The sequence below is a fragment of the Lycium barbarum genome, chromosome 4, assembly GCF_019175385.1.
Source record: "Lycium barbarum isolate Lr01 chromosome 4, ASM1917538v2, whole genome shotgun sequence".
NCBI classification, from domain to species: Eukaryota; Viridiplantae; Streptophyta; class Magnoliopsida; order Solanales; family Solanaceae; genus Lycium; species Lycium barbarum.
In genome coordinates this window covers 96145573-96217661 of record NC_083340.1, presented here as the reverse complement: position 1 = coordinate 96217661, position 72089 = coordinate 96145573, and the positions used below count along the sequence as shown (strand labels likewise).

General features: G+C 39.9%; 2 protein-coding genes across 2 annotated transcripts; both read left to right on the top strand.

Annotated features, from left to right (window-relative positions):
* The first annotated feature begins 45824 nt into the window (after nt 1-45824).
* Nucleotides 45825-46190, top strand: LOC132637610 (uncharacterized mitochondrial protein AtMg00750-like). The gene has a single exon (XM_060354675.1). It carries the CDS (start codon nt 45825-45827, stop codon nt 46188-46190), a length of 366 nt encoding a protein of 121 aa, XP_060210658.1.
* A 264-nt stretch (nt 46191-46454) lies between these two features.
* LOC132637609 (uncharacterized) lies at nt 46455-46922 on the top strand. Its single transcript, XM_060354674.1, has 2 exons — nt 46455-46663; nt 46736-46922. Exons 1-2 carry the CDS (start codon nt 46455-46457, stop codon nt 46920-46922), a joined length of 396 nt encoding a protein of 131 aa, XP_060210657.1.
* Nucleotides 46923-72089: the final 25167 nt, after the last annotated feature.

Genomic DNA, 72089 nt, shown 5'->3' with positions numbered 1-72089 from the left:
GAAATATGGACGCACAGCTACAACACAAACGTGTAGTTAAAGAAGAATTACGAGCAAGTGAGCTAAGCAAGTGAAAGGATGAACAGTGGATGGAAGGGTATGGAAATGTGGACATAATGATGACATAGACAGAAAGTAAAAGAAAAACTTAGGATAAGAAGTTTTCGATATGTTAGGCACAGAGTTGGGAAGAAAGATGAGGAGTAAGGTATAACAAAGACTTCACAAAAAGGACTGTTGGCATATAAGGAGCCCCCTTAAAGGGGGGGGGGGGGAGATCATATTATATTAGGCTTAAAAGGAATCACAACAATTTCAAGCACCAGAAAAGGAAATTTATTAGCTCGGGGCTAGAATTCAAAACATATCGGCATACCAAGAGAATACATGACAAAGATAGAAACGAGCTGACAATGAAGTGTACCGTGAGGCCGACATGCAGGGAAATGATGGAAGACACCTTAAGAGAATGCCTCATGCCAACATGAATTACGATATGTTTAGACCATAATTTGAATCCCCCGTATCGAGCAAAAATTGCGCAGTATCTAAGTATGCAACGACATGTTTTAAAGAGTAATAAGAAGAGCAAGAAAATGGCTACAAGCTAAGTGCACAAAGGCTAACAGAGAAAATGATAAGATTCAAAGGATATTTTGGACAACAACGACTATTATAATGAAAGTGCCAACGCTTGGTAGTTTGGAAATTTTTGAAGGAAAGAAAGAACGCTGTGTCTATAAGTGAAATAAAAGAGTTCATCGGATGCCAGAAAATGGTTCATGGACCATTAATTATATGGAGCATGAGAATATACGCTGTGAAATCATATGAATCATCGACGTGAAGCAATGCCCAACAATATTCGTAAGGAATCCATACCGAAGAGCCAACAAGGAATAACGATGGACGAAACGAGCGCCGATACAAAGAAATCAAAGACAAGTATACTTGTGTCAAGAAATGTGAGAGCAAGGAACAGCCTGTGGCCATATTGGATCGTCAAGTGAAGATTGCCTGCCAAAGACATAACTTCTATTAAGATATTGTGACGAAACAAGGATAATGAGTTGGCGCAGTGGGTTAGAAAACCATGACGTGGAATAAGGACTCGTGTAAAGACCCAGGAGTTCGATTATAAGGAGAATAGGGTAAAGGATAAGGAATGGGCATGTAGAAAAGAACAACTATAAAAGGGACCCTCCCGAAGTATTATGACATCCCATGAGGTCAGTTGAACATTCGAGGATGAATGTTTTAAAGGGGGGGAGGATGTTATATCCCGTATTTTGCACGTTCAGATAATTCAAGATAATTGCGAAAAGTTAAGGGCAAGACTATTGTCACGACCCAGCCCCGTGGGCCGCGACTGGTGCCCTACTGGGACACCCCAAACGAACTCACACCCAGATCATCATAATCAGACTCGTCCAAACACAATATACGATACTCAAACTCAACATCGTAATCAGACATCTACCGAACACTCATCCTAAGCAGTCGCCCGTACAAATCAAACAAATCACAAATCAGAAAAGAGGCGGAAAATACATCGCCAAATTTTCACACACACACATCCGAAGGGTGGCGGAATGCACATCGCCCCCAGAAGCATACACATACATACACAATCAGAGGCCGACTTGGCCATAGTAGTGTACGGGCCGCTTAAGAACACAAAACTGACTCACATGCGAACACACCGGACCCACGACCCACAAATCTGACTACAGGCCTCTAGACAAACAGAACATAAGACATATGAACATAGGACGGGACAGGGCCCCGCCGTACCCACTCATCCAAGTATACGGAATACAGACACAACAAAAGATATGTACCAAAAGTAGGCTCCGGATCAAGGGGAGCTCTCCAACACAGCAGACTGAGTAGCCTAAATCGGAGGACCACCCAGACGAGCTTCTGTACCTGCGGGCATGAAACACAGCCCCCGAAGAAACGGGGGTCAGTACGGGAGAAGTACTGAGTATGTAAAGCGGAGGGTACAGAAATCACAAACACAGCGGGAGTCAGAAGGAACAAACACACCGTTATCGCAACAAAGCAAACCTGTGCGGGAGGCGAACGTACAAATGCAAATCAAATCATGTATAGGGTTTAGGAACGTGGTCACCCCCCGACGCTGGTGCCACAACACATCATAGCTCCAGAAGTTTTCAAATCTCCGTACAATCTCCAGACACATCATATCACACACACATCATATCATCAGAACATATCAAATGCCATATCACATCATAACTCCATAAACGGTAACCGGCCCTATGGCGAGGCCTCGGAAACCGTAACACATCATAACTCCCGAATATAACATAGTGCGCACGATCACAAAGTCGGCCCGGGTACCGACGAGCGAAATCATAGCAGACAGCACGAACAGAGTAGTGCAGAAACCATATGCATATCAAAAATAATTTATCGAACTCAACATATAGTTTACATATAAGTATACACTGACACCAAGAGGCTCGAAGTAGGAATCGGATTGATAAAAGTAGGCATATAGAGGTTACGAAGTTCCGAGCTGTCAAATTCGTAAGAAAACTGTTCATGAGTCACTCTTTCGGAATTCTCACATCATCCAAAGTACAGAACGTGCATTAATGGCACAGGAAGTTTCCAACGCATCCTTGGGTCATAAACAAACAGTCGCAGATTAAAACAGACACAAACGAATCAAACAAACCGAATAAGGGGAGCCTCGGGGCTCGCGGGCCCACCTCGGGTCAAATTGAGGCGGCGGACACAAATCGCAGGTTTTTGGCTTCATATAGTCATTTACAAAAGTTTCGAAGAGTTTCGGACTCAACAGCACAAGTTATGGAGGTACGAGCGTTCTTTTACCCAAATGGGACCAAAAGGTTTCAATCGCGCTGAATGAATAGTGCTTGAACTTGAACCTCGATTTCCGAGAGCAAAGTTATTCCCGAGATTCTGAAATTTACCTAGTAGGTCTAGGACATGCCAAAAGAATAAGAGGTAGGCTTTACATACCTGGTTGGCGCCTTACGCTCCTCAAATCGCAGTTCCCGTTTCGTCCAGAAACTGCAAATGGTCACTTTTACCAGTTACTATTCATGAGAATTAACATATTCATCTTTGGGGCTAAACTTGGCTACCGAAATTTCGGCAGCACTTCCCCTATAAATCAAACACCCCCGAGACTTAGCTCGGCTCAAAATACAACAACAACAACAACCCACACATCATTACACAATACGAATCACAATCAAACACACCAACTTCACAATTGCACCTTATTTCATAAGTTGGTAATCCTATTTCCAAACTTCACAATTTCAACTTATATCCACATTATTGTATTCATTCATTCAAGATTATTCCATTACATAACAAACAAGTTCCAAACCGCATACAAGCATCCCCAAAGTTCACTACTTTCCAATTTTCATTCAAACACCAAAAGTTACGACGAACGTTCTAATTTGCGTCGTTTCATTCCAAACTCATTTTCATCAACCATGAATCATATTCAAAGTCTTTAGTATCATAAATATACTATGATATACACAAATATACCAAGGGTATACACTTTCCGATAACGTCAAAAATTATTTTCTAATACCAACTCAATTCCTTAATCAATCCTTTACAACATAATGACCACAACAACACATTATTCAAACTAAACAAGCTCAAATTCTTAGGCCTTTCACCTCCCTCACTTTCGGCCAAACACACCCTTTATACACACACACACCATGCACAAACACAACCCCATTCCAAATTCTTCACACTAATTCAATCAACAACACATATACATCCATTTCATATCATTAAAACATAAAAATCTTACCTTTTTCTTGAGTTTCCGCCTTGCCGCAAACGTCGCTCTTTCTCCGAACTAATTGTATCACGTCGGAGAGCGTCTTGAGCACTTCACCACTATGTAAAACTCAAGATTTTTGAAACAACAACCAAGGTTGGAAATTTTTCCTTCTTTTTCTCTCTAGTGGCCGAAACCCCCTAACTTTGTGTTCTTTGATTTTTTTCTTGTTATGGTCTTGATAAGGCCAAGCCTAAGTCATATATATCCACTTATAGGTCATGTGCATAGCACATGACCTTAATGAAATGGACTTGGGTTTTCTCCTTTGGGCCGGCCAATACTCAATTGGGCCTCAATTTTTGTGTTGCATTTTTCTTGGCCCAATTCACTAAACGCCTCGTTTTGTAATTCCCGAAACAAATTTCCGAAATTCCAAATTTACCCTCGGCCTTCCCCGAGGTCTTAACATTTATGACTCCATAACCAACATGTTCATATTCACCAAAATCAAAATATTTCCTCAACGCACACAAGTCTTCTTTCTTTCTTGATTTCCCGTTATACGAAAATACGGGACATAACAACTATTTTCCAAGATTATTTTAATATACAAGTTGTTTATTAGTATGGAATATTGAGAAAGGATAAGGGTAAAAAGGGAAATTCGCAAAGTGGTTTATGGTAAGATTGTGGAAGGCTAGGGGCAAAACAGGAATTTCACAAAAAACGTTCAAGAAGGTTCATGAAAAGGGGCCCTTTGGCCGTGTGGTGGTGTGTGTGGGTCCCACCCTTTTATGAGCTATGTAATTATATATATATGGATCAAAGCTTACATAGCAAGACACAATTAATTCATCCTTGTTTTAAGAAATTTCAAGAAAAAGGGAGAAGGGCCATGTGTCCACTTGATATTGGAAGGAACTATATATATATATATATGAACAAGGGAGAAAAATCTAGACATTTACATCTTTATTCATAACTTAGCAAAACTTGAAAAAAGAAGAGAGGGGTGTTCAGCCATGGCTGGCCGAACATGAAGCCATGGAAAAGTGATCAAAAAAAATATTTTCTCCTAGTATTCCAAGCAATTGGAAGCCCCTTATTAACATGAAGGAGTTGTTGGAGCAAGCAAAGTCTTTATTTGTGTAATTCATAAGCCCTAGCCGAGTGGAGAGATGTGTGGAAAAGGTATGTATTCAATCTTCTTTCACATGTGTTAGAGATGATTTGTGAATGTTGTAGTACGTGGAAATGGATGAAATTCATGAAATATGTATGTATATGGTGTGGCCGAATGGAGGTGGTGATTGTGTAGAAATGATGAATTGATTTTATTTAGTATCTTGGTTGTTGTGTTGTGGATTCTATGATGTTAAATGAAGATTTAATGGTTTGAAATGAAGTTGTAATCGTTTGTGGATTATGGAAGAAGTTAATGTGATATTAGTATGGTCCCTTGTAATTATAAGAATAGAGTTGCTAATGTGTAGGTTGTAAATATAATTCATGAATTTGAAAGTGAGACATGTGTTTGGAACATTGTAAGTTGGGTTGTCGTAATTGAATTTGAAAGAAGGAAATGTGTGTCATTGTTCTTGTTGAATTCGGAAGGCTTCGGGTGAAGTAATATGTCGATTGGGTTGTTTGGAATATTATGTGAATTGTTTGAAGTATTCTTGAATTTTGCTTGTAAGGTCTTGGGCAAGTACTTGAATGTGAGATCATTGGTATTGGCTTGATTCATGTGATTGAATTGAGTATAAATGGAATGCCGTCGGATTGTGTAGAAAGAATTGTTAATGTTAGAATGTATTTTGAAATAATTGTTGAAGTTGGAGATATGATTGTTGGTATTGTTGTTGATAATTTGGCCGAGTTGAATTCTCGGATTATTATTGATAAATTGGCCGAGTTAGATTCTCGGGGATGGTGTATTTACAGGGGAAATGCTGCCGAAATTTCGGTAGAATATAAATGAATTCATTTGAAAGACTAAGACAAGTATATGTCGATGAGTCTAATGATTATGTCAATTCTCTTGAATGTAGACTAGCAAGTTTGGACAAATAAGCGTAGCTAATTGGACATGAGACAGGTATGTAAGGCTTACCCTTTCTTTCTTTGGCATGATCCTTATGAAACGAGCTGATGACGTATATGTATGATTTTAAAGAAATTCCTATTCTTAGAGCCACTAGGATGGCTAATGTTCTTGACTTCCGAAGAACTATTTTGCTATGTCTTGATGCAAGTGTGTGGTTCCAAAAGCCTTATGTTGATTTGATTCATAGCGATATTCGAAAGGTACTTGATATGATTATTGCTTTGATTTTCCAAAAATAGCTTCTGAAACGTTCATGGAAGGTTCTGTACTTCGAACGCTTATAACTTTCTTATACTAAATCGGATTGACCCGAAACTTGTTTCCGAGCCTTCAGGTGTCGGTAAGTATACATGTCCATCGAGTCTTCCATAATATATTCGGAGGTTACCGACCTTACGTCCCTCCGATAGAGACATAACATTCTTTGGGCTCTCCTGCATGCTGCTTACATGATATATGTATATGTATATGTATATGGGGTAAGGGGAAAGGTGAGGCGCTATAGACGTATTGCCACCTAATCAGTTGGTATCGGAGCCGGTGGTGGGGAAAACCCAGTGGTGGAGCAAATCCAATGGTGGGGCAAACCCAGTGGTAGGGCAAACCTCAGCAAGAACGCTGAGTCCCAAAGGGGGGGTGAGTGTAAGGCTTGCCTTAGGCGAATCCCACATTGGTTTAGGCGAATCCCACATTGGTTCAGGAAAATCCCACATCGGTTAATATCATCCCGGACGCGGGATATATGTGGCTAAATGGATCGGAGCTGATGCCTCGGCAATATGATATGTTCTATTTTACATATATATGAAAAAGAAATGTTCTCCAAGAAAGTAAAATATGATATGTATATATATGGATCGGGCTGCACGTTCCGCAGCACTAAGCATGCATGGTACCCGCCTAAAAGCCATTCAGATGTACAGGTTACTCTTTTACCCCATGATATGCTCTATAACTCCATTCTGTTATTATTCATAATTATATCTCTTACTGTGTTGCTATTCATGCCTTACATACTCAGTACAATGCTCGTACTGACCCCCTTTTTTTCGGGGGCTGCGTTTCATGCCGCGCAGGTACACCCAGATGAGTAGAAGCCATTATAGAAGATGTTCCAGAGAAATTGGCAAGCTCCAATTGCCCCTGGAGAGTTGCCGGGTTAGAGTATTATGCTATGATGTCTTGTTCGAAGTTAGAAACATTGAAGACAGAGTCGTGGGTATAGAATGTCAGTCTTGTAAGAGGCTCCATCAGCCGATGTGTCTTATAGTATTATGTTACAGATCCATTGTGATTACAGATTATAATTGATTTGAGCACAATGAAGGAAAAGTTTCTGGAAGCTTTATTATGTATCCCATTCTTATTTGATTTAAAGGTCCAAAGAGATTATGTATGTAATAAGAGTTAGCGGGTTCGCTCGGCTCCGAATATGCGGTCGGGTGCCCATTACACCCTAGTAAGGTTAGGGTGTGACAAACAACAATACCAACATCAACAACAATATTATCAATACCAAAATATTCCATAAACATTCCACACGATGTTTTGTCCAATTTCTCAACCAATAAATTCATTATACGCTCATTTAGTAACTTTTCGTCCGTAAATAAGCTTACATCAATACTAATAAGGAAATATTGATACCTCTCACCTGATAGAATTGCAATATCTTAGATAATCACCTTGAATCCAAGCCAAGTTTCGCCGCAATTCGATATTATAATCGCAGCTATGTGTTGTCCGAACTTAAATTCGGGGATTTCAGTTAATTTGTGTTAAAATCTAGTGGACGGAAGTTGGGAGAACTTTCTAGAAAATTTGAGAAATATTTGGAGTATTCTTGGGCTGAAAAATGAGGTTTAGGATCAAATTTGATCCTTAAATAGTGGGTCAAATTCGGGGGTCACTATAGCAGCACTGTTGCTGTAGCAGCGTTTCTGCTCTGTCAGCCTAACTTGTAACATCCATAATTATCTACTCTGATGTCATATTGATTAGTGATTTGTTGAATTGGAAACTAGACTCAACGAAATTCATTTTAGGCTTTTGAAACACCTTAAAACTCCTAATATACTAGGAGATATACCCCTGCAAAGTTGACCCAAAATTCTGTCCAAAATCCTGCCAACTTTTTCCAAATTTTCATCAAACTTATTTTCTTCGATTTGCTTGATCCCGGAATCTTCTGAAACTCTCCATACAAGATATTTATCATTAATCATACTTGATAATGGTCATTTTCTTTGGTTCCAAGGTTGTCCTTCCCGGTCACGACTTACAAGATCATAATTCATCCTTTACTTAAACAATATACTTAATAATGCTTCATTCCTTATAATCCAAAGTTGTGTTACCTAGCCATAGCTCGACATACTTACATTCAAATTTAACAAGTGCTTCTCCGAAAGTAGGGGTGTAACAACAATTCCTTCCTACCGTGTACAAAATAAATTTTTTAGCTGAGTACAGGCGTTTCTTTCCTCCCCACATGGCTAGAAGTAGATAAACATGAATTAATTCTAACTCCCACATGATGAAAAAAAGTAAAAGGTCCCGAGATGAAAGTGATCCAATTTGACCACTGTACATTGCTAACATGAGAAAATGGAATAATCAAGAATCTCGAGTAACTAGCCAAGCCGCTAAAGTCGCTAAAGCAGTGATAAATCCTGTTAATAAAATGGGTCCTATAGAAAGTCCATCTATTCCTAATCTCCAATGGAAATCAAAAAAATCGATCCATTTATAATCCTCCACTAGTTGGATTAATGGATCATTCCAATCGATTATGATATTGTGGATACTGTTATGGTTGATTGGGAATTGTTTTGGAAATTGGTGGAAGTACAAAAAAATAAGGGAAGTGCTGCCCAAATTCCGCTAGCTCATTAGTTACTCTAGTTTGAACTTATGAGAGTTTTCAAGACTTTACTCTAGAACGAATTCTCTTTAATGTAGATTTACGAGCTCAGGAGGAGAACGTTAAGTATTTAAAGAGACGTAAAGGTATGTTAAGGCTAACCCTTTTTTTCTTAAGGCATGATTCCTTCATTGTGAACCTATACATGATATCCATAATATCCCTATTCCTAGAAATGCTAGAAGCTCATAATTCTCAAGGTTCTTACGATATTGTTGATAAATGTTCTCTATGGTGATTATGATATTGACGAGGATGATGATTCTATTTCTAAAGATACCAAAGCTTATAGCTCTTGATGTTCTCATGATATTATTGAGCTTGTTCTATGATTATTGGTTTTATTCATTGTTGTTGATCTCATCTTGTGGTAGTTGTTCTTTGAAGGTGAGATATAGCGATGATGATGATTCTATAATAGAAATCGGAGGCTTACCTACCTTACATCACTCTGATAGAGTTGTAACGTTTTATTTGGGCTCTCATGCATCCTTTATATATATGTATTTTCTCACACCGAGCTGCGCTATACTCGGTCGGGTATGGCATGTTGATGTGCACACCACTGCAGTGGGTACATTATGATGATACCCAAGACGCGGGATGATATGATATATGGATCGGGCTGCACATTCCGCGTCACTAACATTTATATTATCTATGTATATATAAAAATGTTTTCTTTTAAATTGTTAAGCATGCAGGATATCTGCCTCAAGAGGTATTCAGATGTACAGGATATCTCTCTTATCTTATGCTTTCTCATATCCTTATTTTTTTTCATGACTTACATACTCAGTACATTATTCATATTGACGTACTTTTTTTTGTGGACGCTATGTTCATGCCCGAAGGTAGGTAGGGAGACGGACCAGATCCTTAGGTGTTTCATCAGCGATTGCACAGGAGCGCTCCATTTACTTCAGAGGTGCAGTCTAGTGGTATTATTATTTTGTGTACATATTTGGGCATGACGGGGTCCTGCCCCGTCCTTATGGTTCCATGCACTTCATATAGAGGCTTGTAGATAGATTTACAAAGTTAGAAGCTCTATAGCCCTACCGGTTCATATCTGTGTATCATTTTTGGCAGGCTTGTACATTTGGGCATAGTTGATAATATTTATATAGACGTGCATATATTTGACGAACTTGTGTCTCTTCAATTTGTGGTAATTATGAGTTAGCCCTGTGGCCCACCTAGATATGATTATGAGAAGTATATGAAAAAATGGTTTGTAGGTTAGCTCCAGGTGCCCGTCATTACCCTCAGGTTAGGTCATGACAGGCTCAATGGAGTTACAAACCATGGATGGGTCTCGAACATTCAGAGTGAATGGCCAGAGGGTGAAGAACTACCATTGGTGCATTGATAGGGATAGGATCATTGGCAGACATCGGTTGAAGCATACGGGGTCAAATCCTGATCTGGAGTAGAGTGGTAACACCGTCGTTCCGCGATGTTAAACCAAGTGCTTCATTGGAGGTAACCCACATTTACATTCTGTAATTTGTGTTCTTTTTGTGTGTACTAGCTTTTGTGTGGTTTGATTTTTGCTTTGGTATAGGATGAAATTGCAGGAAAACTTAAGTGGCAGTTGTAATGATATGGGCCGTAATATTTTATACGGACTGTGTTTCCAGTCGTTAAAGGTAAGGAAAACTTAAAGTGAACACTGTTGTGGTTACATGCTTAAATACGGACAACTTTCCCAGACCGTATAATATTATACAGCCCGTGTAATTGATCATATTAAGAATGCAACCAAAACAGTGAATCACTAAGAAAAAGTCATAATATGCGGACTGTACCATTTTATATGGGCTCATATCTTATTTCAAAAAAAAAAATAAAAAAAATATATATATATATATATATATATATATATATATCGAGTAGAGTATTTTTAAACAAAAATGTACGCGCCTTTCTTCCTCCCACTTCACAATTCATTAATTCCCGTTACTTAACCTTCAACTGTCACCACCCTACTAGGGGCCGCGACGGGTACCCGGTGCTAACCCACCCGGGCACCGCTTATCATACATTACTCTGTTCATCTAGGTGAGCCACATAATAAATCATACATTCCTATTCATCAATCATACTAGTCCCATTGGACAACAATACCATTATATCAACATCGACATCTATGCCCACATCAATGTACATAAGCCGACAAGGCTAACAAAATAATATCCAAAATATAGGCCGACAAGGCCAGACACATCTAACCATATACACATGTCTACGAGCCTCTAAGAAGAGTATGTCATATCATATAGGCGGGACAGGACCCCGCTATTCCCATAATTATGTACAAAAAAGAATCTACACCCAAAAACTATAGCTCTGAACGAAATGGAGCTCCGCTATGTAGTCCCTGAGAAATGTAGCTATGAATCAAGTCTGTCTCCCTGGGCACCTGCGGGCATGACGCAGCGTCCACAAACAAAAAGACGTCAGTACGAAGAATGTACTGAGTATGCAAAGCATGATCAATATCAATATAGGAGCATAATAAGCAACATGAGAAATATCATAAGATGGGAGATAGTAGAATCATCGTCATAAGCACTTACTTGCTTGTCATAGGGGCTATCATTTCTAATGCGAGGTTGTGTACATACATCCGTATCTGTATCCGTATCCGTATTCGTATCCGTACTCATTTACATTGCGTCCATGATCGTATTCATAAACATAGTCTTATTCATATTTATATCCGTATCATGTTCGTATTCATACTCATATCTATATCATATACATAACATTTACATAGCATGCCCGACCACAAAGGTTTGGTGTTTCATACATACTTGGCCAACCAAGGCTCAAGGTTACACATACCTGGCCCTACCAAGGCTTCAGGGTTACATCTACCTGGCCCTACCAAGGCTTCAGGGTTATCCGTACCATCTGTAGAGGTGTGCGCGCGTTACATAATTATATACATATTCTACCCGGCCTTATAAGCTCGGGGTTCCATAATAGTCATACATAGATACATATACATACTAGCTCATAAGCATCTTTACTATTATCATCACTATCATCATCGTCATCGTTATCGTCATCGCTATTACCATTATAGTCGTCATCCTTATCATTCTCACTATTATCGTCATTCACTACATCTATCTTTATAGGCTTACTCGTCATATGAGGAACTTAGTACAATCGTAGCATATCGAGAATCATGAGCTTAATAGCTCGAAGGATAGAATCATTTGAAGGATACCATAGAATTATAAAAGATTTAGATGATTGGCCCAAGAACCATGCCTTATGAAAGAAGGGTTAGCCTTACATACCTTTCCGTTCAACTATTTACCACTTGCACGTTATCCTTCAATGCTCACGTTTTTACCTTCATTAATGTCATACTATCATTAGAAATCGATAGCTAGCATACAAAACTAACACTAGAGAAAATTGGACAACATCTCCTTTATTTATACGACATTACCCCATATTGCGTATCAACTCCCAAACGTCAATAATACATTCACAATATCACAACAATAGGCCTCATTCATCCACATTATCTATATTTCTCACTTTGTTTCCATTCACCCATATCCATGGTCATAAAACATGACTACGTTCATTCACATACATTGCCTATCCCATGTTCTCAATATCATTTATAACTTATTTATATCACAACACATCAAGAATCATGACTCAATTCAAGCTATTACTCAAAATGGTACTATTCCACATTCATGACCCATTTTTCTATATCCTTCTACAATCCAAGTATTTCAACTTTCAAATACCTTAAACAACATGGAAATATCATAAATATTACCTTAGATGTTGTAGGAACAAACCTTGGGTGGTAATACTTCACTTGAGCAAAACTCTAGTTCATCTCCAATGAGATTTCTTGACTTGAAAGATCTTTAATGGGTTTTCTTAAATTGATTCACTTAATTTATGTTGTTGATCACTAATACCTCTTGAATTCTTGTAGAATAAATGTAGAGAGATGTTTTAGAGAGAATGGATGTGATATGGAAATGAAATGAAATGAAACTTGAATCCCTTATTTAATGAAGCAAATCTGTCCCGACCAGTTCTACGGTACGATCGACGGAGCGTCGATCGGATTGACGGAGCGTCGATCTGATCGTCGAAGTCGTTAAATTTCCAGTGAGCAACCTTTCATTTCCTTTCATTCTACGGTGAGAAGGTGATCGTCGAATGGTCTTCGTACTAACTCGATTCTACGGCACAATCGATGAATCGTCGGCCCGTCCGATGGTACGAAGAATGACCGTCGAACCCCCCCCCCCCCCTTTCGCAGAATTGCAGTGAAGTTTTATTTGACGAACCTTTCTCCATTGCCTCTAACTTATTTGGAATCTTAATTAGAATCATTAAGCATCCCTTCTTACTTGTAGGGACATGATATACGCCTTAACTAACGTTAGTCCATTCATCGCTCAGCAACCCAAAGTTTCGAGGTGTAACATTCTTCCCCCCTTAAGAACATTCGTCCTCGAATGTTAAGTCCTTGGGGATTCTAGAAAAATTTCGCCAGAGTTTCCCCTATAATATGGTACTACCATCCTGTCACAACAACCTATAATAACAATGCCTCACAGGGCCATAACATAATAGCAACAGAATTTGGCCACACACGACCAAAAAGCATAAAAGGAAAACATACATACCTTATGATCTTGACGTCTCATCTTGGATCTCTTCTAGGGGCTGAAATAAATGTGGGTACTTGGATCGCATAATTTCTTCCGCTCCCCATGTCATTTCTTCTCGTTTATTGCTTCTCCATAAAACCTTAGCTGAGGCCACCGTTTTGTTTCTAAGCCTCCGTACTTGCCTATCTAGTATGGCAATGGGTACCTCTTCATAAGTTAACTTCTCTGTCACATTAACATCATTTACTGGCACGATCCTAGTAGTATCTCCAACACATTTACGAAGCATCGAGTCATGGAAAACTGGGTGAACTGACTCTAAATCAGGAGGTAGATCTAACTCATAGGCCACTTTGCCTATTTTACGCACAATCTCATAGGGTCCAATGTACCGGGGAATAGGTTTCCCCTTTTTGCCAAATCTCATTACACCCTTCATTGGTGACACCTTCAAGAATACCCAATCTTTCACTTGGAACTCTAAGTCTCTTCGACGATTATCCGCATAGGACTTTTGACGACTTTGAGCTGCTAATAACCGATCTTGTATGAGCTTGACTTTCTCTATGGCTTGCTGGACCAATTTCGGCCCTATCAACTTAGCCTCTCCTACCTCGAACCACCCAATTGGGGACCTATACTTTCGCCCATATAAAGCCTCATATGGTGCCATTTGGATGCTAGAATAAAACTATTGTTGTCAGCAAATTCAATGAGTGGCAAGTGATCATCCTAATTTCCTCCAAAGTCTATCATGCATGCCCGTAGCATATCTTCAAGAGTCTGAATGGTGCGTTCAGCTTGTCCATCAGTCTGTGGGTGAAATGTCGTGCTAAGGCTCACTTGGGTCCCTAAACCCTCTTGGAAGGACTTCCAAAAATTGGCTGTAAACTGAGACCCTCTATCAGAGATAATAGATGCTGGGACACCATGGAGTCGTACTATCTCTTTAACATAAAGCTTTGCATAATCTTCTGCCACATATGTCGTTCTGACTGATACGAAATGAGCTGACTTCGTGAGTCTATCCACAATCACCCATATAGAATTATACTTACGTCAAGAACAGGGTAAGCCTGTAATGAAGTCCATGTTAATTACTTCCCACTTCCAAGTTGGAATTTTTATAGCTTGCAACAATCCGCCCTGCTTTTGGTGCTCGATTTTCACTTGTTGACAGTTGGGACATTTAGCTACGAATTCTGCTACATCTTTCTTCATCCCATTCCACCAATATATAGATTTAAGATCATGGTACATTTTCGTCGCTCCGGGGTGAACAGAATAACGGGAACAATGAGCTTTTCTCAATATTTGGTGGCGTAAACCTACCACATCGGGAACACATAATCTGCCTTGGCATCAAAGAACTCCGTCTCTTGAAAGCTCAAATGATGAATCCTCTTTCTGAGGGAGTGTATCTCTGTAATGCATTAGCATGGAATATTCGTATTGTCGCTCTTTCACTTCCACTACTAGCGACGAGACTGCTGAATTCTGAATGGTAGTTCCCCTGCTACCTGAGTCCACTACTCGAACTCCTAGGCTAGCTAACTGCTGGAGCTCGCGAGCCATTTCTCTCTTCTCTGGTCGTACATCATACAAACTTCCTATAGATCTGCGGCTAAGTGCATCAGCCACAACATTTGTCTTTCCGGGGTGATATAGGATATCAACATCGTAATCTTTAGCAATTCTAACCATCGTCGTTGCCGCAAATTCAACTCTTTCTGCTTGAAGATATACTGAAGACTCTTATGATCTGTATAAATATCCACATGGACACCATATAGATAATGTCTCCATATCTTTAATGCATGAATCACTGCAGCCAATTCTAGATCATGGGTTCGATAATTTTCCTCATGTTTTGGTAATTGCCTCGAAGCATATGCAATCACCTTACCATGTTGCATCAACACACAGCCTAGCCCAATGCCTGAAGCATCGCAATAAACAACATATCCTTCCAATCCCTCTGGAAGTGTCAGGACTGGGGCAGAAGTCAATCTATCTTTTAACTCTTGGAAACTACGTTCACAAGCATCTGTCCACTGAAACTTCGCGTATTTCTGGGTCAACTTTGTGAGTGGTGCAGAAAAAGAAGAAAAACCCTCAACGAATCTCTTGTAATAACCTGCTAAGCCCAGAAAGCTACGAACCTCCGTAGGAGTCGTGGGCCTTGGCCAAGTCTTCACGGCCTCAATCTTTTGGCTATCTACCCGAATACCATCGGCTGCAACAATGTGTCCCAGAAATGTCACTGAGTTCAACCAGAACTCACACTTAGAAAATTTTGCTAACAACTCTCGAGTTTGAAGAATTCTAAGGACAGTTCGCAAATGATCCGCATGTTCTGCCTTGGATCTACAATACACCAAGATATCGTCGATAAATACAATCACGAACAGATCTAGGAAGGGCCTGAACACATTGTTCATCAAATCCATAAATATTGTCGGTGCATTAGTTAGCCCAAATGACATTACCCGGAACTTAAAATGGCCATATCTTGTTCTGAAGGCTATCTTAGGGATATCTTTCTCCCTAACTCTCACTTGATGATACCCGGACCTCAAATCTATCTTTGAAAACCATTTGACGCCTTGTAATTGATCAAATAAGTCATCAATCCTCGGGAGAGGATATCTATTCTTAATCGTCACCTTATTCAATTGCCGATAGTCAATGCACATTCTCAAGGAGCCATATTTCTTTCGGACAAACAATACGGGTGCTCCCCATGGGGATGAACTAGGCCTAATAAAGCCTTTCTCAAGCAAGTCTTTTAATTGCTCCTTCAACTCTTTCAATTCTGCGGGAGCCATTCTATAAGGAGGAATAGATATAGGCTTAGTGTCTGGCGACACATCAATAGAAAAATCAATCTCCCGCTCGGTAGGAGGGCCTGGAAGCTCTTCCGGGAATACATCCGGAAATTCATTTACTACGGGAACTGACTGAAGAGTTGGCGATTCAGCTTCTACATCTTGAACCCGAACTAGATGATAAATACATCCTTTCGTGATCATTTTCCTTGCCTTTAGATAGGAAATAAACCTACCTTTTGGTGACGTAGTATTCCCTTTCCATTCTAAAACTGGTTCTCCCTGAAATTGGAAGCGAAAAATTTTCATTCTACAATAAACATTGGCATAGAAAGAAGCCAACCAATCCATGCCAATAATGAAATCAAATTCTACCATTTTTAACTCATGCAAGTCAATCATAGTACGATGGTCACAAATCACAACTATGCAGTTTCTACATACTCGGCTAGCTATTACCGATTCACCAACGGGTGTAGACACCTCAAAATGTTTGATCGACTCCGGTTTGACTCTAAATCGACCCGCAATATACGGAGTAACATATGACAATGTGGATCCCGGATCAATCAAAGCATATACATCAAGAGAAAATACTGACAATATACCTGTGACCACATCAGGAGAAGACTCAAGCTCTTGGCGTCCAGCCAAAGCATAAATACGGTGCTGAGGATCGCTAGAACTGGGGACTCTCTGTCACACCCTAACAGTGGTAGGGCATGACGGGCACCCGACTCTCATTAGAGTCGAGCGAACCCTTGACATTCGCTCTATCAAAACCTGTCATTTCAAAAACTTTAAAAAAAAAAAACTTTTCCAGATAGAAATCATTATCTCTATAACAATTATGAAAACCTTCAATCAAATAAGTACTTTAAACCAATTGAAATCATCTAAAATACATATTCTTTTAAAATCCACAAATGACTCAACTGACATCACTTTGTCGACATCTCGACAAACATACCACAGGACACTGTCTGCAGAAGTCTCTAAGAAGTGAACTGAACATTATGAGTCAGGACAGGGCCCTGACATACCCATAATCATGCATATCTATACATGACTCAACACAACAAGAGAATGAGGTGGAACTTGCCAATCCTAGCTGACGTCCAAGCATTCTGGCTATACACTTAACCTGCCAAACAATCTGGGGCTACGGGCATAAACGCAGCGTCCCCAGGCAAAAGGACGTTAGTACGGACAATGTACTGAGTATGTAAGGTGGTAACAAGTCATAATCATAATTTGACTTAGGAGAGAAGAAATCACAATCTAACTCAATACCTGCAGCCTTCGCTGGAAGAAACATAAATGTGAACACGAAGTCTCAAAATAATCTTTAAGTAAATTATGAAATCCAACACATATGCCGTTTCCGACATGTTAACAGAATGGTCCCTTCGGACAGCCTCTTCCGGCTAGTATCACAATAGTCCCTTCGGACGGCCGCTTCCGGCATAATAATGATGGCCCCTTCGGGCAGCTGCTTCCGGCATAATAATGATGGCCCCTTCGGGCAGCCGCTTCTGGCTTAATATCACCATCATATCAACACAAACTCAATCCACAAATATCAATACAAAGGGATGATATTATGGAATGTAAACAGAAATCGTAAATGAAATGAAGTAGTAAAATCTCGCACCCCCTTCGGAGTGGTTTTGAAAATCAAACTTTATGTTTCCTTTAGTGTAAAACTCATTTCCTCGAAATCACTAGTAAAACCATATACACAACTCAACTTGGCACCTTATGGGTGTTCCCTTCCGAACAGAGTAGGAGTACAATATCAATAAGCCATCACAAGAAACATTTAGACCTTACTCATCTAAAAATGAAATCACATGGAGTACATATAGAACGAGTAACAACAAGAATCATGCCAAAGGAAGAAAAGTTTGCCTTACATACCTTTTCTCTTATGTGATTAGTTTAACTTATGCTTCCAAACACTGACCAATCCACAATCAAGGTAAAGGAAACCCCGTAGACAACTTAAAAAAGGTTTGTATACTTCTCTAAGCTCGCAATTAACTTCCGTAAATTCGGGCAGCATTTTCCCTGTAATCTTCGGTTCCCTCTAATTCCAATTCAATTTAACAACATAATCAGCAACTAACAACAACAACAACCATCTCATATAAGTCTCTATAAACTCAAAGCATCAACTCCCAATGATATACACCAAAACAACCCAGTATACGCTTTGTATACGATATCTTCATACACTTTATTCTCCCAAATGCAAGAACAGCAACTTATCAACAATCATTTTATATCAATATCCAGCTAATTCTATCCATTTAATCATACCAAAACAGCTCCCAAGTCATTTGATATCCAAAAATTATAACCGAACTTTCAACGTCATTTTCTCTATTCTAACTCGTCAAATCTGTTATACCCCGTATATTTATACGTCGAATTATTGGCAAGAAAATCGACTCAAGTTAAAGGCTGAATTATTTTCGGACACGAATTAGGAACTTTTAATTTTCAATTTTAATTATTACACAAATTGTTTATAAATTTTAATTAGAGTAGAAATATCATTGGAGATTAGGAAATTGGTTAACCATGATTAAATTATTAAGTGGGGATTAGTTTCTAATTAAGATTAATTAAGTAACTAACTAAGGAATTAAGTGGGCCCCATTGACATGTGTCAACATGGTGGACACATGTCATGTTGGAGGACACATGTCCTATGGCTATAAATCATATATGAATTCACAAATTGTGAATCATACTTTGGCCGTGTTCTTCATTTGTACACATTTCAATTGAAAAAAAAAAAGCATGGCCATGGTTGCTGCTCACGGCCAGCCAGGGTCAAGAAAATTTTGTTGTTGTTTGCTTTGATTTAATTCCAAGATGATTTGCAAGTTCAAAGAGGTGATAGCAACATTAGATATTGAATCGAGGAAGAAGAAATTGTGAAATTGGAGCAATTAAGTGTAGAAAATTCCTCCGAGAAAATTAAGGTAAGATTTTCTTGTTTTGTAATATAATTGTATTAATGGTGTTGTAATGGAAGGATTAAAATTGGATTGGATGAAATTGGAAGTAAGAAATTGCATGAAATCGTTGTTATATGAAATTGTGGGTTGAAAAGGATTAAAAAGGATTATTGGATTGTTAGAGTTGTTTATGGGCGGAATTGTAAGGATTCTATATGAATATTGCTATTACTGTCATTATTGGTATTTCTGTGATAACAGGAGGATAATTGGAAATTCGGGTTAGGCGAATATATAGGGGAAATGCTGCCCGATTTCCGTTAAGTCCTTAACTAATGAAAAACCCTAATCGAGAAAGTATAAATTAAAGAATAAGTTTTATAGGCGATTGGTCACGTATTTATGAGCTAGGAAGTATAGTTACTAACGTTAGCGTTACTGTTATATTAAATAGGCTAAAGGGGCGACGAAGCGAACGAGATTACGAATAACCTTCAGCAGGTATGTAAAGCTGTCCCTTTTTTCTTTTGGCATGTCTTAGATTTAAGTGACGAATGATATGAGCTTTGGGGTAATTCTATTCATAAGTTTCGAGTGTGATTCATGATTCTTATTCACTTCTTGATGTTAGAACACTTAAATGATTGAGCTTCCCTCTTCAGTTTTCTATACGTTGGATAATAGTCGATATATATATAAGCTCTTATTCTTAGAAACTCTACGATAACTAATGTCCTTGACTTCTATAAGCTATTTCGTACTATATTGACATATGTCTATGATTCCTAAGGCTCTTTTGATACTATTTATGATGACATTCGAGGGATATTTGATATGATTGTCGCTATTGATACTCAGGTGTTAATCCCTTCTTCTTATTCTGTTTGAGTCTTGATAATGTTTTAATTGCATATGGTTGCTCACTACTCTGCTCGTGCATGCCTCAATATGTCCTTCATCGAGTCCCGGGCCGGGTATGTTATCGTGCACAGTTTCACTGCATTGTTCACCGAGTCCCTCACTAGAGGGCCGGGTACGGTATATATATATATACATATATATATATATATATGATGGTGTTATGCTGTGTTATGGCGTTATGATGTGTTTATGGAGTTATGTTGTGTTATGGCGTTATGATGTGTTTATGGAGTTATGCTTGTTATGGCGCCAAAGACGGCGTGGCGACCATGTTCACCGAGTCCCATAATGGCCGGGTATGATATATGATATTGACATGCATGATTTATGTTTCAAAAGGGCAAGTCTTTTGGTATTCTGGACATTGTACTTGTTTTCTGTACTCCCTAGTTCAGTTATGATCCTTTTTACTATATTTCATGCTTTATATACTCAGTACATATTCCGTACTGACCCCCCTTTCTTCGGGGGGCTGCGTTTCATGCCCGCAGGTACAGATAGTCGGTTTGGTGACCCTTCAGCATAGTTCAGTTATGATCCTTTTTACTATATTTCATGCTTTATATACTCAGTATATATTCCCTACTGACCCCCTTTCTTCGGGGGGCTGCGTTTCATGCCCGCAGGTACAGATACTCGGTTTGGTGACCCTTCAGCATAGTTCAGTTATGATCCTTTTTACTATATTTCATGCTTTATATACTCAGTACATATTTCGTACTGACCCCCTTTCTTCGGGGGGCTGCGTTTCATGCCCGCAGGTACAGATAGTCGGTTTGGTGACCCTTCAGCATAGGACTTCTACTCAGCTGTCTCGGAGAGCTCCGTTGTTCCGGAGTCTAGACTTTGGTTCAGATCTTATATTGTATATGTATATGTTTATCCAGGGGTACGGCGGGGCCCTGTCCCGTCATATTTCACTGTTGATACTCTTAGAGGTCTGTAGACATATGTGTGGGTTGTGTATGAGTTCTGTTCAACTGTGTTTAAACGTTGTGCTATGGGTATGTTCGTCTGTAATGGCAGCCTTGTCGGCTTGCATATGACATGATATTGATGTGTAGTGGCAGCCTTGTCGGCTTGCGTATTATTTCATGATATGATTAGTTGTGACTCCTCAGGAGACAGTTTATCTAGATATATATATGACGACGTTATGAACTTTGGAGTTCCTTTATAAGTTTCCATATTGTCGTAGTTTCAGTTTTACTATATCTAGCAGATACATCTACGGGTGTCCAGATCGGGCACTGGTCATGGCCCATGGGGTCGGGTCGTGGCAAAATCTATCAATGATCATGGTAAGAACATGTTAAACATACCTTATATGATCAGCCACCACGAAACCAACATCCCCCAAGTTCAACTTTTAGCTTAAAACGACGGCAACAACTTGTACTACACTTTATCCTTCACGGGCCTCGAGATTCGGGGCATCAAACTTGATCGATTCTCTACTTTCTCTCTCTAACTCTCCTCTCTCTCTATCTAAAATATTCTGGACCTTTGGTATGAAAATGAGGCAGATAAGGCTGAAAATTTCCCTTAACTAGAAAGGGAAGTGGGCCTGACCCGACTTGGAATCGGGTTGGGCCGAGCCCACTGCCCAGCTTGACCTTTCTGCCTTAAAACGTCCATAACGTTTTATCCCTATGTCACATGCAGTCCCACGACATATGGTTGGAAAGGTATTTCAATTATCTACAACTTTTATTTTAGGAGTTTTCCCAAATTCCCAATTAATGATGGGGTTATGGCCTCCCGAAGTCAGATCACCCGAAAACGTAACTTAAAAACATCTTTTTGGAGGGCTTCCACTTTGATTTGGCTCAAGGGTCCTTCTTGAGTTGTCTTTAACTTCACATATATTATCCATATAACTTGTCATATGTCCTTTATAAAATCTCGATATGTGGACCCCACCTCAGCTTATGATTATGAGGGCTATATATCTTTTAACGTATCATTCCAATCGTATTGTACGAATTCCAAATATCATACTCATGCTATTTGTCATGCTAATACAGTAGAATTTCATCCTTTATACTTGTAATATTTGCTCCTCCTTGATCTCACATTAAGCCGTCTGCAGCCTTAGTAACATGAAATTTTCTAGGGCGTGACATCCTTCCCCTCTTAGAAACATTAGTCCTCGAATGTTAAATGAAGACTAATACTCATATCCAATCCCAATGCTTACTAATATCACTCACCCCTTCACAATTCCTAAGGTCCTTTTCGATACTTATCTTTCCTCTATAAGATTCAACTTCCCTTAACCTCATTGATGCTTTCAGTTATATTTATTTCTATGAGGGACACATTACTCCCTTTCCTCGAACACATATAATCATGTTTATTTATCTTCCTTGTTTTAGTCTTTAATTGTTTAAGCTTACTCTTTGGTATACTAACTCACCTCTCGAATGACTCCTTACTTATCATTGCTTCCCCTCTTAAGTCTCTTCTCATAATCTTACCACATTATTCGAATCACATTAATCTTAGTTCATCAACCTTACTTCTAATCCCCGAGAGAACTTAACTTACCCCTTGACTCACTTCTATATCCTCGAGTAATTTCAGCCTAACTCATAAACTCATTCTGAACCCATCTTATAACCCTCCTTTCAGTCGATTTACAACTATTATTAACCTTTCATTCTTCAGTTTACACTTGTGTATCTTACTGATCATACCACACATATATATACTGATCACTATCAATTTTAACAAAATTTTGGCAGAACCTCCTCTGTAATTTGTGCTACCCACCTGTATACAACTAACCAACAAGCCTCACAGGGCAACAATCAAAATATATCAACATGCCTCACAGGGCCACAATCATATTACAACACCCTATACATACCTGTGCAAATGCTCTTCACAATGGCATTCTCAATTCAGTAAGAAGCATACCTTTCTTACTGAAATCCTTAACCTGCAACACTTACCTGAAATAGCAATCATTAATCATCAGCGAACTTACCTTTCTTACAAGCAATTCCAATTTCGCAGCTGTAGCTGTACTTTACAATCACTGAATCGAAATTCAAATCTTAAAGTGAGCGGCAAGGATTCAAGGCCTATAACACAACTCTATAGCACAATCTATGATCCGAATGAAGGGAAACCATCCTAGATGACCTGTAGCCTCCTATTCATAAGTATGGTCGACAACACACCCATGAACAAGACTCTACCTGGCACGACTTTGCAGACAACCCCTAGAACGACTGCTCTGATACTACTTTGTCACACCCTAACAGTGGTAGGGCATTACGGGCACCCAACTCTCATCAGAGTCGAGCGAACCCTATACATTCGCTCTATCAAAAACTGTCATTTCAAAAACTTTTAAAAGCATAAAACCTTTCCAGATAGAAATCATTATCTTTATAACGATTATGAAAACCTTCAATCAAATAAGTACTTTAAACCAATTGAAATCATCTAAAATACATATTCTTTTAAAATCCAAAAATGACTCCACTGACATCACTTTGTCGACATCTCGACAAACATACCACAGGACACTGTCTGCAGAAGTCTCTAAGAAGTTAACTGAACATTATGAGTCAGGACAGGGCCCTAACATACCCATAATCATGCATATCTATACATGACTCAGCACAACTCCAGAATGTTGTGGAACTTGCCAATCCTAGCTGACGTCCAAGCATTCTGGCTATACATTTAACCTGCCAAACAATCTGCGGCTGCAGGCATGAACGCAGCGTCCCCAGGCAAAAGGACCTCAGTACGGACAATGTACTGAGTATGTAAGGTGGTAAAAAGTCATAATCATAATTTGGCATAGGAGAGAAGAAATCACAATCTAACTCAATACCTGCACCCTTCGCTGGAAGAAACATAAATGTGCACACGAAGTCTCAAAATAATCTTTAAGTAAATTATGAAATCCAACACATATGCCGTTTCAGAAGTGTTAACAGAATGGTCCCTTCGGACAGCCTCTTCCGGCTAGTATCACAATAGTCCCTTTGGATGGCCGCTTCCGGCATAATAATGATGGCCCCTTCGGGCAGCCGCTTCCGGCTTAATAATGATGGCCCCTTCGGGCAGCCGCTTCTGGCTTAATAATGATGGCCCCTTCGGGCAGCCGCTTCCGGCTTAATATCACCATCATATCTACACAAACGCAATCCAAAAATATCAATACAAAGGGATGATATTATGGAATGTAAACAAAAATCGTAAATGAAATGAAGTAGTAAAATCGCGCACCCCCTTCGGAGTCGTTTTGAAAATCAAACTTTATGTTTCCTTTAGTGTAAAACACATTTGCTCAAAATCACTAGTAAAACCATATACACAACTCAACTTGGCACCTTATGGTTGGTCCCTTCGGAACAGAGTAGGAGTACAATATCAATAAGCCATCACAAGAAACATTTAGACCTTACTGGTCTAAGAATGGTAATGTATGGAGTACATATAGAACGAATAACAACAAGAATCATGCCAAAAGAAGAAAAGTTTGCCTTACATACCTTGTCGCTTACGTGATTAGCTTAACTTATGCTTCCAAACACTGGCCAATCCACAATCAAGGTAAAGGAAACCCCGTAGACAACTTGAAAAAGGTTCGTATACTTCTCTTAGCTCGTAATTAACTTCCGTAAATTTGGGTAGCATTTTCCGTGTAATCTTCACTTCCCTCTAATTACAATTCAATTTAACAACACAATCAACAATCAACAACAACAACAACCATCTCATATAAGTCTCTATAAACTCTAAGCATCAACTCCCAATGATATACACCAAAACAACCCAATATACACTTTGTATACGATATCTTCATACACTTTATTCTCCCAAATTCAAGAACAGAAGCTTATCAACAACATATCAACAATTATTTTATATCAATATCCAGCTAATTCTATCCATTTAATCATACCAAAACAGCCCCCAAGTCATTTGATATCCAAAAATTATAACCGAACTTTCAACGTCATTTTCTCTATTCTAACCCGTCAAATCTATCAATGATCATGGTAAGAACATCTTAAATATACCTTATATGAGCAGCCACCACGAAACCAACATCCCCCAAGTTCAACTTTTAGCTTAAAACGACGGCAACAACTTGTACTACACTTTATCCTTCACGGGCCTCGGGATTCAGGGCCTCAAACTTAATCGATTCTCCACCTTCTCTCTCTACCTCTCTGTTACACCTCGGAAAATTCCCCGTACATGAACGATGAATAGACCAACGAAGGGTATGAGTGCGTGATGTTGTACTATGTAAGGGGTGATGATTCATGAATTTTTGGAAATAATAAGGTTGAAGAATTTCAGCACAGCCAGTGGTCGTAAATCAGTATACGGCCCGTAAATTGATTTACGGACCGTATACTGCCATCGTCCTCCAGCTTGCCAAAAACTTCAACTTTCTGTAAATTGTGAAAATGGTTAAATACGGCTTGGAATACGGCTCGTAAACTGGTTTACGGACCGTAAACCTCGATCGTAAACTGTCATGTTCTTCAGCCAACTTCTCTGTTTTGGGACATGCTTAAATACGACCACACTATACGGTCCGTAAACTTAATTACGATCCGTAAACTGTGGTTTATGACCACTGTACACCCCGACGACAATTCATTAAAAATCAGATTTTGAGTTATTAAAAAGGGACCCAAGCTTCATTTTATTTCATTATGCATTTACACCATTCAAGAACACTCTAGAATTCTCTCAACACTTCATCCATAGCAATTCAAGGAGAATCAAAGGAAACCTAAGACCATCAACACCAAATCCATGCAACAAGAGTATGAAGTGCTAGTAAAGGCCATCTACCTCAAGAAAACCCAAGAAAGGTGAAGTAGGGTTTTGGTGCAGAGAAGGTATTACTACTCAAGACTTTTTCAACCATCAACTAAGGTAAGTTTCATGAATTTGGCATGTTGTTTAAAGTATTAGAAGACTAAGACACTTGAATTGTAGTAAGACATAGGAAGTGCACCATTATTTAGGGAATAGTGTCACTATGGAATGATGGTTGAATGGAATCATGGAAGTTGATATCCTATGATTATAAATACGTTATAAATGATGTTTTGACCATGGAATAAGTGCGAAGCATGAGTAAAAGTGACGATTAGCTAAAACCACTAAATGTGGAGAAATTGGAGGAAGTTGGTGGATTTTGCTAAAACTATATAAATGATGATTGCTTATTTCTATATTGTGGATATTGTTGCGAATGTTTGGGAGCTAAAATAGAACATGGGAAACGTAATAGGAACAAAGGAAATGCTGCCCAATCTTCCTTAGAAATAGTAGTCTGTCCTTATAATTGCTTCGCTAACGACGATACGGGTTTTCTTGAAGGTATATACAAGTGCGGTAAAGGAGAACGATCAAGTGATAAGAATAGCAAACGACAAAGGTATGTAAGGCTCGTCCCTTCTTTCAAAGGCATGAGTCTTATGTTACGGTTTCATAAATTCTTTCATGACCTCATTGTTTCAAATTTAGAATTCTATGATTCCAACGCATGACTCCTTTCTTGATAACCCGTAAATGTCTTCCCAATGCCTGTTTCTTTCCAAATAAAAGTTTAAGATTTTGTAAGCTCTTATGATGACAATGATGAACATATTTTATCACAATGACAACGATGCCAAATATAAGAACGATTTCATGCTAAAGGTTACAAGTCATGATTTCAATGACGATATAAGAATGTTGAGTTGTTCCTTGATTTCTCAATTTTATTCACGGATGATGACTATTTTTAAAGATTCCAATGTATATGAATTGACCCCTGTCGAGATTTATGATGTTATTCTATGTTCTCCTAAGGTTATTCTTCGTTGATAGTCTCGCCTTATAATAGTTGTTCTTTCAAGGTAAGGCAAAGCTATGATGATTATTCCATAATATAATCGGAGGTTACTGACCTTACGTCACTCCGGTAGAAACATGACTTTCCTTGGGCTCTCATGCATGCTATGTATACTATATATATATATATATATATATATATATATATATATATATATATATATATATATATATATATATATATATATATGTGTGTATTCAGGGGAAATGGGGAAGGTGAGGCGCTATAGACGCATGGCCACCTGATCAGCTGGCATATTATGATTCCATCCCGGACGCGGGATATATGGGTTATGGATCGGGCCGTACGTTCCTCGGCACTAACATATTATATTTATGGATCGGGCTGCACGTTCCGCACTAAAGCACTATTATGCATGCATGGATCCGCCTTAAGAGGCAAGCTGTATTCGGTTATCTTCTTGTTTTACTTTACTTTCTTATTCTTACCTTGTTTCTTAGATGTATGCCTTACATACTCAGTACAATGCTCGTACTGACATCCTTTTCTTTGGATGCTGTGTTCATGCCAACAGGTAGACAGGAAAGCGGTCCAGACTAATAGGAGTTACCAACTGAGCTGAGGAGCACTCCATCTTCCGGAGGTGCTAATTGGGTGATTCTTTTATGTATATATTGTGTATGTCACTCAATAGAGGCTCGTAGGTGCTCGATGTGGGTTGTGTGGTTCCACGACGTGGGTAGTATGTATGTGTATAAGTATATTGGAATATGCTTGTACATCAGAGTATTATATTTTGTAATGGAAAGCAGATCTTCCCCTTAAAGTTAATAGGAAATCGATAAGTGACTGTGGAATAGATTAAGAAAATGATAGCACAAGCGGTGCTCGGTGGTTAGCCCCGGGTACCCGTTGCGGCCCCTAGCCGGGTCGTGACACTCTCCTCTCTCTCTCTATCTAAAATATTCTGGACCTTTGGTATGAGAATGAGGCAGATAAGGCTGAAAATTTCCCTTAAATAGCAAGAGAAGTGGGCCTGACCCGACTTGGAATCGGGTTGGGCCGAGCCCACTACCCAGCTTGACCTTTCTGCCTTAAAACGCCCATAACGTTTTATCCCTATGTCACATGCAGGCCCACGACCTATGGTTGGAAATGTATTTCAATTATCTACAACTTTTATTTTAGGAGTTTTCCCAAATTCCCAAATAATGATGGGGTTCCGAAAACGTAACTTAAAAACATCTTTTTGGAGGGCTTCCACTTTGATTTGGCTCAAGGGTCCTTCTTGAGTTGTGTTTAGCTTCACATATATTATCGATATAACTTGTCATATGTCCTTTATAAAATCTCGATATGTGGACCCCACCTCAGCTTACGATTATGAGGGCTATATATCTTTTAACGTATCATTCCAATCGTATTGTACGAATTCCAAATATCATACTCATGCTATCCTCATGCTAATACAAAAGAATTTCATCCTTTATACTTGTAATATTTGCTCCTCCTTGATCTTACATTAAGCCGTCTCCAGCCTTAGTAACATGAAATTTTATGGAGCGTGACACTCTTCCTCTGCCTCTACCATGGCCGACCGGCGCATATGAACCTAGCCCTATAGGGCGTACAGATGCTGAAGATCCGACTACCAACCCTGAAGGCTGGGTCCTACCTCTACCATGAACTGAGGGGCAATCACATATAATATGGCCTGGTCGACCACATTAATATCAAACCTCTAAACCTGATCGGCATTGACCCCAATATAACTTCCCACACTAGGAACATCGTGGGATGGGTGGCCTGGCCTGACCCGGATCACCTCTTAACTGAGACCCTGAAAATATCTGACTCGGCCCAGAACGAGTAGATCTATCGAATCTCTGGCCTGAAAACCGTGGAGGCGCACTAGTCATATAAAGGCCTGAATGCCTAGAAAACTGTTGTCTGTGCCCGCCTCTAAACTCACTCATCGGACCCTAAGATCTGGCCCTCTTACTATTTCCCCTATCATGCTCGCGTTCACTTCTTTGCTGCTGTAGGCTTTCTTCTAAGTTCTGAGCATGGGCTTAAATGCGTGAAGTATCCATATTGTCCTGAAGGGACGCAGTTAAGCACCTATCCATCAAATGTGGCCCTAGGCCTTTCACAAATCGGTGTACCCTGTCACCCATATCCACTACCATGGCCAAAGTATACCTAGCCAAGGAATTGAAGCGGAGACTATACTCTAAAGCACTCATGCTACCTTGCCTCAAATTCAGGAACTTATCTGCTCTAGCTCGTCGAACTTCTGGGGGCATATAATGTCGGAGGAAAGCATCAACAAATTCTTTCCATACCGGGGGAGGTGCATTGGCTCCCCGTGAAGCCATCCAAACCATGTACCATTGGATCGAGACATCCCTCAATCTATAGGATGCTAACTCCACTGACTCGGTGTCCGAAGCATGTATCAACCGAAGCGTCCTCAACATACTATCAATAAAGTACTGAGGGTTCTCATCCGGCTTTGATCCAAAGAATTTCGCTGGGTTTAAACTAATGAAGTCACAGGCCCTTGCACTAACAACCCTATCACCTTGCCCTGCACTTTGCCACTGAGTCTGAGCAGCAACCAATTGAGTAAGCAAATGAATGGCCTCTTTTACATCTTGGCCTGAAGCATCCGGTGGAGGAGCCGAGGTGCTAGAGCTGGGGCTGAGGCTCCCTCACGCTCCCCAGAAATAGGCACTGTCTGGGAGGACTGAGATTGAGCTGCATTCTGGGACTCACCTTCCTCTACAACTGTTGGCGGTGCTCTTTCAGCCCGCTTTTCTGCCGCTATCTTGCCCTTTTGGGTTGTCGTAGCCTTTCTCTTTACAAGCATCTCTGAAATACACAATACACGGTTAAGGAGAAGGAAGTCCTTATATCATAGCTCTATCGCACGATGTTATGAAGAAAGAAGGTCAATCATTCCTAAAATGCCCGCAGCCCCTTGTTATAAGTGTGGCGCGCAACACACCCATTACCAAGACTCTACTGGACACGGCTCTTAGACACACCCTAGGACGGAACTGCTCTGATACCACTTTTGTCACGACCCGACTAGGGGCCGCGACAGGTACCCGGTGCTAACCCACCCGGGCACCCCTTATCATACATTACTCCGTTCATCTAGGTGAGCCACATAATAAATCATACATTCCTATTCATCAATCATACTAGTCCCATTGGACAACAATACCATTATATCAACATCGACATCTATGCCCATATCAATATACATAAGCCGAAAAGCTATGCCCATATCAATATACATAAGCCGAAAAGGTAAACAAAATAATATCCAAAATATAAGCCGACAAGGCCAGACACATCTAACCATATACCCATGTCTATGAGCCTCTAAGAAGAGTATGGCATATCATATAGGCGGGACAGGACCCCGCTATGCCCATAATTATGTACACAAAAGAATCAATACCCAAAAGCTATAGCTCCGAATGAAATGGAGCTCCGCTATGTAGTCCCTGAGAAATGTAGCTATGAATCAAGTCTGTCTCCCTGGGCACCTGCGGGCATGACGCAGCGTCTACAAACAAAAGGACGTCAGTACGAAGAATGTACTGAGTATACAAAGCATGATCAATATCAATTTAAGAGCATAATAAGCAACATGAGAAATAGCATAAGATGGGAGATAGTAGAATCATCGTCATAAGCACTTACTTGCTTGTCATAGGGACTTTCATTTCTCATGCGAGGTTGTGTACATACATCCGTATCCGTACTTATTTACATTGTGTCCATGATCGTATTCATATACATAGTCTTATTCATATTCATATCCGTATCATGTTCGTATTCATACTCATATCTATATCATATACATAACATTTACATAGCATGCCTGACCACGAAGGTTCGGTGTTTTATACATACTTGGCCAACCAAGGCTCAAGGTTACACATACCTAGCCCTACCAAGGCTTCAGGGTTACATCTACCTGGCCCTACCAAGGCTTCACGGTTATCCGTACCATCTGCAGAGGTGTGCGCGCGTTATATAATTATATACATATTCTACCCGGCCTTAGAAGCTCGGGGTTCCATTATAGTCATACATAGGTACATATACATACTAGCTCATAAGCATCTTTACTATTATCATCACTATCATCATCGTCATCGTTATCGTCATCGCTATTACCATTATAGTCGTCATCCTTATCATTCTCACTATTATCGTCATTCACTACATCTATCTTTATAGGCTTACACGTCATATGAGGAACTTAGTACAATCGTAGAATATCGAGAATCATGAGCTTAATAGCTCGAAGGATAGAATCATTTGAAGGATACCATAGACTTATAGAAGATTTAGATGCTCGGCCCAAGATCCATGCCTTATGAAAGAAGGTTTAGCCTTACATACCTTTCCGTTCAACTATTTGCCACTTGAACGTTCTCCTTCAATGCTCATGTTTTTACCTTCATTAAAGTCATACTATCATTAGAAATCGATAGCTAGCATACAACACTAACACTAGAGAAAATTGGACCACATCTCCTTTATTTATACGACATTCCCCCATATCGCATATCAACTCCCAAACGTCAATAATACATTCACAATATCATAACAATAGTCCTCATTCATCCACATTATCTATATTTCTCACTTCGCTTCCATTCACCCATATCCATGGTCATAACACACGGCTACGTTCATTCACATACATTGGCTATCCCATGTTCTCAACATCATTTATAAACTTTTTATATCACAACACATCAAGAATCATGACTCAATTCAAGCTATTACTCAAAATGGCACTATTCCACATTCATGACCCATTTTTCTATATCCTTCTACAATCCTAGTATTTCAACTTTCAAATACCTTAAACAACATGGAAATATCATAAATCTTACCTTAGATGTTGTAGGAACAAGCCTTGGGTGGTAATACTTCACTTGAGCAAAACCCTAGTTCATCTCCAATGAGAATTCTTGACTTGAAAGATCTTTAATGGGTTTTCTTACACTTGATTCACTTAATTTATGTTGTTGATCACTAATACCTCTTGAATTATTGTAAAATAAATGTAGAGAGATGTTTTAGAGAGAAGGGATGTGATATGGAAATGAAATGAAATGAAACTTGAATCCCTTATTTAATGAACCAAATCTGTCCCGACCAGTTCTACGGTTCGATCGACGGAGCGTCGATCTGATCGTCGAAGTCGTTAAATTTTCGGTGAGCAACCTTTCGTTGCCTTTCATTCTACGGTGAGAAGGACGGTCCGTCGAACCGATCGACGGAGTGTCGATCTGATCGTCGAATGGTCTTCGCGCTAACTCGATTCTACGACACAATCGACGAATCGTCGGCCCGTCCAACGGTACGAAGAACGACCGTCGAAACCCCCCCCCCCCCCCCCCCCCCCTTTCGCAAAACTGCAGTGAAGTTTTATTTGACGAACTTTTCTCCCTTGCCTCTAACTTCTTTGGAATCTTAATTAGAATCATTAAGCATCCCTTCTTACTTGTAGGGACATCATATACACCTTAACTTACGTTAGTCCTTTCACCGCTCAGCAACCAGAAGTTTCGAGGTGTAACATCAACCCAAGATCAACCTCCATTAGCACACTACTGTTCCTCCTTCAATCTCCATAAATACATCCAATTACATCACCAAAATCCATATCTATCTTCACTTTCATAATCGAAAACCCTCTGCTAAGTTTCACAAGTTGTTCTTTGTTTTTCACTCAATCTTATCAAGGGTTCTTCGCATATTCATCATCACAAAGGTATGTTGACTCTTTATTCTTGTTACTATGCGTATATAGGTGCAATTACAATATTGAGTGTTGATTAAAACTAAGGTTCAAGGCCTAAATTCATGGCTAATGATTTTTCTATGTTGGTGATGAGCAAATGGAGTTATTAGAGATTCTTGGGGGTTAATAAATTAAAACCCTAATGGGTTGGAGGGCATTTTGATTGACAAATTCAAATTTGGATCCCAATATTGTTATGCCTGCCAATTGTAAATTGAATGCCAATAATCTTAAAATTGTAAAAATTAGGTAAAGTGTGAGTAACCTAACCCTCGTGGGAATCAAAACCATGAAAAGTGTACGTGTGTGGTGTTTGAAAGGAAACAGAAGCAAAGTCATAATTATAAACATGGGTCACTAAGGAAAAATAACTTAAAGATACAGATCGTGTTTCCTTATGCGGACCGTATCTTAGGTCGTAATTTGGTTCGTTAACAAAATGAGTTTCTGCCTTGGAAATACATGCTTAAATACGGACCGTATAAGATTATACTGCCCGTATCTCTAAACTTAATTCTAAGGTATAAACTTGAGATGGTTTTGCCTCAAACATATATGCTTAAATACGAACCGTATTTATTTATACGGATCGTATTTGTGATCGTATGTTTGAGATGGAAACATTAGGACCAGCTTATACGGACCATATAATTTTATACAACCTATATTTTTCTTTTATGACCATAAAGAAAATCCAAAAATATTTTGTCTTTCTTTTGTAATTATTTCTTCTTACACCTTTTCTAATGGTACTTCTCTTGCAGGTATGATGGCTAAATGCGCAGTGAAGAGAGGTACAAGACCAAGGGGCCGAGGTCGTGACCGAGGGGATGTCACACATGCACTACATGACTCCCCCTCCCAATCTAAAGAGGAGGAGGAGGTCATTCCTCAAAAGAAGATTCGGGAGGCCACTACATGAGTGGCTCAGGCGAGGCTTCCTCTGCCCCCTCTATTCCTTCAACTATGAATAGTGCAAATGAAGGCTGAAGGTTAGAGATCCGGACTAAGCAACTGCATGAGGATCAATTGTGGTTCCAACTCAAGGCAGCCAAAGAACTATATAAGTACGGGATTGCTCCAACAAAGAAAGGGGGTAGGCCGAGAAGAAGCATCTAGGATGAGAGGCGACTGACCTTCGATGGCTTAGAAGCCTTTCCCGACACTGTTGAGGCACTCCGGGTATATCGGCTTGCAATTTTTGGTGACCCTCCGATTGAATATTGTCCAGCGCTTGTGCAAGAATTCTATGCCAATTATAGGGCTGCTTTGCATTTAATTAAATGACATAGCGTGGCCATACACATATTGCCACTCCTTAAGACTGTTACCGTCAGCAATGCCAAGTTCGAAATTTCTAGCAAGGCCATTAATAGGGTCTATTTTGGTAATGACTTTGTGGAGTCGAACAATGAGGCAAAATTTATCGACAAACAAGAGAGAAAGGGTGACAGATGGTGCTACAGTGGGCGGCTATTGTAATAGCACGTGGTACTCCATCTTGGGCAACGCATTCGAATCAGATTTTTTAAAGAAATTCTCTCACATTGCAAGCCAAGTTTTGGTGGAGTTTGATCAGAAACAGGGTGCCCCCAACGTAGAATGACAACACTCTCATGAGTGCCTTGGCTGTGATAGTCGCAGCGATAATGTCTCGGTACGCGATGAATGTTGGGCGTCTAATTACGGAGAAGCTTCGAACGAGAGCACTGTAGCTACAAACATCCCTCACTTTTCCATATCTCACTACAGAGTTGTGTTGGAGAGCCCATGTGACGGGCATTCCCGACATGGATTATTGTGTTAAGGCCACCCATTTTGGTGATTGGCGAAAGAGTAAGAATTATGCAGCTGAAGATCTAGAGCCGCTTGCTGATTATGATGAGACTCAGCCTGAGTCGAGTCTTGGGGCCACGGGAGATGCCACTGAGGGACTTAAAATTTCTGTGCCAGTAGCTACTGATATCGCTCAAGTATCCTCTTCTGCTAATGCTACTGCTCCTCAGTCGATATCTGTCTCTGCTCGTACTGCTACCGCTACTACTACTGTTGTTGCTTCTAGAGCACCACCGACTTCATCCGCACTTGTTTCTTCAGTAGGTGTCACTATTGCAGCTAGACGTCCACCGGCAGCACAACGAGGGACTAATCCCTTGGCATTGACCAGAGAAAACTTCAGGAAAGTCACTATCGAAGCAAGAAAGGCTGACAAGCAAGTTGGTATTATTATGGCATAGTTCAAACCTTTTAAGGAGAAATAGATCAAGCCTACCACTTATCGATCCTGTCTAAAATGGAGCAGTCTCATACCGTCCTCCACACTACGCTTGATGCTTTTGAAATGAGATTGATTGCGGTGGAGAAGGAATCTCCCGCAGCTGATTTGGGGTCATTACAGGCAGAGCTTGCTAAGTTGAGAGAGGAGGTCTAGGCACTAAAAGCATAAGAACAAGTGGTGTTATAGGATCCTGCTTCAGCAATGGGTGTTGACTTGGATGCACTGATCTGGGTCAAAAATTTGTTAGATGATGATGAGGTAGAGGATGAGTCCACAATTCTGAAGGGCAAGAGGAAATAGGATGCTGTGGAACCATCCTATGAGGACCCAGCAGAGGTGACTCAGAGATTGCGTTGGGACGAGGAGGAGGGGTTCCCGATCGTTGTGCATAAATCTCTGAGGGAGAATTACTCTGATCTAGTTGATGCTTCGACTAGTCGCATACCGGCGGATGTTCCAGCTGCTGGGGAGAGTGTTACTACTGAGGATGATGCTGCAGCGCTATCTGTGGTGACGGCACCATCCCGAGATAATCACAACACCTAGTGCACCCAGGTAACCCTTACCCTTTGCTTATGCTAACATTGATGCACTAGGGGCAATGCATAGTTTTTAGTTGGGGGTGGGGTTTGTGTATATGTAGCTATATGTTTATGACCCCCTTGACTTTTCTTTGCTAGAATTATTTTCTCGAGGGGTTTATTTGTGTTGAAACTGGCATGCTTAGGTTGTTTATCTAGAATAGAGTAGTTATGAATTATATGGTAGTGGTTTGGAACTTATGGTAGGTTTATATTTTTGGTTGAAATTATGAACCCCTCAAACAGTTTGAATGATGCATAGTGAGGAATTGCTAGTGATTGACGTGATTGGTTCTTCTCTGACATCGTATTTATTATGGTATTATGGATGATGAATGATCGCTAGGGGCTGTATTTGCACTAACGAAAGGTCCTGATGCCATTGTGTGTGTGAGTTGTTAGTTCTGTTCATACTCTGCATTTGCAATCTTCTTGACTAGCCGTTAACATACCCGTACCATTTTTGAGCTGATTCCTCTTTACACCCGTTCCCTCCTTGACACTATTAGAGAAAAGAGGCTAAATGCCTAAGTTGGGGGCGATACAAGTGTAAAGTAGAGGCTAAAAGCCTATGTTTGGGGTGGCGTGAGTATCAAGTCGAGACTCGATGTGGTTGCTATAAATACTTATGAAAAAAAAGATAAAATTAGTATAAAAAAATTCAAAAACTCGTGGCACAAAAAGAAAGTCAGGTTACATTTGTTGCATGTAATATCGAGGTTATGGAAGTGAAAGAGGGAGAAACGAAAAGGCTAATAAAGTGAAGACAAGTTTAGTTCTCAAGGAGGGTGTGTTACTAATACCTCAATAACTATCCTACCCGTCCCTTTGCCTACATTACAATCCGAGTAAAAGTCTTAGTGTGATCACAACTGAACCATCTGAAGATTGAATGCATTGAAAATAAGGGCAAGCATATGGTATATTGAATTTGTAGTGTATGAACATCTTTGTGAGTATGAGTGTTTTCTCTTCTCTTTAGCCTTCATCCCCGTTCGTTTTATTTATGTGTGTGGGACATTCTTTGGTTTATGTGATGGCGTAAGGACTAACATGCGAAATATGAAACAACCATCCGAGGCGACGTTTGTGGGTCCATTAATAGTTCTGGTAATGTGATGTCATAGACTGAATCATCTTTGTTAGTCTTAGAATTCTCGAGTTTGTGTTCTATTGTTGATTATGAAAATGAGGTGGTTATCTGTGGAAAACTTGCATGCCGGTAGTTCAAAGTCAAAACCATTGTAGACATTGTTACTCTATTGTATCTAAGTTTAGTTGAGTCATTTTTGTGTATTACTTGCTTGAGGACAACCAAAGACTTTAAGTTGGAGGCTTTGATGTGCCGTGAAATTATGACACATTTGGTACCTTTTTACGAGAAGTTTTACTTTTTTAAGCAAGGATGTGTCGTTTTGATGTGTTTTGTTGTGTTTGAGGTAAATTGAGGAGTTAAAGGATAAAAACACAAAATTTCATGATTTGGCACTGTTATGATGTTTCACGGGCCGTATATAATTGTACGGACCGTAATCCTGTCCGTGAATTGTGGATAGTGAAGCCGAATATTGAAGTAGAAGTTGTTGTTTTATGAGTACATTTTATGGACCGTATTTTGTGACTACAACTGTGGCAGAGAGTAAAGTTTTGAATATGAAGAAATACGGGCAACTTACACGGACCGTGTGATATAATACGGGCCGTATAAGGCGATCGTACTTTTCACTGAAGACATGAAGATTGCTTAACCGTATAACTTTATACAGTTCATATTTTATGATACAGACCGTAAATAATGCCGTCAGGGACCTATTTGCAATTATGTAATTTTATGTTTTTGAAACCGTATAAACAGTTCATTGTAGGGTTTTATGTATGACTAGTTGTTAGGTTTAAACTATTATTCCCTAGCATTGAATACTCATAGTTTTTAAAGCTTTTTGGAGAACAAACAATTGCAATTACTTTCCTTCAATTCCAATCAATCAAAAATAAGCATTATGATTTCTATGGTCTCTTATTGTTCTTCTTCCACTATGAGTACTTAATTTCTCCACTAAAGTTGTGAACCCTAGGATGGTGTTTTGTGATTGGGGATTGGGATTGATATAAACATAATGGATTCTTAGGGTTTATTTATTATTTGTTCTTCATTCATAATTGATGGCTGCAAACGTTGATTAAAGCCATAAACTTTTCTTAACTTGGAAAAGTGAGTAGGGTTTTGGTAGGAATAAATAACAAGAACTCGAGGCTTTAACCCTTGTTTAATAAATTCACTTAGAAATAAGAGGAATTTACTTGGTATGAATTAACTGTTCTTCATACACACTCTTTTATATTTGGGAAAATCATAAATTGAAATAATCTTTAACTGTTGGGAAACATTAGGGATTCAATTAGAGGTTAAATGCATTCTTATAACGATCTATTAGAAGTATATCATGATCAATCACCATAGCATACACCTTATCTAAAAGGGCATACAACCTTGGTTTCTTTTACCTTATATTACAATCCAACGTAATTATTTAGCAATTGGTCATAAACAAGCAGTCTTCTACAAACTCAACGGAATACGAAACTAGATCATAAGAAAGTACTATATGACTTTAGTAACGTTTTCACACCGTACGCCCCATGGGATTCGACCCCAATCTCATTGGGTTACTATATTTGACATTGTCCGAGCTTGAGGTACTTGATGACACAGAAGGAGTTGAACCTTCGCCAGGATGGCACACTTCTATTCCGGGGACGAGTATGTGTTCAAAATCAGGTCATCGACCAGTAATGTGACTTGTAGAAGACTCCCTCCCTATACCTAGCGGGGTATTCAATCCCCGAGCTTCTAGGCCTTGAGAGTTTACATTATTTAATAGGTGTAATTTGAGCGTATCAAATTTTTGCGTCATTGCTGAAGAATACGGTTTTGAAATTACTAAAAGATTTGTGCTTTACTTAAAGTCTTTTTCTATTCCATCACACCTTTTCTGCTGTTTACTATGAACAAGGCGATCATGAACAATAGAGGAAGATGTGGAGCAGGTGGTAATAGGAATGTGCAAGTGCAAGACCTACCTATGGAAGTGGAGATGGGGAATGTTTTTGCAAATATGTTAGAAGAGGTGGAATATGCCTCTGTTATTGTTCCACCGAGGATTTATGCTGCAAACTGCAAGATTGACTCCACTATCTACCAACTGCTCAAACTTGAGGGATATTTTCGGAACTCTACCGATGATGACCCTCACCAACATTTGAAGAACTTCGTGGGTGTGTGCCCAATATATGCAGAATGCTGCTCAAGATGATGCTATTTGACTAGAAGTTTTCTAATACTCTTTTGCCGGTGAAGCAAGAGTTTGGTTTGAGAAGCTGCCCCACAACACTATTCATATATGGGGAGAGCCCGTTGATATTCTTTTAAGAAGTGGTTTCTACCAAACAAGGAAGCTGAGATTCGTGACAAGACATATGATTTCAAATAGCTTAAAGGGGAACAACTATTTGAAGCTTGGGTTCAAAGAATATTTTCAGAAGTCTCCCAATCATGGTTTTCCAGAAAATATTTTGATGGAGAAGTTCAATAGAGGGCTAGATCAGTTGACATAAGCAGTTGGAAACACTGCAACTAGTGGGTGTTTTATGGACAAGACCTATGCCCGAATCACTCAGTTTCTTGATAAGCCTACTACTCACAATCAAGCATGCAATTCGGGTGGTACTAACAGTGTAGGCTATGACCTCCGATGATCCATAACATTTTGAAAGAGAACCAAGAAACTCAACAAACGCTAGCTCAGATAGCAACCAATATTTCTTTGCTAACCAAGATACTTGATGAAAAGGAAGCAAAGAAGGTTAATGTACCATGTTCAAAAGGTTCCATATAAAGAGGGTCCTCCTATACAGTATGAGCATGCTAACTATGTTAATAATTCTCAAGGGTGTTACCAAAGGTAGAATTATCAAGGAGGCTATCAAAATCAAACTCAGAATCAATAGAGACCACAATAGGGACAATGTAATTACAACAACAACTATGGTGGCTCGAATCAGGGAAACTACAACAATAACAATAACTTTGGAAATAGGAGTTCCAATCCCTATATTCCACTGAAGGGTCAGTCGACTGAACAAGGGAGTTCTAAGTTGGAGAGCATGCTTGAAAAGGTGCTAGCCAACCAAGATAAAACGCATAGAAAATTGAAGGGACTGACATAAACAGTGGGATCTCACACGGCTTCCATTTAGAAGCTCGAGTCGTAGATGCAAGATATTTCCAGTGAACAACACCTTCCACAGAAGTGAGGACTTCCTAGTGAAACTATTCCGAATCTGAAGAAGGTGGGAGGTGGTGTAGACTATGAATATGCTATCAGTACTTGGAGTGATAATGTCACGACCCAGCCCCGTGGGCCATGACTAGTGTCCTAATTGGGCACCCAAACGCATTCGCTTACCAAATCGACATATCAAAGACTTATTCACATCTAACATACGTTGTTTTGCACAGATACTGAGAACAGACATCATCTTAAGCGGTCACCTGTAACAGAAATATCATACGAAAGCCGGCAGGCTGGCAGAATACACATCGCCCGAACATACATACATATACAAACAAATGGGCCGTTTTGGCCATAATAGAAAACAGGACCGCTTAAGGCACAAGTCACAGACATAACCGAACAAACACGACCCATGACCCACATATATGTCTACAGGCCTCTACAAAACATAACAGAAACATATGACGGGACAGGGCCCCGCCGTACCCCGAATAGTCATATATACATATATACAGAAACAGTATAACAAAAGATATGTACCAAAAATATGAGCTCCGGATCAAAGGAGTACTCCAAATAGAAAAATAAGAATCTTACACTGGCGGGTCACCAGAACGAACAGCTGTACCTGCGGGTATGAAACGCAGCCCCCGAAGAAAGGGGTTCAGTACGAAATATGTAGTGAGTATGTAAAGCATGAAATGCAGTAATCTAAATCAGAACTGAAGTGAGAAGTACGGAAATGGATACGGAATTAGTATATCAAAACCTGTGCTGAAAACGTAAATAATGCAAATAAAAATCATACTTAGGGCTCAGGAACGTGGTCGCCACTCCGACACTGGCGCCACAACACATCATACTCCAGAAGGTTTCAAATATCCGTACAATCCCCGAACATATTGTATCATCACAACATATCACAACATCAGAACACATCATATGCCATATCACATCATAACGCCATATATAAGCGGTACCCGGCCCTATGGCGAGGAACTCGGGAACCGTAACACATCATACTGCCGAATATAACATAGTGCGCACGATCACAAAATCGGCCCGGGACCCGGCGAACGATGTAGTAGTAGTATGCACGAGCGGAGTAGTGAGAAAACCATATGCATATAAGTAAATAGATTCCAAGACTCGATGAATAAATATATACCGATATCAGAAGGCTCAGAAACAAGTATCGAGTCAATCGGAATAAGTATAAGAAAGTTGCGAGCTTTTGAAGTACAGAACCTTCTAAAAACATTTCATAAGCCATATTTGGAAATTCAAGTATCATTCATATTAGGAAACTTTCGAATAACATTATGGATCAAATCAAATGGAGACTTTAAGACCATATTTACGTATCAAAGTATTCATCAAAGACCTTAATCATCTCAATTTTCCTTCGAACAACATTCAGAAACATAGCAACTAGAATCTTCGGACATCATAAATACGTATCGAGTAATATGGAATAGCTTATGGAAATCAAAGATATTAGCCATCCTAGTGGCTCTAAGAATAGCATTTTCTTTAGAAGCATACATATACGTTATTTGTTCATTTCATAAAGGTCATGCCAAAAGACGGAAAGGTAGGCTCTACATACCTCGATCGCTCGCTAACCAAATCCCGACTCAAGTCTCGGGCTCCCCAATATCTACAATAACGTTATCAATTACCAAACATTAGCTACAAGTACTTAAAAATCCAATTTTAACTAGTACTTGTCTACAAAAATTTCGGCAGCATCTCCCCTGTAAATTCAACATCCCCGAGAATTTAACTCGGCCAAATTCATCAACAACCATACCAACAATACCAACAACCATACTAGTAACATCAAGAATCAATTTAAATTGCATTCTATCATTAGTAACCTTCTCCTCTACGTAGCTTATCACATTCAATTCAACTACGTACATTCAAGCCAATATCAATGCTCACATATTCATTTCTAATCCGAGATCATTCAAACACAATTCATGAACATTTCAAACAATCTATACAATATTCAAACAATTTCACCAACACCATACTCCACCCGAAATCTCTACAATACAACAAAAGCCACAACAATACATTTTCTTCCTTCAAATTCAAAAACAACAACAACAATTCACACTTTAGCAACTTCACTTTCATAGTTACATAAAACCATATTAAAAATCACATTAATTTCCTACCACAACCCACAACAAATTTCAATGCCGACTTGAACCATTAAACCTTCATTTACATCACAAAGGCCACAACAACACAACTAACATGCTAAATAAAATAAATTCATCCTTCCTCCACTAGGCAACACCACACGGCCACACACACTCACACACACCCACACGGCCACACCCACAACACACTAATTTCATACTTTTCATTCATTTCCACATACTACAATATATATAAATCTTCCATAACATGAAAAAGAATAGAAATTCTTACCTTCTTCCTCAATTTTCCACTTGAATAGAATTTTCGCACTTGTCACAAAAGAAATTTTCTTGCTCGAATAATTATACCACGTTGAAGGGGGTCTTGAAATTAGTAAGAATTCAAGAAGAAATGAAATTTTGGATCAAAGATTGATGGCCTCAATTTTGTTTTTCTTTCTCTTGTTCTTGGCCGAATGGCCTTTGTTTGTTGCTCTCAAATTTCTCTCTCTTGAATGTTCTTGAAAACTCTAAGGAGAAGAATGAAAAATAATGCCCAAGTCCTCATCTTTTATGATTTAAAGTTAGGCTCCCATGTGGCCCAAGGCCCACCTCATGGTGGCTGCCCACTTGGCCTTTTTTTCAAGCCCAAAATCCTTTTTTTGATTTTCCAAGCCCACTTATTTCATGACAAATTTTTGTAACTCATGAAAATTATTTTCCAAATTTCCATTTTTTCCCTTAGCCTTCCTCCATATTTCCGCATCAATATTTTTCCATGAACAACATATATATTAAATAAAATCAAAATATTGCCCTATCTCTCACTAGCCCCAATTATTTTAAATTTTCCGAATATGCAAAATACGGGATATAACGGATAAAATACTCTGAGTTGCTGAAAAAAATGTGACAAATCGCGAGCCAGTTGCTGAACAAAATGAGGCACAATATGATGTGCCAACAATTGTTGATGAGGACCAGACAGAAGTTTCTATTGTTAAGCAGGTTGATGATGTTCCAGTAAGTTCTAAAAAACAGGAGGGCTGCAATGACATTAGCAAGTCAACGGTTAAAGGGGCTCTTCGTCCTTTGACCTAATTATTTAAAGACATACCTCCCTTTCCTCAGAGGTTGGAAGATCGAAGAAGCTAAATGTTAGAGGTTTTATGATCAGTTGAAGCAGTTTTCCATGAACATCCCTTTTCTTGATGCCTTTCAAGTAATGCCAGGGTTTGCCAAATATTTGAAGGAGCTACTGACCAAGAAAAGACCTATCAAGAATGAAAATGTGAGTCTAACTCATCATGTTAGTTCTATTATATCCACTACCAATGTTCAGAAGCAAGAGGATCCCGGGACCTTTACTACTCCATGTTCTGTTGGTCAGCATGATTTTTCTCACGCTTTATGTGATAACGGGGCTAGCATAAATTTCATGCCTCTTGCTATCTATAATCAATTGGGTTTGGGAATGCCTAGAACTACCACCATACGATTGCAGATAGCTGATAGATCTATAAAAAGGCTAGTTGGAGATGTGGATAATTGGCTGGTTAGGGCTGGTGAATTTTTGTTGCCGACTGATTTTATAATCCTAGATTGTGCTGTCGATGGGGATATTCCTATTATCTTGGGGAGACCATTCCTTGATCCAGGAAGGGCTCATATGGATTCTGAAAAGAATCAAATCCAGTTCCGACTCAACGATGAGGAAATTACTTTCCAAGCAAGTGAGGGGATAAAGCTTTCGAATGCTTATGAAAGAATTTCAGTTATTGATTCTATTGATATGGTGGATGAAGCTGTTGAATTTAAGATAGAGGAAGAGTGTTTGGATAGGGCTCTAGCAGCTATTTTTGTGAACTTTGATGCTAATGATTTGTAAGGTTATGTGGAGATGGTGAATTCTCTTGTGGGGTTGGGTTCCTATTCTTACCAACCAAAGAAGCTTGATCTTGACCTTGAAAACATAAATACACCTCTAGCAAAATCATCAATTGAGGCAGCCACCAAATCTTGAGTTTAAGTAGTTTCCATCACATCTGAGGTATGAATTTCTAGGTGCTGATAATAATTTACTAGTGATTGTGTCTGCATTGTTGAATGAGGAGTAGACGAAGAGGTTGTTGGAGATTCTGAGAGAGTATAGACGTGCGATTGGGTGGCATTGCCGACATTCGAGGCATTCCTTTTGGTACTTGTGAGCACAAAATTCAGCTTGAAGAGGATAGTACACCGAGTGTTGAACATCAGAGAAGATTGAACCCACCCATAAAAGAGGTGGTCAAGAAAGAGATTATAAAGTGGTTAGATGCTGGAGTTATTTATCCTATTGCAGATAATAAATGGGTGAGCCCACTCTAAAGTGTTCCGAAGTATGGAGGCATCACAGGGGTGCCTAATGCTGAGAACGAATTGATTCCTACAAGGACAGTGACTGGGTGGCGTGTCTTTATGGATCAGAAGATGAATTCTGCTACTTGTTAGGACCATTTCCCCATGCCTTTCATTCATCAAATGCTTGATCGGTTGGTAGAAAGGTCATATTATTGCTTCCTAGATAGGTACTTTGGCTATAATAAAAAAATATTGCACTTGAAAATCAGGAAAAGACTATTGTCACATGTCCTTATGGGATGTTTGCTTTCAGCAGGATGCCATTTAGTCTTTGTAATGCACCGACTACTTTTTAGCAGTGTATAATGCCGATTTTCTCAGATATGGTTGAAGGCTTCTTGGAGGTCTTCATGGATGATTTTTCAGTTGTAGGAGATTTTTCTGATGAGTGTCTTGACCATTCGGGTGGCGTGCTGAAGAGATATGAGGAGACTAATCTTATGCTTCATTTGGAGAAATGACATTTTATGTTAAGGAAGGGATAGTCCTCGGTCACAAAATCTCTGAGAAAGGGATTGAAGTTGATCTAGTGAAAATTGATGTCATTAGAGAGCTTCCTCCACTTATCTCTGTAAAAGGAGTTCGAAGTTTCTTGGGGCATGCCGGTTTCTATCAGTGTTTTATTAAGGATTTCTCCAAAATTGCAAATCCCATGTGAAATATTCTTGAAAAAGTGGCTAAGTTTGTGTTTGATGAGAAATTCCTAAAGGCGTTTGAAGAGTTGAAGAAGCGCCTTACTTTGGCATAAATTCAGGGCCTGTCTGTTAGGGTCCAAGGCAGTGGTATAATCCGATCATGCAGTGTTGAGGTATCTGATGGCAGAGAAAGATACAAAGCCATGATGGATTAGATGGGTCCTTTTGTTGCAATTATTTCACTTCGAGGTGAAAGATCGCAAAGGGTCCAAAAATCATGTAGCAGATCATCTCTCACAGCTTGAAGAAGCTGGGAGATCATTAGAGGAGCTTGATATAGATGATGTATTCCCAGATGAGAGGGTTCTAGTGGTGTCTTCTGAGATGCCACCATGGTATGCAGATATCGCCAACGTTTTAGTGACAGGTGTTATTCCAGATGAAATCAAAGCATATTAGAAAAAGCAATTCTTGAGGGACTCACGACAGTATTGTTGGGATGAGCCATATTTGTTCCGGATATGTGCTGACAATATCATTAGGCGGTGAGTCTCGGAGTTGGAAGTGATGGATATTCTAAAGGCTCGCCATGACTCTCCTGTTGAGGGTCATCATAGTGAAAACTGGAGTTCAGCGAAAGTGCTTGAATGTGGGTACTACTGGCCAACACTTTATCATGATGCTAGCTTGATGGTGAAATCCTGTGATGAATTCCAACGACATAAGGCAATCTTTAGGAGGCATGAGATGCCTATGAAGTATGTTATGGAAGTTGAACTCTTTGATATGTGGGGTTTCGACTTCATGGGGCATTTTATCAGTTCTGGTGGCATGATATACAATCTGGTGGCTGTGGATTATGTCTCAAAGTGGGTAGAAGCAGTGACTTTACCCAAAAATGAAGGGAAGAGTGTCGTTAAATCTCTCAAGTAGAATATATTCACCCAATTTGGCACCCCACGAGCTATTATTAATGATGGCGGTACATATATCTGCAACAAGGCGTTTGCAACACGTCTTGAAAAATATAGAGTTTATCATCGGGTGGCCACTCCTTATCATCTGCAAACTAGTGGCCAGGTGGAAGTCTCCAATCGGGTGATAAAGAGTATCTTAGCCAAGATGGTCAATGTAAACAGAACCGACTAGGCTTGGAAACTTGATGATGCTCTTTGGGCGTACAAAACTGCATTTAAAATGCCCATTGAGACTTTTCCTTATAAGCTGGTTTTTGGCAAGGCTTGCCATCTGATAGTTGAACTTGAAAATAAAGCCTTGTGGGCTCTGAAAAAGTTAAACATGGACTGGAAAGAAGTAACCAAGCAGTGGTTGTTTCAGATGAATGAAATGGATGAATTTCGGTGCCATGCCTATGAAAGTTCGCGTCTGTACAAGGAGAAGATGAAGTACTATCATGATTTCAAGATCCTGAAGCGAGACTTTTAGAACAGTGATACTATTTTGCTGTATAATTCCAGGCTGAAGCTTTTTTCGGGCAAGTTGAAATCCCGGTGGTCTGGACCTTTCGAACTGGCGAGTGTTTCACCCAATGGCTCAATGGATCTACGAACCATGGATGGGTCTCGAACATTCAGAGTGAATGGCCAGAGGGTGAAGCACTATCATTGGTGCATTAATGGGGATAGGATCGTTGATAGACACTAGTTCAAGCATACGGGGTCTATCCTGATTCGGAGTAGAGTGATAGAATCGTTTTTCCGTGACATTAAACCAAGAGCTTTGTGGGATGCAGCCCATGTTTACAAGTTCTTTTTGTGTGTATTAGATTTTGTGTGGTTCGACAATTGCTTTGGTGTAGGATGAAATTGCAGGAAAACTGAAGTGTGAGAGGAAATGATACGGGATGTAACATTTTATATGGACTGTGTTTCCAGGCGTGAAATGTAAGGAAAACTTAATGTGAACACTATTTGGGTTACAGGCTTAAATATAGACCCATTTCATAGACTGTATAACATTGTACGGCTGGGGTAGTTGATCGTATTTAAGAATGCAACAAAACCAGTGAATCACAAAGAAAAAGTGATAATATACGGACCGTACCATTTTATACGGGCTCATACCTAATTTTGGAAAAAAATATATATATTGAGCAGAGGAATTTTAAACAAAAACGTACGCGCCTTTCTGTTACACCTTGGAAATTTCATGTCGTCGTGTAATGAATGAACCAATGTGCGCTTAAGGGTAACAGGAAGTTCTTAAGACTATAAGACGGATATTTAGTATCCTTAGAATGCATACGTTAACATTTTGAAGCCATATGAATTGATGAAATAAGGAATGATAAGGACAAGTGGATTATAAGTGGAATTTAGGAAAGGTTTCGTAAATTATTGCGTTAAGAATTGTTTGGTAAGGCCTTCAGGGCGAGTTATAGGGATGTTTTGATCATTGATGAAGTACTAAACAAGTGTTAAGAAGGTTGTGTAAGGATTGGAGATCAAACGAAACGACGAGGACGACTTCGGAAAAACTGTGAGTTACATGACCACCTTATACGGACCGTGGAACTTTATACGGACCGTATAAGGGTCCGTATAACCCAACAGCAAGAATGTTTTCCATGGTAGTGAACCGCGGACACTTATACAGGCCGTAAAATGTTATACGGACCGTATAAGTGGTCCATATAATGCCCGACGGACTGATTAAGTTGCAACTATAAATACATCCCACTTTTATTTCCTTATTCTTTCCACTTCTCCACTTCTCTCTAAACTTCTAGAATATTCCATACACTTCTTCAACACAAAATCAAGGGTAACCAAAGATCAAACACTAATATTCAAGGGGAATCAAGCATATGGAAGCTTGCTAAGGTTATGGAAGTTAGAAATTTCCTTTGGAATTGAAGCAAGGGTTTTCTCCAAGTAAAGCAACCCCAACCAAAACCCGTTCCTACACATTCAAAGGTAAGTTTCATGGTATTTACAAGTTATTTAAGGTGTTGAAAAGTTGAAACACTTGGATTGTGGAAAGGTATAGGAAATGGGTCATGAAAGTGGTAATAGTGTCATTTTTGAGTAGTAGTTTGAAAGTGAATCATGAATATTGATATGTTGTGATTGTAATTACGTTATGAATGATGCTAAGAGCATGATAGAAACATTAGATGAGAATGAATGTAATGTTGTGCTATAATCATGATTATGGATGACCTTGAGAGGAATTGTGGGGATTGGATATTGATGAATTTGATAAAAGTTATTGGTAATGATATTAGGAATGTTGTTATTGACATTTGGGAATTGATATATGGTATGGAGAAAGTAGTAGAAACAAAGGAGATACTGCTCAATTTTCTATAACTTAGTTCAAATACACTTATGTTATCGATTATCTAATATGAGTATGAACTCTCTTGAAGGTAGAAACGTGACTATTGGAAGAAGAACGATCGAACGATAGAGTAACTAAATGAAAGAGGTATGTCAGGCTGGCCCTTTCTTTCTAAGGCATGATTCTTATGACACGATATTCCCCATCTCTTCATGACTTTCCTACATCCCGAAAATTATGAGTCAATCTTAGTGAAGAGCTTCACATGTGATAAGATAAGAGATATGTTGCGAGCACGATAATGATGATGATGAGTCTAAGTCTAACGAGTCTAAGGCCATGATATTATGTTTCTACAAGGTAATGATTCTTATTATGATCCATTGATGTTTTTCATCGTATACACTCACCGTATATGCTAATTACTTCAAGGTGAGGCAGAATGCTTATGAATACTCTATAATGAAATCGGGGGTTCACGACCTTACGTCACCCCAAAATATGTATAGTCTGTTTTGAATTTTATGCATGATTCATGATAAGTATGTGATGATGATATTACACCGTGCCTACATGGCCGGGCAGACACCGCTAAAGCGGGCAGCGTATACACCATGTCTAGATGGCATGGGCAGACACCACTAGTGGACGGCATGAGATGGTACCCCGGACACGGGAGACCTGGACGCGGGCTAATGATTATCACATCGTACCTATATGGTCGGGTAGCTTATACATACATGCATTTATGATATGATGATGATTATGAAGTAAGTCAGCATGCATTATTTCCGTTTTACGTGACAGTCAGTTACATATCGCTCTTCACTCGATGTCTCTGTATTTCATTGATATATCATTATTGTTTATGCCTTACATACTCAGTACAATATTCGTACTGACGTCCGTTTTCTTTGGACGCTGTGTTCATGCCCACAGGTAGACAGGGTGACAGTGCAGATTCATAGGAGCTACCAGCAGATTTACAGAAGCACTCCATTATTCCGGAGGTGCTATTTGGTTTATTCTTTTGTGTGTGTGTGTGTGTGTGTGTATATATATATATATATATATATTGGGCACGACGGAGTCTTGTCCGGTCCATATGTCTAGTACTCTAGTAGAGGCTCGTAGATACACATATGTTGGTAGTATGGTCTCACGGTGTCCTTATTGTGTGTATATATATATATATATATATTATTTCGATAGCCGAAGGGCTTATGTATATAAAAGTAATTGTGTTTCCAAATGAAAAATGGTTTGCCTATGATTTGAGCATGAAATAAATGAATGAACGCTTAATGAGTATGATGAATAATAGGACGAGTGGTGGTCGGTGGTTAGCCCCGGGTACCCGTTATGGCCCCTAGTCGGGTCGTGACAAAAGTGGTATCAGAGCAGTTCAGTCCTAGGAAGTGTCTAGGAGTCGTGTCTAGTAGAGTCTTGTTTATGGTTTGTTGCGCGCCACACTACTAAATAGGAGGCTACAGGGTATTTAGGAAAAATGACAATCTTTCATCTTAAGAGATCGTGCGATAGAGCTGTGTTATAAGATTTTCTCCTCCTAAATAGTGTGCTCTGATTTCAGAAATGCCGCCAAAGGGAAAAGCTACATCCGCCCAGAAGGGCAAGACTACGATGAAAAGGCGGGTAGAAAGAGAGCCGCCAATGAATGTAGAAAAATGCGAGTCATATAATGAGGCCCTATCTAATACTTCCTCCACCCCGCCTAATGTAGAAGAACATAGAGGAGTTTCATCTGCAGTTCCTCTACCGGCTACTTCCGGTCAACAAGTGACCGAGGTATTCATCTATTGACACAGTTAGTTGCCGCCCAGGCACAACGGCAGAATGCGAGTCCAAGTGATCGGGTAGCTAGTACCAGATCCCGTGATTTCATGAGTTTGAATCCTCCGGAGTTTTTCGGGTCAAAGCTGGATAAAGACCCGCAAAGATTTATTGATGAAATGTTGAGAACGTTGAAGATTATTCATGCCTCCGAAACTGAATCTGTGGAGTTGGGATCTTATAGACTCCGAGATATGGCGGTATTATGGTATAATAATTGGATATCATCAAGAAAAGAGGATGCGCCTCCTTCCGTTTGGCAAGAATTTGTAGATGCCTTCATCAGCCACTATTTGCCACCCAAGGTCTGCCGAGCTAGAGCGGATAGATTTTTAAATTTGAAACAAGGAAATATGAGTGCTTGGGAGTATATCCTTCAGTTTAATTCATTGGCTAGATATGCTCCGACTATGGTGGCCGATATGGGAGATAGATTGCATCGATTTGTGAGTGGCTTAGGGCCACATTTGTTCAAGGACTGCTTGACGGCCTCGTTGCAAGATGGGATGGATATTTCCTGTATTCAAGCTCATGCCCAGAATTTAGAAGGACAACAACATCCGCTAAGGGGTGATCGTGATATTGATAGAGGGCAAAGCAAGAGGGCCAGATCTATGGGGGTAGGTAGTGATTATAGAAGGGGATCGAGGCAGACATATCCTAAGCATTCAGTCCAGTCGGCGACTAGTGCACCTCCACGACTTTCAGGTAGGAGATTTGATCGCTCCTTTCGTTCAGGACAGGGTCAGAGTTCAAGGGCCTCAGATTCTCAGTTTAGGGGAGATTATGGCCAGAGGAGACCCCCAGTACCGCGATACAGCCAGTGCAATAGACTACATTCCGGACAGTCTTGCCAAGGTTCAGATGCTTGATATGCCCGTCGTTGAGTGGTAGAGTTGGGGTTCAGCCCACAGGATCAGCGGCTCAGTGCGCCCGGTAGGGCAGACTCCCCAGATTCCAGCAAGCCGAGGTAGAGGCAGAGGGGGAGTATCTACTTCAGGTGCCACTAAGCCCCGCATGTATGCTTTTGCCAGACGACAGGATCTTGAGTCCTCCCCGGATGTGGTTACTGGTATATTATCCGTATTTTCCCATGATGTGTATGCATTGATAGATCCGGGTTCTACCCTATATTATATTACTCCGTATGTTGCTTGTCGTATTGGGGTGAAACCTGAGCCAATTAAACCTTTTAAGGTATCTACTCCAATTGGTGATCTTGTGGTAGCTAGACAAGTGTATAAAAATTGTGTAATTGTGATATGGGACCGCCAGACTAAAGCTGATTTAGTTGAGCTGGAAATGTTAGATTTCGATGTGATTGTATGGATTGGTTGGCCTCATGTTATGCTAATGTGGATTGTCGAATGAAAGTAGTTCGATTTCAGTTTCCGGGAGAGCCCATGCTTGAATGGAAGGATAATACAGCGTCTCCAAGAGGTAGGTTTATTTCCTACCTTAAGGCAAGAAAGATGAGAGCTAAGGGCTATATTTATCACTTAGTTCGAGTTCATGACACCGAAGAAAAGTCTCCAACTTTCCCATCTGTTCTGGTAGTGAATGAATTCCCGGATGTATTTCCAGATGAACTTCCAGGCCTTCCCCCGGAAAGAGAGATTGATTTTGCTATTGATGTGTTGCCGGACACCAAGCCTATCTCTATTCCTCCTTATAGAATGGCTCCGGCAGAATTGAAAGAGCTAAAGGCACAGTTGAAAGATTTGCTTGAGAAAGGGTTTATTAGACCAGTTCATCACCGTGGGGAGCACTAGTCTTATTCGTGAGAAAGAAAGATGGTTCCCTGCGGATGTGCATTGATTATAGGCAATTGAATAACGTAACGATAAAGAACAAATATTCTCTCCAAGGATTGATGATTTGTTTGATCAATTACAGGGTGCCAAGTGGTTTTCCAAAATAGACTTGAGGTCAGGTTATCACCAAGTGAGAGTTAAAGAAGAAGATATTCCCAAAACAGCTTTCAGAATGAGAATTTGATGCATAATGTATTCAAGCCTCTCTTGGATTTATTCATAATAGTATTCATTGATGATATTCTGGTATACTCTCGCACAGAATCAGATCATGCAGATCATTTACGTATTGTTCTTGGAATACTTCGAACCCAAAAATTGTATGCAAAATTCTCAAAGTACGAATTTTGGCTGAATTCTGTGACATTTCGGGCTCATGTTATTTCAGATGATGGCATTCAAGTTGATACTCAGAAAATTGAAGCTGTGAAGACTTGGCCAAGGCCTACGACGCCTACAGAAGTCCGTAGTTTTCTGGGATTGGCAGGATACTATAGAAGGTTCGTAGAAGGATTTTCCTCTATTTCAGTCCCATTGACGAAGCTAACCCAAAAGTCAGCTAAGTTTCCGTGGAATGATGCTTGTGAACGCAGCTTTCAAGAGCTGAAGAACAAATTAACCTCAGCCCCAGTCTTTACACTCCTAGAAGGCTCAGATGGCTATGTTGTATACTGTGATGCTTCCAGTGTTGGGTTAGGATGTGTGTTAATGCTGCACGGTAAAGTGATTGCTTATGCTTCGAGGCAGCTGCGGAAACATGAAAAGAACTACCAACTCATGATCTCGAATTGGTTGCAGTTATTTATGCGTTAAAGATATGGAGACATTACTTGTATGGCGTGTATGTTGATATCTACACAGACCACAAGAGTCTTCAATACATTTTCAAATAGAAGGAGTTGAATCTGCGGCATAGGCAGTGGTTAGAATTATTGAAAGATTATGATGTGAGCATTTTATACCACCCCGGAAAGGCAAATCTAGTAGTTGATGCGCTTAGCCGCCGATCAATGGGTAGCTATGTGAAGTTCCTCTGGAAAAGAAAGAATTCATTCATGAGCTCCACCAATTATCTAATCTTGCAGTACGTCTAATTGATTCAGGTAGTGCCGGAATTGGTATTAATGACCCCACAGTTTCGTCCCTGGATATGGAAGTAAAAGAGCGTCAATATGAAGATCCTCAATTGAGCCATTACAGAGATACATTTCATGAAAAAGAGACGTCCCCATTTGAAACTTCTATGGATGGAATTCTTAGATACCGAGGTAGGCTATGTGTTTCGAATGTTGCAGAATTGCGCTGTCGAATTTTAGAAGAAGCCCATTATTCTCGGTATTCTATTCACCCAGGTGCAACGAAGATGTATCATGATCTCAAGCTGATATATTGGTGGGATGGCATGAAGAGAGACATAGCAGAGTTTGTAGCTCAATGTCCAAATTGCCAGCAAGTGAAAATTGAACATCAAAAGCCAGGAGGATTATTGCAAGAAATGGAGATCCCTACTTGGAAATGGGTAGTGATCAACATGGATTTTATTGTGGGACTACCTCGTTCCCGAAGCAAGTGTGATTCTATATGGGTGATTGTGGATAGATTGACGAAAGCAGCTCATTTTCTTCCAGTCAGAACCACATACTAGGCTGAAGTGTCACGGCCCAGCTAGGGGTCGTGACGGGTACTCGGGGCTAACCACCGAGCACCGTTCGTGCCATCACTTATTAAGCTTATTCAGCAATCATTTATCCGATTCATGCTTAATTTATAATAAATTCCATTTATTTAGAAACGAAATGCTTTTATACATACGAGCCCTTAGGCCAGTAAAATAATGTACACACATATATATATACATAATGACAATGCCATGAAACCACACAACCCACGTTGAGTATCTACGAGCCTCTAAGAGATGACATCTACAACTGTACACAAAAGAATCATCATAGGCACCTCTGGGACAATGGAGGGCTTCCGATCAGCTAGCAGCCTCTAAGAATCCGGAGCAAGGTCTCCTCCCTGTCTACCTATGGGCATGAACACAACGTCCATAGAGAAAGGACGTCAGTACGAATATTGTACTGAGTATGTAAGGCAGGAATGAAATAAACAAACATAATAGAAAGATCATGAGCCATGGGACAAAGATATAACCTGCACACATGTCATAGGCAATCGTATTACTGTCATATTTCACATATTACGCAATCATAGTACACATGTTATCACATCCCATACATCATCACGTACGTCATTATATACCTCATCACATCATAATTTGTATCGTTACCCGCGTCCGGGTAACCCTCGTATGCCGCCCACTAGTGGTGATCATGCCCGGCCCTCTCGGCTCGGTGTAAACATCGCATCCCGCATTAGCAATGACATTCCCGGCCATATAGGCGCGGTGGAATCATACGCAGCCCACATTAGCGGTGACATGCCCGGCCATATAGGCGCGGTGGAATCATATCATCACAACATCATTCATAACACGTCATTATTATACATCTCAAGCCATAGCATCATGTTATCATTTCTTAGTGTTCCATGTATCCCGTAGTGTTACAAGTTAGCATTTCTTATCATTTTATTGTCATAACAAACAATAGCATTAACAGCATTCATTAGGCTTTAAGAAAACCATACTATGTCGGGGTGACGTAAGGTCGTGAACCCCCGATTGTATTATGGACATTTATGAGTCTCATGCCTTGCCTTGAAGGGAAGGAAAAGTAAGGCGAGTGTTAAAAATAATAGCATCATTAGCATTGTAGGAAAATCATGCCACAATTTCTTGAGTCTCTAGACTCTAGCTCATTGTCATCACTATCATGCTCATAGGGGATTTAATATATAAAAGGACTCTTAAGCTTCATCTTATAGAAGGATTTGTGGAAAGCTTGAAGGATTCAAGCCTTTTGAAAGAAGAGTTAAGCCTCACATACCTTTGTCGTTTAAGCAATTTAGTGTCTGCTTATTCTCCTTCAATGTCACGCCTCTACCTTCAAAAAGAGGATTCATACGATCGTTAGATAACCAACTATAAGAATGCACTATTATTTCTAGAGAAAATTGGGCAGCACTTCCTTTGTTTATAATACTTTTCCCGTATTCCATATCAACTCCCAATCACCCACAATAACAATCACAATATAGCAAATCACAATTATCATTCATATACAATGGCCATGATCCACCTTTTCTCTTCATTTTTCCAGACATTTATGGTTTTGGGTTCGCTATCGGATTTTTTCCCATGTATCACACTTATCTCATGGTCTTCATGTCATTTGTAACATATTCAGACTCACAACACACTAACATTCATGATTCAATTCAACTACCACTCACTAATGACACTATTCACTCTTGAATGACCCATTTGCTATGTTCTTCTACAATTCAGGTATCTTAACCTTCCAATACCTTAAACAACATAAAATGGTCATGAAACTTACCTTGGATGATGGTTGAACAAGTCTTGAGTGGAGTTTCTCCTCTAGCAATAACCCTATCTCACCTCTATTGGTTTTCTTTGAGGAGGATGAACTTTACTTGGGTTTCACACTCTTGTTTTCATGAACTTGGTGTGGTTGATCTTTATTTTCACTAGGATTCTTGTATTGGAAGAGTTTTGGAAGGTTCTAGAGAGATGTTGGGTCGTGGAGAGAGAAGATGAAATAAGATAAAATGAACTTGGGTCCTTATTTAAAAATTGAAATCTGTCTCGACATCATTATACGGTCCATTATATGGTCCGTATAAATTTATACGGTCCGTATAATCGACCGTAAAACTGCTCCAATGACTACCCTTTTTCTGTGGCAACTTGACGGTACATTATACGGGCCGTATAATTTTATACGGTCCATATAATTGACCGTAAAATCGTCCCTTCAACAACCTCATTTTGCCTCATTCTGTGACTCTTTTACGGTCCATTATACGGCTGTTTAATGTTATACGGTCCGTATAACCCATCAGTTCACTGAGTCTTATTCTCGTCATTTCGTTTGATCCCCGATCCTTATGGAACCTTCTTAACAATTATTTAGCACCTCAATACCAGTCTAAAGGACGTTGTCCCTCGTCAAAGCACCATATACGTCATACCCTTCATTGGCCTAATCACTGTACGCTAGCGGGGGAAATTTCGAAGGTGTAACATTCTTCTCCCCTTTGGAACATTCGTCCCCGAATGTTAAACACTCGAGATTCTAGAAAACTTTTGCCAGCGTTTCCCCTGTAATTTGGCACTACCAACCTGTCACAGCAACCCATAATATCATTGCCTCACGGGGCTACATTACAATATCAACATATCTATGGCCACACACGACCCAAAGAGTAATATAAAGCATACATACCTTATACCGTTGACGTCTCAGCTTGGATCTCCCCTGGGGATTGGAACAAATAGGGGTACTCGGATCTCATCTTCTCTTCCGCCTTCCAAGTCATTTCTTCCCAATTGTTGTTCTGCCATAAAACTTTGACTGAAGCTACCTCTTTATTTCGAAGCTTTCACACTTGCCTATCCAAGATTGCAATAGGCACTTCTTCAAAAGTTATCCTTTTTGTTATCTGCACATCGTCTATCGGGACAATGTTTGTGGGATCTCCAACACACTTGCGGAGCATCGAAACATGAAAGACTGGATGGACTGATTCAAGCTCCAAAGGCAATTCCAATTCATATGCTACCTGTCCCACCTTGCGAATGACTTTGTAGGGTCCGATGTACCTAGGACTTAGCTTCCCCTTCTTCCCAAATCTCATTATCCCTTTCATTGGTGACACTTTCAAAAATACCCAATCGTCAGTTTGAAATTCCAAGTCTCGCCGGCGGATATCCGCGTAAGACTTTTGGTGACTTTGGGCTGTTAACAACCGATCTCGAATCACCTTGACCTTTTCTACTTCTTGTTGGATGAATTCAGGGGCCACTAATTGTGCTTCTCCTATTTCGAACCATCCGATTGGAGATCTACATTTCCTTCCATATAACGCTTCATACGGAGCCATTTGTATACTAGAATGGTAGCTGTTGTTATATGCAAACTCAATTAATGGCAAATGATCATCCCAACTACCACCGAAATCCAACACACACGCCCGTAGCATATCTTCTAAGGTTTGAATGGTACGCTCGGCCTGCCCGTCAGTTTGTGGATGAAATGTCGTGCTAAACTTCACTTGCGTGCCCAAACCTTCCTAAAAAGACTTCCAGAACTTAGCTGTAAACTGTGCTCCCCTATCCGTGATAATGGACAATGGAATACCATGGAGTCGCACAATTTCTTTGAGATACAGCCTTGCATAGTCTTCTGCTGAGTACGTGGTTTTAACTGAAAGAAAATGGGTTGCTTTTGTCAATCTATCCACGATCGCCCATATAGAATCATATTTACCACGGGAACGAGGTAATCCCACGATGAAATCCATGTTAATCACTTCCCATTTCCAACTGGGTATTTCTATCGCTTGCAATAAGCCTCCTGGTTTTTGATGTTCTGCTTTTACTTGTTGGCAATTTGGACATTGTGCTATAAATTATGCTATGTCTCTCTTCATGCCATCCCACCAATACATCATCTTGAGATCATGATACATTATGGTTGAACCCGGGTGAATAGAATATCGAGAGCAATGTGCTTCTTCTAGAATTCGTCGGCGCGATTACGCCACATTCGGCACACACAACCTGCCTCGGTATCTAAGAATTCCATCACTAGAAACTTCAAACGAAGACTTTTCCTTTCCATGCGACGCGTCTCTATAATGACATAATTGAGGATCTTCATACTGTTGTTCCTTCACTTCCAGATCCAAGGACGAAATTTTGGAATCTTTGATACTAATACCTGCATCACCTGAATCAATTACACGCACTCCAAGATTAGCCAATCGATGAAGTTATTGAACCATCTCTTTCCTTTCCGGAGGGATTTCACATAAACTGCCCATTGATCGGCGGCTAAGTGCATCGGCTACCACATTCGCCTTCCCGGGGTTGTATAAAATGTTAACATCATAATCTTTTAATGATTCTAACCACCGCCTCTGCCGCAGGTTCAACTCCCTTTGCTTGAAAATGCACTGGAGGCTATTGTGATCTGTATAGATATCAACATGCACACCATACAAATAATGCCTCCACATTTTTAGGGCATGAATAACCGCAGCCAATTCAAGATCATGCGTCAGATAGTTCTTTTAATGTTTCCGCAATTGTCTCGAAGCATATGCAATAACTTTATCATGCTGCATCAACACGCATCCTAATCCCACACCAGAAGCATCACAATACACAACGTAGCCATCTGACCCTTCTGGAAGTGTTAAAACTGAAGCTGAGGTCAACCTGTTTGTCAACTCTTGGAAACTACGTTCACAAGCGTCATTCCATTGGAATTTAGCTGAATTCTGGGTTAACTTCGTCAATGGGGCTGAAATGGATGAAAAGCCCTCTACAAACCTTCTATAATAGCCTGCTAAACCCAGAAAACTATGAACTTCTGTAGGCGTCGTAGGCCTTGGCCAAGTCTTCACTGCTTCAATTTTCTGAGTGTCGACTCGAATACCGTCATTGGAAATAACATGGCCCAAAAATGTCACAGAATTCAGCCAAAACTCGCATTTCGAAAATTTTGCATATAGCTCTCGGGCTCGGAGAATGCCAAGAACAATCCTCAAATGATCTGTATGTTCTGATTCTGTGCGAGAGTACACCAGAATATCATCAATAAACACTATCACAAACAAGTCCAAGAGTGGCCTGAACACATTTTTCATTAAATTCATGAACACTGCCGGAGCGTTAGTTAACCCAAACGACATCACCCGAAATTCATAGTGGCCATATCGCGTTCTGAAAGCTGTTTTGTGAATATCCGCTTCTCTAACTCTCACTTGATGGTAACGCGACCTCAGATCTATTTTAGAAAACCACTTGGCACCTTGTAGTTGATCGAATAAGTCATCAATCCTTGGAAGAGGATATCTGTTCTTTATCGTCACTTTGTTCAGTTGCCTATAATCGATACACATTCGTAGAGAACCGTCTTTCTTCCTCACGAACAGGACTGGTGCTCCCCACGGTGATGAACTGGGCCTAATAAACCCTTTCTCGAGCAAATCCTTCAACTCTGTCTTTAGCTTTTTCAATTCTGCCGGAGCCATTCGATAAGGAGGAATACAAATTGGCTTGGTATCCGGCAACACATCGATGGAAAAATCAATCTCTCTTTCTGGAGGAAGACCTGGAAGTTCATCTGGAAATACGTCTGGAAACTCATTCACCACCGGAACTGACTGGAAAATTGATGGCTTTGCCTCGGTATCATGAACCCGAACTAAGTGATAAATATAGACCTTGGCTATCATCTTCCTTGCCTTGAGATAGGAAATAAACCTGCCTTTCGGAGATGCTGTATTACCCTGCCATTCAAGCACGGGCTCTCCCGGGAATTGGAATCGAATCACTTCTGTGCGACAATCAACATTTTCATAACACGAAGCCAACAAATCCATACCCATGATTACATCGAAATCTACCATTTCTAACTCAATCAAGTCAGCCCTGGTCTGTCGATCGCATACCAAAATAACACAATTTTTGTACACTTGTCATGCTATCACAGGATCACCAACTGGAGTGAGTACCTCAAAGGGTTTAATTGACTCGGGTTTTATCCCGATACAACCAGCAACGTATGGAGTAATATAAGAAAATGTAGAACCCGGATCAATCAACGCATACATATCACGGGAGAATATAGACAATATACCTGTGACTACATCCGGAGAGGACTCGAGATCCTGTCGTCCAGCTAAAGCATATACACGGGGCTGAGTGGCACCCGAAGTAGATGCTGCCCCTCGGCCTCTGCCACGACCTGCTGTCATCTGAGAAGTCTGCCCTGCGGGGCGTGCTGATGAGGAACCCGCTGCTGAGCCTGTGGGCTGAACCCCACCTATACCATATCGCGAGGGACAATCTCGCATCAAATGTCCAGTCTGCCCACAAACATAACAACCATCAGTGTCCTGACGACACGATCCTAAATTTAATTTGCGGCAACGACTACATCGTTGAACTGGCGGTCGTCTCTAGCTGTAATCACCCCCAAACTGAGAACCCGGAGCTCTCGAGCTCTGACCCTGTCCTGACGAAAAAGAGCGATCAAATCCCCTGTCCGCGAACCGAGGAGGTGCACTAGTCACTGACTGGCCTGAATGTCGGGAATAAGCCTGCCTCGATCCCCCTCTATAATCACCACCTGTGCTCTCAGATCTAGCCTTTTTGTTTTGCCTCCTATCACTGTCGCGATCGCCCTTTTGTTGTTGTTGTCACCTCTCTAAATTCTGAGCACGTGCCTGTATCCGGAAAATGTCCATCCCGTCTTGCAAGGAAGCCGTCAGGCAATCTCTAAATAAATGCGGTCCCAGACCACTCACAAATCTATGTACCCGATCTCCCATGTCGGCCACCATAGTCGGAGCATATCTAGCCAAGGAATTGAATTGCATGCTATATTCCCGGGCACTCATGCTTCCCTGTCTCAAATTCAGAAATCTATCCGCTTTAGCTTGGCGGACCTCAGGTGGCAAATAGTGGCGAATGAAAGCATCTACAAACTCTTTCCAAACCGGAAGAGGCGCATTCTCCCCTCTTGATAACACCCAATTGTTGTACCATAACACCGCCACATGCCAGAGTCTATAGGATGCCAACTCCACGGATTCGGTTTCGGAGGAATGGACAATCTTCAATGTCCTCAATATTTCATCAATAAAACCTTGTGGGTCTTCCTCCGGCTTTGACCCGAAGAATTCCGGGGGATTTAGATTCATAAAATCACCGGCCTTTGTACTTGCTGCCCGATCACTTGTACCCACATTTTGTCATTGTGCTTGTGCGGCAACCAATTGGGTCAATAACTGAATAGCCTCAGTCATTTGCTGACCCGAAGCAGCCGGCGGAGGAATTGGAGCTGGGGCTCCTCCTTGCTCTCCCACATCGGGCGGGGTAGAAGAAGTATTTGACAAGGCCTCGTTGTGTGATTCGCCTTCCTCTACATTCATCGGAGGCTCTCTTTCTACTAGCCTCTTTGTTGTAATCTTGCCCTTCTGGGCGGCGGTAGTTTTTCCCTTTGGCGGCATTCTGAAATCATAACGCACTATTAGGGAGGATAACATCGTATACACGGCTCTATCGCACAATCTCATAGAAGAAAGATGGTCATTTTTCCTAAATGCCCTGTAGCCCACTGTTTATTGATGTGGCGCGCAACACAACATAAACAAGACTCAACTAGACACAGCTCGTAGACACTTCCTAAGACCGAACTGCTCTGATACCACTTTTGTCACGACCCAGCTAGGGGCCGTGACGGGTACCCGGGGCTAACCACCGAGCACCGCTAGTGCCATCACTTATTAAGATTATTTAGCAATCATTTATGTGATTCATGCTTAATTTATAATAAAATCCATTTTTATTTAGAAACAAAATGCTTTTGTACATACGAGCCCTTAGGCCAGCAAAATAATGTACACACACACACACACACATATATATATATATATATATATATATATACATATTGACCATGCCATGAAACCACACGACCCACGTCGAGTATCTACGAGCCTCTAAGAGATGACATCTACAACTGCACACAAAAGAATCATCATAGGCACCTCCGGGACAATGGAGGGCTTCCGATCAGCTAGCAGCCTCTAAGAATCCGGAGCAAGGTCTCCTCCCTATCTATCTGTGGGTATGAACACAACGTCCATAGAGAAAGGACGTCAGTACGAATATTGTACTGAGTATGTAAGGCAGGAATGAAATAAACAAACATAATAGAAAGATCATGAGCCATGGGACAAAGATATAACCTGCACACATGTCATAGGCAATTGTATTACTGTCATATTTCACATTTTATGCAATCATAGTACACATGTTATCACATCCCATACATCATCACGTACGTCATCATATACCTCATCACATCATAATCTGTATCGTTACCCGCGTCCGGGTAACCGTCATATGCCGCCCACTAGTGGTGATCATGCCTAGTCCTCTCGGCTCGGTGTAAACATCGCATCCCGCATTATTAATGACATGCCCGGCCATATAGGCGCTGTGGAATCATACGCAACCCGCATTAGCGGTGACATGCCCGGCCATATAGGCGCGGTGGAATCATATCATCACAACATCGATCATAACACGTCATTATTATACATCTGAAGCCATAAAATCATGTTATCATTTCTTAGTGTTCCATGTATCCCATAGTGTTACAAGTTAGCATTTCTTATCATTTTATTGTCATAACATGCAATAGCATTAAGAGCATTCATTAGGCTTTAAGACAACCATACTATGTCGGGGTGACGTAAGGTCGTGAACCCCCGATTGTATTATGGACATTTATGAGTATCATGTCTCGCCTTGAAGGGAAGGAAAAGTAAGGCGAGTTTTAACAATAATAGAATCATTAGCATTGTAGGAACATGTCACGACCCAACCCCGTGGGCCGCGACTGGTACCCTAACTGGGTACCCGTACATACCTACCCCACTGACTTTCGAATCATACGGATTTTTTTTTCTTTTTCAAAACAGAAGTTACAGAAGTAGGCCGGTACAAATACGGCACGCGCGCGACCATATATATATATACCTGAACATACAAACATTTACAGATAAGCCGATAAGGCTAACATACAGACGAAACCCGTAACCCACACATCTATCTACAGGCCTCTACAGACATACAGAATCATATGACGGGACAGGGCCCCGCCGTACCCAGAATATCCATACATACAGAGTGTACAGAAAACAGAAGATATATACCAAAAATATACGCTCCGGATCAAAGGAGCTCCTCAAAACAGCTGGATCAGAAACCTATACTGGCGGCGTATCACCTGGCGCGTCTATACCTGCGGGCATGTAACACAGCCCCCGAAGAACGGGGGTCAGTACGAAAAATGTACCGAGTATGTAAAGTAGAAATATAACAGATATAAGCATAGTCCGAACCGGAATCACAGAAATATAACGGACAGAACCATAAATCAGACTGACGGACAGAGTCATGATCCAGACAGACATACAAAATCGTGTTCCATACAAATAAACAGAATTATGGTTCGGACAGACAGATGGAATCATAATACGGACAGACGAGCAGAATGAGAATCCATACGGACATACAGAATCAGAAGCCATACGGACATACAGAATCAGAAGCCATACGGACATACAGACATAGTCGTAATTCAGACGGACAGACAGAAGTATGTCGGACAGAATTATGCATGCAGAGTAGTACAGAGTCATACAGAATCATACAGAGGCATGTGCTTATATAATTACAGATGGCACACGCATACATTTATACAGATCCCGGCCCTGTCTGGGGGCGCGGTAACAGAACCCGGCCCTCTTAGTACGGGACGCGGTGGACAGACAGAATCAGATCAGATCATATGCCATCCTGGCCGCCATCCCCATACACAGATCATAATATCATACAGACATACAGATCCCGACCCGCACGCCGAGGGACGCGGTGAACAATGCAGAGAAATATGCACGATAACAGAACCTTGCCCGGGTCGCAGTGAAAGAATGCATTGAGACAGACATGAACCGATAAATGAGAAACTACTTACATACAGACTCATCATACAGACTCAATCAAACTGAAGGGTGCCAAACGGCGAGCCAAAATTAGAATATCCGGATAGTATGCATAGTACGCGCCTATATCCTAGTTGTGAAGGCACGACAAATTATTATCAGAATTGGATTCTCAGATGATCAGAAATCATGTTGTATAAATTACACAAAAATAGCCATATCATACACAAAATAATAGTCCAGAAGTTTTTAGAGAAAATCGGACCAAAACGGAAGTATTTAAAATTTTACAGAAGATATCGGGCCTTGTGGGCCCGCCTCGGACCAACTCGAGGCTACATAGGTAAATTATTGCTAATAGACCTTATGAGGTCATCCATAGTCGTTTGGAAGTGTTCCGACTCCGTTTAAGGAAGTTTTGTATAAAAATTCACTTTAAAGGCAATTTGTAAGAAAATAGCTTCAATTGAATTGAAGGAATTGGAGCGGTTTTCCGTCTCGAATTCCGGGGAACGGAGTCGTACATAAGGCTCGCGGCCGAGCCTACCACATCCAGAACATGCCTAGGAACATAGGGGAATGCTTCACATACCTCGATAGCGCCTTACGCTCGCTTGGCGTCAATCCCAATTTCGTCAAAAATCTAGAAATGGTCAAGTTTACCATTTGTTAGTTTCAAACTTTTCAATAATCCAACTTAACACATACTTGCCTACCAAAATTTCGGCAGTATTTCCTCTGTATATAAGACATCCCCGAGACTTAGCTCGGTTCAATTCATCAACACAACAACCCAGAATGACATCAAAACAACAATAGACATTAAAACATACACTATGGCATCACTAGCCATCTTTCGACATAACGAAACATCTTTCGTTTCAAACTTACATTTCCAAACCAAACTTATCATTTTCATATTCCTCAACCATCAAAATCATCACAACATACGTCGGAGGCATATCATACCATTTCCACACAATATACACAAGATATGCAAAACATACCAACTTTCCATTAAGCCACTACCTATCCAATTTTTCCTAACTTTCAACATTCAAGTTAATTATACATTTCCATCTTCCAAATTCATCAACAATAATCATAATTTGCCTCTTGATACTTTCATTTCTATTTTTACATAAACCATAACAAAGTTGCATACTTTCCTACAACAACTTGATAACCATTTTTCCAAGACAACAAGGATTGTTATCTTTCCATTCACTTCACCATAACACACTTAACATACAAACAAGATCAAATTCATACTCCATCAACACATAACCATACCACACGACCACCTCCTACATTCTTCAATTTTCACTAATTCATTCCACTTTCATTTCTAATACAATTTCCACCACACTACAACTAAATTACAACATGAATTCAAATCATCCAAGACATGTAATACATGTACATGTATTCGGCCAACAAGCATACTTTTCAACACACAAAATTTCCATGTTTTTCATTCATTCACACATACTACAACATACATATACCTTCCATAACATAACAAAAGCATAAAATCCATACCTTTCTTCAAGTTCTTCACTTTGCACTAAACTTGTCCTCTTGCCAAACTAATTGTACCAAGTTGTAGAGGACTTTGCACTTAGTAGTATTCCCACAAGAATTGAATTTTAAACTCAAGGATTAGGCTCCAAGAATGTTCTTTCTTTTCTTTCTTTTTCTCCTCTCAAACCCGAAATGGTCTTGTTCTCTATTTCTTGATTTTTCTTGCTTTCTTGAACCTTCTATGGATATGTATAACCATATATAATATTACCTAATTAAAATCATGGACTTGGGCCCCTTTTGTTTTACATAGCATTGCTGGTTGGGCCTTCCCTTTTGGGCCTTGTTTTATTAATTTTGTTGAGCCCAAATTGGTGGTTACATCTTGTAATCATAAGGTAAGTTTCCAAAATTCCAATTTTGCCCTTGGCCACCTTTCATAATTCCACACCATTGAATTCATGACCTACACATTCATACCAAGTAAGGTCCAATTGTGGCCTTATTCATCACAAGTCAATTTATCTTGAATTTTTCGAATAAGCGAAAAATGTCGGATGTAACAGAACATCATGCCACAATTTCTTGAGTATCTAGACTCTAGCTCATTCTCATCACTATCATGCTCATAAGGGATTTAATATATAGAAGGACTCTTAAGCTTCATCTTATAGAAGGATATGTGGAGAGCTTGAAGGATTCATTCCTTTTGAAAGAAGAGTTAAGCCTCACATACCTTTGTCGTTTAAGCAATTTAGCGTCTGCTTATTCTCCTTCAATGTCACGCCTCTACCTTCAAAAAGAGGTTTCGTACGATCGTTAGTTAACCAACTATAAGAACGCACTATTATTTCTAGAGAAAATTGGGCAGCACTTCCTTTGTTTATACTACTTTTCCCGTATTCCATATCAACTCCCAATCACCCACAATAACAATCACAATATAGCAAATCACAATTATCATTCATATACAATGGCCATGATTCCCCATTTCTCTTCATTTTCCCCCACATTTATGGTTTTGGGTTCGCTATCGGATTTTCCCATGTATCACACTTATCTCATGGTCTTTATGTCATTTGTAACATATTCAGACTCACAACACACTAACATTCATGATTCAATTCAACTACCACTCACTAATGACACTATTCACTCTTGAATGACCCATTTGCTATGTTCTTCTACAATTCAGGTATCTTAACCTTCCAATACCTTAAACAACATAAAATGGTCATGAAACTTACCTTAGATGATGGTTGAACAAGTCTTGAGTGGAGTTTCTCCTCTAGCAATAACCCTATCTCACCCCTTTTTGTTTTCTTTGAGGAGGATGAACTTTACTTGGGTTTCACACTCTTGTTTTCTTGAACTTGGTGTGGTTGATCTTGTTTTTCACTTGGATTCTTGTATTGGAAGAGTTTTGGAAGGTTCTAGAGAGATTATGGGTCGTGGAGAGAGAAGATGAAATAAGATAAAATGAACTTGGTCCTTATTTAAAAATTGAAATTTGTCCCGACATCATTATACGGTCCATTATACGGCCCGTATAAATTTATACGGTCCGTATAATCGACCGTAAAACTGCTCCAATGACTACCCTTTTTCTGTGTCAACTTGACGGTACATTATACGGGCCGTATAATTTTATACGGTCCGTATAATTGACCGTAAAATCATCCCTTCAGCAACCTCATTCTGCCTCATTCTGTGACTCTTTTACTGTCAATTATACGGCCATATAATGTTATACGGTCCGTATAATTGACCGTATAACCTATCAGTTCACTGAGTCTTATTCTCGTCATTTCATTTGATCCTCGATCCTTATGGAACCTTCTTAACAATTATTTAGCACCTCAATACCAGTCTAAAGGACGTTGTCCCTCGTCAAAGCACCATATACGTCATACACTTCATTGGCCTAATCACTGTACGCTAGCGGGGGAAATTTCAAAGGTGTAACATGAAGATTATGCAAGATTGTACCTCAAGGAAATCTTTCCAAGAAGGTCTAGGTGCTCAAGTAAAGCCTAGCACGACATTTCATCTGCATACTGACGGGCAAGCCGAATGTACTATTCATACCTTGGAAGATATGTTACGGGCGTGTGCGCTAGATTTCAGTGGTAGTTGGGATGACCACTTACCTCTAATCGAGTTTGCATACAACAATATCTACCATTCCAGTATCCAAATGGCTCCGTATGAAGCTTTATATGGAAGGAAGTGTAGATCCCCAATTGGCTGGTTTGAAATAAGAGAAGTACAGTTAATAGGCCTTGAGTTGGTTCAACAAGCAGTGGAAAAAGCCAAAGTGATCCGAAATCGATTATTGACAGCCCAAAGTCGCTAAAAATCTTATGCGGACAATCGCCGGCGAGACTTAGAATTTCAAGTTGATGATTGGGTATTCTTAAAGATGTCACCAATGCAAGGTGTGATGATATTTTGCAAGAAAGGAAAGTTAAGTCCTTGATACATTGGACCTTATAAGATTACCCGCAAGGGGGGTCATGTAGCTTATGAGTTAGACTTTCCTCCAGAACTTGAATCAGTTCATCCAGTTTTCCATGTTTCAATGCTCCGCAAGTGTGTTGGAGACCCTGCGAGGATTGTCTCAATAGATGATGTCCAAGTGACAGAAAAGCTAGTCTATGAAGAAGTGCCCATTTCCATATTAGACAGGCAAGTACGAAGACTTCGAAATAAGGAAGTAGCCTCAGTTAAAGTCTTATGGCGAAATAAAAACCGAGAGGAAATGACTTGGGAAGCATAAGAGAGTATGAAGTCCAAGTACCCGTACTTATTCCAACCCCCAGAAGAGATCCAAGATGAAACATCAAGATTATGAGGTATGTATGTTTACTTTTTATGCATATGGGTCGTGTGTGGCCAACTTATATTGCTATTGTGTTCTAGCCCTGTGAGGCAATATTATTGTGGGCTGTTGTGATAGGATGGTAGTGCCACATTACAGGGGAAACTCTGACGAAATTTTTGTAGAATTCCCGAGTACATAACATTCGAGGACGAATGTTCCAAAAGGGGGGAAGAGTGTTACACCTTGGAAATTTCATGCCGTCGCGTGGTGAATGAACCAATGCTTGCTTAAGGGTGACAGGAAGTTCTTAAGACTATAATACGGATATTTAGTAGCCCTAGAATGCATACGTTAAGATTTTGAAGCCATATGAATTGATGAAATAAGGAATGATAAGGACAAGTGGATTATAAGTGGGGTAGGAAAGTTTTCGTAAATTATTGCGTTAAGAATTGTTTGGTAAGGCCTTGAGGGCGAGTTATAGGGATGTTTAGATCATTGATGAAGTACTAAACAAGTGTTAAGAAGGTTGTGTAAGGATTGGAGATTAAACGAAACGACAGGGACGACTTCGGAAAAACTGTGAGTTACACGACCACCTTATACAGACCGTGGAACTTTATACGGACCGTATAAGGGTCCGTATAACCCAGCAGTAAGAATGTTTTCCATGGTAGTGAACCACGGACACTTATAAGGGCTATAAAATGTTATACGGACCGTATAAGTGGTCCGTATAATGCCCGACAGACTGATTAAGTTGCAACTATAAATACATGTTCCCACTTTTACTTCCTCATTCTTTCCACTTCTCCACTTCTCTCTAAACTTCTAGACTATTCCATACACTTCTTCAACATAAAATCAAGGGGAACCAAAGATCAAACACTAATATTCAAGGGGAATCAAGCATATGGAAGCTTGCTAGGGTTATGGAAGTTAGAAATTTCCTTTGGAATTGAAGCAAGGGTTTTCTCCAAGTAAAGAAACCCCAACGAAAACCCGTTCCTACATATTAAAAGGTAATGTTTATGGTATTTACTTGTTATTTAAGGTGTTGAAAAGTTGAAACACTTGGATTGTGGAAGGGTATAGGAAATGGGTCATGAAAGTGGTAATAATGTCTTTTTTGAGTAGTAGTTTGGAAGTGAATCATGAATATTGATATGTTGTGATTGTAATTACGTTATGAATGATGCTAAGAGCATGATAGAAACATTACATGAGAATGAATGTAATATTGTGCTATGATCATGATTATGGATGACCTTGAGAGGAAATTGTGGGGATTGGATAATGCTGAATTTGATAAAAGTTATTGATAAAGATATTATGAATGTTGTTATTGAAGTTTGGGAATTGATATATGATATGGAGAAAGTAGTAGAAACAAAGGAGATACTGCTCAATTTTCTCTAACTTAGTTCAAATACGCTTATGTTATCGATTATCTAATATGAGTATGAACTCTCTTGAAGGTAGAAACGTGAATATTGGAAGAAGAGCAATCGAACGATAGAGTAGCTAAACGAAAGAGGTGCGTAAGGCTGGTCCCTTCTTTCTAAGGCATGATTCTTATGACACGATATTTGTTATATCCCATAATTTTGCACATTTGGATAAATCGAAATAATTGTGACTAGTAAGAGATAAGGCAATATTTTGATCTTATTTAATATATAATTTGTTCATGATAACTATTGATGCGGAAATATTGAGGAAGGCTAAGGGTAAAATTGGAAATTTGGAAAATAGTTTCATGAATTACAAAAAATTAGTCATAAACAATTGGTGTTGGAGAATCAAAAAAAAAAAAAAAGGCCCAATAGGTGGCCGGCCATAGGGAAATGGCCCAAGGCCCATGTAGAAAATTTAATCCAAATATTAAAAGGAAAGGGCCACAACTTATTCATCATTTTAGAACTTTCAAGAAAAAAGAAGAAGAGAGCAAAGAGAGATAGGGGTTTTCGGCCAAGGAGAAAAAGAAAGAAAAAAAAATTGAGGCCATCAATCTTTAATTCAAAAATTATATTTTTCTAGTATTCTTACTAATTCAAGGGCCCTCTTCAACGTGGTATAATTATTTAAGCAAGAAAACCACTCTTGGTGGCAAGTGGGAAATTGAAGAAAAGGTAAGAATTTCTCTTCTTTTATATGTTATGGAAGGTTTATGTATGTTGTAGTAAGTAGAATTGAATGAAAATCATTGAAATATTATGTGTTGTGTGTGGGCTGTGTGGGTGTGTGTGTGCTTGTTGCCGTGTGATGTTGTATGGTGAAGGGAAGATGAGTTAATTTTATTTAGCATGTTAGTTGTGTTGTTGTGGCCTTTATGATGTAAATGGAGGTTTAATTGTTCAAGTCAGCATTGAAATTTGTTGTGGGTTGTTGTAGGAAATTAATGCGATTTTTATATGGTATTATGAAATTGTGAAAGTGAAGTTGCTAAAGTGTGAATTGTTGTTGTTGTTTATGAATTTGGAAGAAGAAAATGCGACGTTGTAGTTTTGTTGCAATTGTAGAGATTTCGGGTGGAGTATGGTGTGTTAGTGGAATTGTTTGAATATTGTATAGATTGTTTGAAATATTCTTGAATTGTGTTTGAATATGTGAGCGTTGATATTGGCTTGAATGTACGTAGTTGAATTGAATGTGATAAGCTACGTAGAGAAGAAGGTTACTAATGTTAGAATGCGTTTTAAATTGATTGTTGATGTTATTAGTATGGTTGTTGGTGTTGTTGGTATGGTTGTTGATAAATTTGGCCGAGTTAAATTCTCGGGTATGTTGAATTTACAGGGGAGATGCTGCCGAAATTTCTGTAGACAAGTACTAGTTAGAATTGAATTTCTATGTACTTGTAGCTAATGTTTGGTAATTAATGGCATTATTGTAGATCGTGGGGAGCCCGAGACTTGAGTTGCGATTAGCTTAGGAGGCGAGCGAGGTATGTAAAGCCCAACCTTTCTTTCTTTTGGCATGACCTTTGTGAAAGAGCCAATGACATATATGTATGATTTTAAAGAAAATCCTATTCTTAGAGCTACTAGGATAACTAATATCCTTGACTTCTATAAGCTATTCCATATGGTTTGACGCGTATTTATGATATTCGAAGTTCTAGTTGATATGTTTCTGAATGTTGTATGAAAGAGGATTGCTATGATTAAAGTCTTTGATACACATTTTGATACGTACACGTGATTCTAAAAACCCTATTTAGTTTGATCCATGACAACATTCGAAAGGTACATAATATGATGGTCACTTGATTTTTAAAAATGGCTTATGAAACGCTTTTAGAAAGTTTTGTACTTCAAAAGTTCGTAACTTTCGTATGCTAATTCCGATTGACCCGAAATTTGTTTCTGAGCCTTCGAATGTCAGTAATATATTTTTTCATCGAGTCTTGGAATTTATTTATTTACTTATATGAATATGGTTTCTCACTACTCTGCTCGTGCATACTACTATGATATCGTTCGTCGAGTTTTGGGTCGGTTTTGTCATCGTGCGCACTATGTTATATTCGAGTCTTGGAATCTATTTACTTATATGCATATGGTTTTCTCACTACTCCGCTCGTGCATACTACTACTACATCGTTCGCCGGGTCCCGGGCCGATTTTGTGATCGTGCGCACTATGTTATATTCGGCAGTATGATGTGTTACGGTTCCCGAGTTCCTCGCCATAGGGCCGGGTACCGCTTATATACGGCGTTATGATGTGATATGGCATATGATGTGTTCTGATGTTGTGATATGTTATGATGATACGATATGTTCGGGGATTGTACGGAGATTTGAAACCTTCTGGAGTATGATGTGTTGTAGCGCCA

Excerpts from the sequence above, each read along its gene's own strand:
- LOC132637610 (XM_060354675.1), top strand. The coding sequence starts at position 45,825 with ATGGATATTCTAAAGGCTCGCCATGACTCTCCTGTTGAGGGTCATCAT.
- LOC132637609 (XM_060354674.1), top strand. The coding sequence starts at position 46,455 with ATGCCCATTGAGACTTTTCCTTATAAGCTGGTTTTTGGCAAGGCTTGC. Across the intron at positions 46,664-46,735 it reads CTGTACAAGGAGAAGATGAA|GCTGAAGCTTTTTTCGGGCA; the intron begins GTACTATCATGA and ends GTATAATTCCAG.